This window comes from Arachis hypogaea, chromosome 17 (genome assembly GCF_003086295.3).
Source record: "Arachis hypogaea cultivar Tifrunner chromosome 17, arahy.Tifrunner.gnm2.J5K5, whole genome shotgun sequence".
Lineage (NCBI taxonomy): Eukaryota > Viridiplantae > Streptophyta > Magnoliopsida > Fabales > Fabaceae > Arachis > Arachis hypogaea.
In genome coordinates this window covers 132,665,959-132,738,047 of record NC_092052.1, presented here as the reverse complement: position 1 = coordinate 132,738,047, position 72,089 = coordinate 132,665,959, and the positions used below count along the sequence as shown (strand labels likewise).

General features: G+C 32.9%; 6 protein-coding genes across 8 annotated transcripts; 4 read left to right on the top strand and 2 right to left on the bottom strand.

Moving 5' to 3' along the window:
• Positions 1-7,065: 7,065 nt before the first annotated feature.
• On the bottom strand, positions 7,066-9,827 carry LOC112767105 (protein indeterminate-domain 7). Its single transcript, XM_025812985.3, has 3 exons — positions 9,439-9,827; positions 8,961-9,360; positions 7,066-8,209 (listed from the first exon to the last, which is right to left on the bottom strand). Exons 1-3 carry the CDS (start codon positions 9,515-9,517, stop codon positions 7,189-7,191), a joined length of 1,500 nt encoding a protein of 499 aa, XP_025668770.1. The 5' UTR covers positions 9,518-9,827; the 3' UTR covers positions 7,066-7,188.
• Positions 9,828-14,859: 5,032 nt separating this feature from the next.
• Positions 14,860-18,288, top strand: LOC112765739 (beta-fructofuranosidase, insoluble isoenzyme CWINV3). 2 transcript variants are annotated; one of them, XM_025811600.3, is made up of 7 exons: positions 14,860-15,129; positions 15,270-15,278; positions 16,169-17,031; positions 17,160-17,321; positions 17,403-17,635; positions 17,725-17,815; positions 17,894-18,288. In XM_025811600.3, the coding sequence occupies exons 1-7, from the start codon at positions 14,946-14,948 to the stop codon at positions 18,101-18,103; spliced, it is 1,752 nt and encodes a 583-aa protein (XP_025667385.1). In that variant the 5' UTR covers positions 14,860-14,945; the 3' UTR covers positions 18,104-18,288. The 2 variants fall into 2 exon arrangements, with proteins under 2 accessions (XP_025667385.1, XP_025667386.1); XM_025811601.3 differs by having other exon boundaries at positions 14,998-15,129; positions 15,227-15,278.
• A 2,184-nt stretch (positions 18,289-20,472) lies between these two features.
• LOC112766227 (probable ADP,ATP carrier protein At5g56450) lies at positions 20,473-25,251 on the top strand. Its single transcript, XM_025812123.3, has 2 exons — positions 20,473-21,723; positions 24,255-25,251. Exons 1-2 carry the CDS (start codon positions 21,373-21,375, stop codon positions 24,888-24,890), a joined length of 987 nt encoding a protein of 328 aa, XP_025667908.1. The 5' UTR covers positions 20,473-21,372; the 3' UTR covers positions 24,891-25,251.
• A 1,671-nt stretch (positions 25,252-26,922) lies between these two features.
• On the top strand, positions 26,923-28,926 carry LOC140180786 (uncharacterized). The gene is made up of 3 exons (XM_072222082.1): positions 26,923-27,092; positions 27,193-27,682; positions 28,345-28,926. Exons 1-3 carry the CDS (start codon positions 26,923-26,925, stop codon positions 28,924-28,926), a joined length of 1,242 nt encoding a protein of 413 aa, XP_072078183.1.
• Positions 28,583-29,904, top strand: LOC140180785 (uncharacterized). The gene is made up of 4 exons (XM_072222081.1): positions 28,583-29,241; positions 29,314-29,511; positions 29,595-29,702; positions 29,800-29,904. The coding sequence occupies exons 1-4, from the start codon at positions 29,050-29,052 to the stop codon at positions 29,902-29,904; spliced, it is 603 nt and encodes a 200-aa protein (XP_072078182.1). The 5' UTR covers positions 28,583-29,049.
• Positions 29,905-39,278: 9,374 nt separating this feature from the next.
• LOC112766410 (glutaredoxin-C6) lies at positions 39,279-41,834 on the bottom strand. 2 transcript variants are annotated; one of them, XR_011875714.1, is made up of 3 exons: positions 41,306-41,834; positions 40,800-40,872; positions 39,279-40,638 (listed from the first exon to the last, which is right to left on the bottom strand). XR_011875714.1 is itself a non-coding variant. In XM_025812301.3 (2 exons), exons 1-2 carry the CDS (start codon positions 41,673-41,675, stop codon positions 40,862-40,864), a joined length of 381 nt encoding a protein of 126 aa, XP_025668086.1. In that variant the 5' UTR covers positions 41,676-41,834; the 3' UTR covers positions 40,663-40,861. The 2 variants fall into 2 exon arrangements, 1 of the variants encoding a protein (XP_025668086.1); XM_025812301.3 differs by lacking the exon at positions 39,279-40,638 and having other exon boundaries at positions 40,663-40,872.
• Between the last annotated feature and the right edge of the window lie 30,255 nt (positions 41,835-72,089).

Genomic DNA, 72,089 nt, shown 5'->3' with positions numbered 1-72,089 from the left:
TTTATTTTGTCATACCTGTTGTTAATTTGGTCAAGTTAGAATTAAATTTTAACTAATTGCAATATTGAATTTTGTTCATTCCTTGCAAATTAGTTTTTGATGTAGTTTCACCTTGTGAATTTAATAAGTTCTCATTTTTATTAGGATGGTGCTATTTTCTCTAAGATCAATTGGAGTTCGCTTCTTTCGTAGTCTATGCAGTCATATTCTCAGTTGGTCTCTGAATATACTGAATCGTTTAAGTTTTATGTCAGACTTACTTTTTCTAGGATAGAGTTTTATAGCAGAAGTAGGAGAAGATTGCGTAGTGACGCCTTCTCGAAATCCTTGTTTGCTGAAAAATTATAAAGTTATAAGGCGTTGCACACTAGAACGGCTAGGATTTGATATTTTATTAAATGTGTGTTTGTTATAATTTATGCCTGTAGCTAATTGTGAGAAAATGATAATTGGATTTGGTGAATGATTCTAATTATAAAGGAAACTTTGCCAAATTTTCTAAAAATTTTAATAAGTTGCGTTATTGGTTGAATTCTAGGGTTTTTGTTGTAAAATGATTCCCATCCCTCATCTTTGGATGTAGGGATAATGGTGGACGAGGGCTTATAACCTGAGTTCTTTGAGGGGGTTGACGAGTTTGTTGCATATATCTTTAACATGGAACTGTTTAAGCCTCAAGGGGTATCTAGGTGTCTGTGCTATAAGTGTCGACTGATTAAGTGGTTAGGACCTTTGGATATAACACTTCATCTATATCGTAATGGGTTTAAGGATGAGTATTGGATGTGGACAGAACACGAAGAGGTGGGAGAGCAAGAAATTAACTAGTTTGCCTCAAAACGACAAAAGAGATGACGGTTTTATGACGCACCTGTCAACGGGGATGCTTGGAAGCACTTTGATCGAGTCCAACCTATATTTGCGAGCGATCCTAGAAACGTTAGATTAGCTTTGTAATCTGACGAGTTTGCAACAAACTCTAATTTCAGTAACGCGTAGTCTTGTTGGTCTATTGTGGTGACTTCTTATAACCTACCTCCTGAAATGTGCATGAAGGACCCATACATATTCCTAACTTGACAAACTTCCAACTGCATGCTACGTTAATATGGACAATTAACAACTTTCCTGTATATGAGATGTTATCAGGTTGGTCCACTCAGGGTAGAATGTCGTGTCCAATTTATATGGAGGATACGAAGATATTTTGGCTGACGAATGAGAGTAAGAATTCGTAGTTTGATTGTCATCGAAGGTTCCTCGATATAGATAATCCTTTTTGGCGCAACAAAGACTCATTTTGGAAAAATAAAACTGAACAAAAAGAGGCACCCGTGAAGTTGAGTGGATTACAATTTTGGCATCGTGTCAGTAGAATCACAAGAATCGTCGATAACGGAATAAGGTTGACACCTTCGAGATATGACATGGAGCATAATTTGACAAAACATAGTAAATTTTAGGAGTTGCCTTATTAGAAAGACAACTTGGTTAATCATTATCTTAACGTGATACACATTTAAAAAAACGTGTTCAATAATATCATGCACACTGTAATGGACGATGAGCGAACAAAAGATAACAATAAGGCAAGGTTAGACTTGGTGAACATTTGCAAGCGGCCAAATCTAAACTTAAAGAGATTTGAGAATGGTCGATGGACTAAACCAAAGATGGTGTTCACTCTAACAAAGGACCAGAGACAAAACTTAGCATTAATGATCTCAAAACATCTTACAGGGTAGGCTTGTTGAGTTGAAGAGTCATGATTGTCATGTCTTTATGGAGTCATTGTTCTGTCGCGTTCAGAGAATTTCTTACCAACATCTGAAAACCCCTCACAGAAATAAGTGAGAGTTATGGCTGCAAAATTTAGCATTAATGATCTCATAGTTATGATGAAGAACATTCTCATCATACTTTGTAAGTTAGGGAGGATATTCCCTCCAGGATTTTTTTATGTTATGGAACACTTAGCCATCCACCTGCCATACGAAGTAAGAGTATGTGAGCCAGTTCAATTTAGGTGGATGTATCCTCTCTTGGATCCTTCAAGCACCATGAAAAACAGAGCTCAGATCGAGGAAAGCATCTGTAAAGCATTCCTAGCTACAGAAACATCTGCATTTTGCTCCTTCTATTTTAAGTCTCATGTTGAGTCACGTAGAACAAGAGTTGGAAGGAACGATGAGAAGGAAAAATCTTCGTTAACTGGAACAACCTATCCAATATTTGTTCCAGAAGGAGTTGCAATTGGCGTGGGTAGTGAATATTGGTTACACATCTACATGTGTTGCTTAACTGTGACCAAGTTTTACCCTACCTGAGATGAGTTTTTTAACTCTTTGTAAATATTACAATTAGTAAGATAATAACTTCTTCATCTAATGAAAAATTTTATTACACTAAAATTTTATTATTTTTCATATTATATCATAGGTTATTCCAAAAAACAAATCCTGATACATCAAACAACAATTTTGCATATTGGTTCCGAGAATATGTTAGTGTCTCTTTAACTGACACCATAGATTGGGAATTAGTTGCACATAGTTGGGGTCCAATGAATAAGGATACAAGCTACCCGATATACATTGTTAATGGATATCAGTTCCATTCTTTACAATGGTCGGTAGAAAAGAAAACAGATAACACCGGAGTCTGGATTCATGGGAATGCAGGTAGTGGTCATTCTGATTGGTCTGGTGTGTTGCATAATATAATCCAGTTAGAGTATTTTTGTCACACTACAGATAAAGTGTGCGTGTTTAAATATGAATAGTATGATCCAAGTTCACGACAGAAAACACAAAAAAACAAGGACTACAATATTTTTGAAGTAAATGTAACAAGAAAATATAGGCACTACGATTCTTTTATTCTATCTCAAAATGTACGACGGATATACTATTTGTCTTATTCGGGATCATGCAAGTCTAGTTGGGTTATTGTGGTTAAGATTAAGCTAAGAGATTGCATCGAGTCTGATGGGACAGAGGGTCAGCAACCTTACCAAATTGATGACCCAATTTCTTCAAAAATGGTGGTTGACACCAATGATCCGATCACCCTTAGGTCGGTTGTTACGGAAGCTGACATCATTGACCTTAGGGTAGATGACGACACACTACCACTAGAGGATGACGATCTTCAAGAAGAATAGGGGGGTCGATGGAGATGAAGAAGAAGAAGATGATGAGTTTGATGATCGAAAAATTAACTCAGAAGATGAGGATGATGAACCAGAGAAAGAAGTTGATGAATCTGAATAAGGTTTACCTAAATATAGTTTAACTAGCTTGTTGTATGTTTAAATCTTATTTTAGTCAGATCATATAATTACAACGCATGCTAGCCTTAGTTCTATCTTATGTATTTCTTTTGTGTTTTTATTCTGTATGTTTGATCTTTCACATCATATATAAAATCACTTTTTTCAGGTAAGTTACTAATTTATACTTTATTTATTGGAAGTTATGTTTTACTTATTGGGAGTTGACTATCGATTATTAACTTTCGGGGTCCATTATATATTAAAGAAGAAAATAAAAAAAATTACTTTTTCGTTAGATTTACGTTGGAATTTTTCCAACGGTAACAATTTTCCATATTTAAAAAAAAAAAATCGGCGCTACCTTGGAAAATTCCGACAATAATCAGGCGTGAAGTTTCAACGTTTGGCGCCAAATTTACTGTCGAAAAATTTCGACGGTAAGTGGTATCAAATTGCCATTACTTAAACCTCGTATTCCGTTAGTAATTCCGCTGCAAATTATCGTTGGACGAAAATTCTACCGATAAGTATTTATCGGCGAGGTTTATATCATCGGATACAATCCGACGCAAAATTCAATGGTAATCAATTTACCGGTGGATTATTTTCATTATATTCCGTTGGTATTCAGTATTTTTCATGTAGTAAGTCCGCATGGAGGTATGTGTGTGTCTTGCGCTTTGTGGGTTATTGTGGCTATGGTGGCTGTAAGGGGTTTAGGGGTTCTTTCTGTGGTGGATCTAGCTGTGGGTGCGTGAAAATAAGAAAGAGAACTAAGTTCACATCTATCAGTTGGTATTTGGAAGACAAAAAAATGACTCGAATACTCAAGTAGCATTACCAGAAATGTGCTAATTATTGTTAGATTTACAGCTAGATTATTCTGACAGCCATTACAATCAAATTTAGCATGGGAATATCCAATGGTAACTAATAAAATTTGTTTTTGGCAAATTATTATCGTTAGGTTGCATTTTCTGACATTAAAGACGACACAAAATTATGGCACAAAACATACCATCATACATGGTAACATGTTTACGTCGATGATTTCTTTAAATATAATCCAACAGTAAATCTGATGGTAAAAATAATTTGCCTAGACATTTCATAAAACATCGAACAATAATTCTGATAGTAATTAGCATTTCTTGTAATGTGATGTATAGGCATCCTAGTCTAATTGCATGGTATGTTACACAGAAAAAGTACTATTAATTATGATGAAAATGAAAAAATTTTAGCAAATCGAATGAATTAATAATACTCAATTTGATTTTTGAAATTTAAAATTTGCTTCAAATTGACCTTTAAATTTCAATTAACCTAAATTGGACCTCTAAATTTACAATCATAACTCAAATTAGTCTCTAAGTTTATCTATGTTAATAACATGTTGATTTGACATGTTAATTTATCACGTTAGATAAAACAAAATATCTCATTTTATATTGACGCCCAATCTTTAACTAAATAATGTTATTTTATAAGAATAAAAGTTAAAACATATTTTATTTTAACGGTTAATTTTAGTCTGATCTCAAATTTTAAAAGTTAGATTAAGTATTAACTTCAAATTAAATTGATCAGCATTGCACATATTCAATAAAGAAGTATTACAAATTATTTTATAAAAATTTTGGGGGCATGAAAATCTCGATTGCAGTTGTGCCAACTGGCTCTCCATTCCTGGATAGATTGTAGATAATATGCGATGTATGTCCTAATAGATGATTGTGAACTCATCTCTATCTTGTTATGTGAAAACTGAAAAATGTGTATTTTAGGGCCTCTCTAACATGGTGGAAATCTACCTCAGCTCCTTCGAATAAGGCAATAATGCATCAAGTAGTGACTGCTTAAAGAAATTCCTATTTTTCCTTGAAAAAATATATAAGACCCTTTGATTTCGTTGAAAATTAAATAAACAATATATTATATAAATTTCAAAATAAAAACTAAAATCACATTCACATAAAAATCATCCGTGCTAACGTAAATTATTTAAACTAAATAAATTAAAACTAACTAAAATTAACATGCATATAAATTTTATCGCCAAAAAGCAATAGCTCAAATGGCATAGTCTCCCTATATTCAATTAAGAGGTTGCGAGTTCGAGTCTCCATATCTTTGGTAAAAAAAAAATGCATATAAATTTTATCAAATTCATCAAATAAATTTCTATTATATTCTCAATAAAAGTACTATTTATATATTAAAATTAGTTATTAAAATCTGCTATTATTTATTTATATATAAATATATTTAATATATATTATATTTTAATATATATTTTATATTAATAGTTAATTTTAGTGATTGATTTTATTATATATACAGTGTAAACTTCCCTCAAATACCTATTAAACATAATAACTACCCTATAATTTATGTGATCTTAAATATCAAAAACAGTCCCATTTATTATATTTTGGAATCCAAGTAAAACTATTTTAATTCGAAAATGAAATTTATCATAAAAAATTAGTCTATCATAAATATAATATATTCTTAATTGTTAATCTATGCAATGAATCAAGTTTTTGTTTGTCTTAATACTATGCAACAATATTTTCAATCTACCCTAACGAAATAAAAAGAACTTGCAAAAAGTTTAACATATTTTAAAATTTATTTTCCATCTACCAAAGTGTATCCACATTCATAAATCCTCATTATGTCACTAATATAAATATTTTATATCTACAATGCATAATAATAAACACAGATTTTCTAATAACAAATAATAATAGCTAAAGTAAAATTAATTAAAATACAAATTATTTAATTGCACTAAATAAAAAATCATAATATATATAGTATTAGCTTATCATTATATCTTAATATATGCCATCCATATACTCTAAATAGAGTGATATAACATCTAAGAGTTTAAATTTGCACTGTAATAAAAATAATTTAATTGCAAATATTTAGTGAAAATAAGGTAACGACGACTACGACTTATTTAACTTATAATTTTGTGATAATTATATATTTGCTGTTGTTATTATATATTATAATAATTATTATATATATTTTTTAATTATTAAAATTTTTTTATCAATAATTATATAATTACCGTTAAACATTTTGGTAATAAAACATAAGATGATTAATGTCTAATTTTCGATAAATATATTATCAGCTATTTTTATTGCCGCTAAAAGTAAAATAAATAGTCGCTAAAAGTGATAAATTGATAGTGTAAAACTAATATTTTACTATAGTCGTTCAATCACATCTCTTCTTTTAGATGATTATTTATCTAATCAATGTAAAAAATAATTATTTTTATTGATATAACGTTATATAATAAATATACGCTTAAAGCTACTTTACACTTAAAATGCATCAATATTAAATTCAATATCTAATTTGTACATTAAAAAAAAAAGCAAAGAAGGCTAAAGAGAACTAGTCTGATCTAACTTATTAGTAAAAGTTTACGGCAGCAACTTTTGTATTTTTTGGCCAGCACTTAACCATTAAATAAAAGTGAGTGATCTCCCACCATTAGATGTAATCTCACACCATTAAAAATACTATTGATAGTCAATTAATGGTATTATAAAACACCAAAATTGCTGGCTCCCTAGCATTCTTCAATTTATTATTTTCGGTCAATAATTAATCAGCAATATTTAAAATTGTAGACTAAAAATATGTTCTCTTATTAAACTAAATTTTCTTGAATTTTTTTTCAAAATAAAAAAGTGGGTTTCTTCCAATTAACACCTAGTAAAATCTAAAGACAACAATTAGGGTATGAACATGAGAGCAACGTATAATGAAACTTATTTCATATTGTCTTATATTTCATTCAGTATGAGAAGAATTTGTATTCAAGACAATATACTAAACAGAATAATGAATATACAAATTAAAGTATATTTTCCATACAATATATATTACCCTTGCCAGGGTGGTTGCTTTTGATTTTGGTTGCCATACGAAGAAGAATCCAAATGATGATGATGAAGACCAGATATATTGAAAATATCTCTCTGAGAAAACACCCCAATCCCCAAAAAATCTCTAGTCTCATCGTTGACACCACCGCCACCGCCACCGCCACCGCCACCGCCACCGCCGCGGGATCCCGCGGATCTTGAAACAAGTTCATCAAAGTTATTACTATTATTATCAGCATCTTCTCTCGTAGGATGATTCATGATTCCTCTCATTAGAGCCTCCTCAAAGGTACTAGTACCATCCATCATATCATTATGAACAAGAAGAGAAGCTTCTTTTGTGTGCTCATCAGCTTTGTAACTCTCATAAGATGCCAAGAAGCCATGATGATGATGACGAGCAAACATCATCCCTGTCCCTATCTCTTCACGTGAATCCATGTCCAATAATCCAGAAACAGATGATGAAGATGTGGCCATTGACGACAAGGTGCCATACCCCGTGGTGGTGCTTTCAGGCACGTGACCCCGATGGTGATGATGAGCTTGTAGATAGGGTTTACCCAGCGACACCGTTGCACCTATTTCTGATGCCTTTTGTAACAATGCAGTAGCAGACATGAGATTATGAGAAGAAGAATAAGATGAAGCCATGCCTTCAAATAATAAAGCATTATTATTAGGTGGCAACATAGTAATATTAGGGTTAGGGTTTTCATGGTGGATCATTGTAGAAAGCAGCGACGTCGACGGCGGCGGCGGCGAGGAGAATAATAATGTTGAATTATTATTATTATTATTATTATTATTATTGTTATGAACTACTCTTCCATGGCTTCCTTCTCCTCCAACCGAGGTTGAGTAAGACAACCATAATGGACGATTTTCTGATCTTAAATTAACTTCTTGCAATTCCTTCTTCACTGATGATGATGGGTTGAACAAGGTTGTGATTGCTTTCGTACTCTCTTGTGCTAGAGCATCACAGAATGCCCTGTGAGCGATGAAACTATCCCTCCTACAACCACACAAAAAAAGTGAAAGAAGAAAAAACAAAAAAATACACAGAAAAGCACGTATAAATAAGATGGAAACTCAGCTGCAGTGGACTTCACGTGAAGTTGATATCTGAGAGCTGTTAAATGATTTGACTGATTTGACTACATTTTCATCTTACGGCTCTCAGGTATCAACTTCATGTGAAGTCGACTTCACCTGAGTTTTTATCTATAAATAATGGGGGAAACTCAGGTGCAGTCCACTTCACGTGAAATTAATATCTGAGAGCCGTTAGATGATTTGACTAAATTTTTATCTAACGACTTTCAGATATCAACTTCACGTGAAGCCAATTTTACCTGAGTTTTACCATAAATAATAATAATAACCTTCAACGTATAATTATTCACAACATTGCATAAATAATGATTAACCATATTTAAGTGCTCTTTTGACGCATACACTCTTTTTGTCATCTTTTTAGCACATTTCTTTGTTTTACTCGGAGACATATAGGATAAGATAAGTAACAATGGAAGGTTTATATTACAAGCACTTTTCAATTTACCATTAGAACATGTGAGCACTATTAGCTATTACATACATTAAATTAGCTTATTAATTCGTTTAAGTAAGTGTAGATTTAAATCTCTACACTTATTTATATAGCATCTCATTTACCGATGACAAACTGTTAAATAAAGTTCGTGCTGAATCAGAAGATACCGTGAAAAACCAAAATATAATAATAAGTATAGTTTTGATGGTACCTAGAAAAAATGGTTCCGCAGTCACATTTGTACTCTCGGGTGCCACAGATTTTGGAGTGAGCTTTCCAATCTGAATGAACGGCGTAGCGCTTGGAGCACCTGTCACACTTCCACTTCTTCTCGCCGTGCTTTCTGCAGAAGTGCTTCTTGATTCCGGTGAGGTCGCCGAGTGCCCTTGAGGGGTCATGGTGAACGCAAGTTGGCTCTGGACAAACGTACACCTTCTTCCTTATTATCTCTTTGTTACTTCTTTGCTTTAGCTTCCATGGCAGATTGTGGCCCCTTCTATGAAGCTGCAGATTCTGGTCTCTTTGAAACCCTTTGTTGCAAACATCACAAACGAACCGGTTTGTTGCCAACAGGCTCTTTGGTGATAAGGCTATCACTTCCGCATCAGGGTCTAACAACAACAATTCATAGCAACATATATAGTCAAATCAGTCAAACTATTTAACGATTTTTAACTATTAACTATTACCTGGATGGCCTGGGAGATTTCTCTTCTTCTTTATTGGTAGCGAAGTAGAGGCACTTATCTCACTTGATGCAGATGTCATGTTAGAAAGATATTATATTATGAGAAGATCCCACTTCAGTTTGTAACGCTTTCTTTTCTATGCTTTAAGTTCCATTAACGTAAGCTTAATTGCTTTCAGATAGAGAGAGAGAGAGATGTAATTGCGTGTGTGAAGGTGATGAAGAAGGAATAGAGAGAAAGAGATGATAAGAGAAGGGTGAGATAGAAAGGGACGTGGTTGAAGCTCGCACCCATACAAAACCAAAAACCAAAGCCATCAAAGCCAAAAGACGTGCAATTTCTGTCTTTTCCTTTGTTTCTAGTGTTAGTGTTGAAGTTAGTCTCACATCAAAGAAAATAAGAAATAGTGAGGAGTTTATAAGATGAGAGACTCATTAATTTACTATCTTAAAGTTTTGAGTTGGATGTGATTTCTTCTAATATTATGTTATCTCACTTGATTTTTTTTTCTTTCGAAGTCTTGCCACAGCTGGCCCAACACCTAGCTCTTTAATTAATTATTAATAAATGCTGGCCCTTGTCTAAAATTCTTCTCCTTAATAATTGCGTTACATTATGACACTATGATTTTAATTTTCCCCTTCGAACTATACATATGTGTATATTTGAGTGATAGTGATTGATTTGCCGCCGGGCCAACATTCTCTGCTCCTAAAAAGTAGAGATAAAGCTAATTAAGTAGTAAAACACGAGATGATGATGAGATGTTGATTATAAACTTTTAACAGCATATGTTGTAGGGTAAAACTTAAAAGCAAACCTGCTTTTCCTCTCTTATGCACTCACACTTCCAAGAATATATATAGTTTAGTTTCTCATGATGATGATTATTACCACATATGGGTAAAGAAATTATACTTATATGTATCGTCTCAGTTTTTATTTGATTTTCCGTTATACAACTTGAAAGAGTATGACTTTTATTTTAACGCTATTTATTTAGCGTAATATGAATTAAAAAATAAACATTTAAATAAAATACTATTAATTTCTTAAACATAATATATTTATATTATTCAAAATAATCATTCGAGTATCAAAAATAATAAACATCTGATATCCTACTTAATTAAACATTCCTATATTTTCATTGTACACATTATATAGATATTTCATTGACTCTCTATACTTCTTTTTATTTTATTTTTCTTTATATACATTTCAGTCATATATATAATAATGTAAAGGGGATTGGACAATTACTATATCAAGATTCCACAAGTATAAGAATTCAATGAGTTAATACTACTTAGATGGTTGTTTGAAATTATATTTGTGTTTAATTTTGGTACTTAAAGTTTTAATTTATTTAATTTAATATTTATGATTTATGTTAATTTTTAATCTTATTTTTATCATAAAAAATATTTTAAGAGATTAATGACGGTTACACTAGACTCTCAAATAATTCTTTAACGTGACATTTGAAATTTTTTTTATTTTAATTTTCTTTCTAAAAATTTTTAAAATCTTTAAATAAAATTAGAATTATGATTTTTAAAATTTTATAAGAAAATTAAAGTAAAAAAAATTTATTTATTACATTAAATAGTCATTAAAAAATTTAGTATGATAGTCATCAATCCATTTCCACGTACCATTTACAGTTTTGTAACCAAAAAAAAGGGTCAAAAGATCAACATAAATCACAAATATAAATTACAGAATTAAATTAAATAAATCAAAATTTAAAAATTAAATTGAGACATGAATATAACTTTAAGTAGAGGTGGCAAAGCGGGTCGCCCCGCCCCAACCCGCCCCGCCCCGCATAGGCCCGCTCCATAAACGGAGCAGGCCGACTCGCCCCGCCAATTAAGATGAGTTTAAAATGCTAGCCCACCCCCTTTTTACGGCGGATTGGCAGGTCGGCGGGCTAACCTGCTTGACTTTTTTTTTAAAAATAAAATTCATTAAAACTAACCCAAAATAATAATTAAAAAATCAAATACAAATAAAAAATAGTCAAATTATAATATAATTTTTTTCACTATCTTTTTTTAATTTTTAACTTTAATAAAATTGTTTAAAATAATATTTGTCAATAGAACCATCTTTATTTTAAAAAATAAGTCACATAATTTGAGCAAATATATGAAATTATAAAATAAAATAAATAAAGTTAATAACTAAAATAAAAAAGAATAAAAACAAAAACAAAAAAGTGTTTGAAAATTCTATAATTATTAATTTTATAATAGTAATCACTCTTTTATTTAATAAAAAAAGAAAAATAAAAATCTTCGGCCCAGCCCGGCCCGGCCCGCCAAAACTCGCTAATTTGACGGTGTGGGTTTGGCGAATTTTTTTAATTTGGCGAGCTCCAAATCCTAGTTAGCGGGTTTAGCAGGTCGGCCCGACGGGTTCAACCCATTTTGTCACCCCTAACTTTAAGTACTAATATAAATATTGTCACTAAATTATAGCTCAATTCCATACTCATCTAAAAGATTACGAATTCGAGTCTTCCTCCTATCTTTAGTTAAAAAAAAGTACTAATATAAATATTAACTCGAATTCAAACTAAATTTAATTTGGACATAGGAAAGCAGTATTTTGGCTTGCATGCATAAGCTAAATAAAGGGTGAGACATACATACAATTAAGTAGTTCTTAATAATCAAACATGTAAATCATTGAGAAATTTTGTGACGCATAGGCCTTTAAAGAAATAATAGTGTCAAATAAGTATTAATGTTTTTTACTATAAATGGATCATATATCCGATATTACAAATTATCAGACATTTATAAGTCAAGTATTTCATTTCACCGTGAATTTATTTAATATTTTTTTCAAGAATCTATAAATTTATTATAATTTTTTAAATTATTTGTTAACTTTAAGTACTTATTACCTGTCTCAAAGTGAGATGTCAGAAATGTGTACATGCCACAGAATAACCCCATAGAAATTTGACAGTAGATAGAAATAACTAAAAATCCTTAAGTGAGTTAAATCTCAATTTGGTCCTGAAATTTGGTCTGATGTTTAGAATGATTTCCACAACGTTGGCTTCAATTAGAACCTCCAAATTTATAATTGTGACTCCAACTTGTCTCTGCGATCATCTCTGTCACCAGAATGTTGATCTAGCACAATCTATTGACATGGTGGACACTACTTAAACGATGGCGCATTGGTTTCGCACGCAAATCTTTTGGAAATCACGTAGTGTAAGGATTTTCTTAATGTTTGAAAACTTATGATCGTTGTAGTGGAAAGAAAGAGAATTTTAACCCACAAAAAACTAAAACGACGTGGTTTCCAAAGGATTTGGACGCGAAACTAATGCGTCGTGGTTTAAGTAGTGTCCACCGTGTTATACAATTGCATCAAATAAGTATTCTGATGACAGAAATGATTGCAGGAACAAGTTGGCTGAAACCACAATTATAAATTTAGGAATTCTAATTGGAACCAACAAAATTATAGAGATTATTCTAAGTACCGAACTAAATTTCAGAAACGATCCGCGCACTTTGAGCGCTATGGACCCAGTTCCGGCTTGCTTCGCATAGGCTACACAAGCCAGGCAAAAGGGAATTTCTTTCTTTTAGTGGCTTTCCCGGTTACAAGGATTGCACCTCGTCAAGGCTTTCTTCTCAACATAATGTTTCACCGTCCTCGAGTCGATCTAGCAGGACAAGTAGTTCGAGTCTGCTTTTCTGAGTCCTGTCATGATCGCGCACTCGACGAAAGAGCTTTACAAGCGGCATTGCCCTTCTTCACTCACGCGATATTGCTGGATCGAAACCAAATTAAGATTTAACTCATCGTTAGGTACTACTTTTACTTGCATGGCAATAAGCAATCAAAGATAGATGATCGTAGCTCAAAAATAATTATATAAGGAAACATATATAGTGGGATATGATTAATTGAGAGAGACAATAAAATATAAAGACTAACTGTCTATCTACATCAATCTCAATAATTATATTATATAAGTGAAGCCAATACAATAATTTATCCACTTTATTATAAGGGGTAATGGGGTCCTCAGGCACCGAAAGCCTTAGAAGGAAAGGCCATATGAAGTTGTGAACTCTCTTTAATTTGAACGTTGTATTACATGCTGCTCTATGCTTGGTTTGCCGGTGTGGTGTCCCCTTACTCATCATGATAAATCCGACCGGATCAAAATATCATCACAATTTGACAATATTTTGCATTCATCTAAAACAAGATTTTAATTTCAATACTATATTTGGGTTGGACCCAATTGAATTTCAAGCCCATCGACTAAAACAATTTTCATGGTATGGTTTTACGAAATACCCATTTATGGGCCTATGCCCTGTAAGGGATAGAGGCACTATAGATGCTGATTTGCTAATTGACTTTTCTACATCTACCTCAAAATGAATAAGGTGACTAGAGCTGTCAATGGGTAGGGTAGGGTATTCTACCTTAATTCTATCTGTCAATTGAAAATTTTATTAAAATTATATCCTGCTCTATTTGCGAGTTAAGAATCTCTTAATTATAATCTTATCCGCATCTTAAAGTTCTAAACTCTACCCTACTTTACCCTACCCGTAAAAATATAAAATTTTTTTAAAGTAAATATAAAATTCAATCATTTCAAATTTTATACATATTAATAACATAAAAAATAAAAAACTAATGCTCTAAATTATTAAATTAACTAATTAATTTAGTGGTTGTTCACTTATGTGTAATATATGAGGTGCGGGTAGGGCAGGGTAGGGTAAGGTACACCCTAAACACGTACCCTACCCTACCCGAATGAGTTGGATCGGATTGGATACCCGCGGGTAGGGTATGAATTACCAGCCCTAAGGTGAGTGTTTTTATCAAAATATATTTATACGAAGATAATATTATAAATTATTAAATAATTATAAAGATATTTTTATAAAGTAACTATCAATAAATAAATATAGTTGAGTTGCCAAGGAGTTATAACTCAAATAGTATAATTTTTCGATATTCATTTAGAGGTCGCGAATTCGAGTCTTATTCCTAACTTTGGCAAAAAAAAAAAAAACAAATAAATATAGTTTAGTTTAAAATTCAACTAAGTTTGAGAAATTTGAGAGTTACCTAAAAAAAAATTCTTCTTTTTTTATGTTTATGTGATGAGCATGTGTGACTAAAAACAACTGTTAATAATTTAATCAATTAATTTAATCCACTATTGAAGAGATTAAGTATATTATACTATCTCCCTCTATTATTAGACAGAACTGAATTATTAAACAAATAAACAAATGAAGGGTTTGCTATCAATATCATCACTTCAATAATCGGATTGGTTTAGCGTAGGCCTCACTTCTAATTTTTAATCATTATCCTTAATCAATTATACATTAGATTATTATATAGTCAAGATTCAAGAACACAACTTGAGTCATACAATTCTAAATTAAATATCTGTTATAGGCACCAATACAAGAAGGAGAAAATCTAATATTATCATCATGGAGATATCTGCAACACTAGTATTAGTGTTACTTGCCTTATTTACTTTTCTGCAAAACGTTGCTAATGGATTTGATTCATGGCCACACACTAACACTATCAATCCTTTCAAGTACAGGGTACCTGAAAACCCGCCTTATCGAACTTCTTATCACTTTCAGCCTCCACAAAATTGGATGAACGGTATTACACACCCCCATTAAGCTTAGAAACATGTATCTCTGTTAATTATTTATTTTCAGTTTCATTGACTAATCCTTTTCCTATATGGTTTTTCAAGTTTCACTGAAGAAAATTTGATCATGGATGTCTTCATGATGCAGATCCTAATGGTAAGCCTCTGAATATATAAAAGGCTATGTTTTAGTTAGTATGTTTAGTATAGAAAATATAGAAATATGAGACAAAGATAAGATAATAAAATTGTGTTTGTCCTTGTTCTGTTATCTCTAAATTATGGATGGAGAAAAAATTTGACAAATTTTGTTTTAGGGTAAGGATATTTTGCCCTTTTGTCAAGACTGTCCCGTTTTGCTCTTTTCAATTTGAGATTTTGCTAATGACCCATAATATGAAATAGAGTAAAGTATCGTTTTTGTCCCAACTTTTGGGATAAGTCCTATTTGTGTCCCTAACGTTTAAATCGTCCTATTTGTATCCTTAATGTTTATAAAAGTGATTCAATGTTATCCTACTATCAATTATACTAACAAATCAGATTATATTTTTCAATTATTCTCACTTGGATGTATTCATTCTCAATTAGGTCTCACTTAAATGTGTTCGATTTTAATATTATACCCACTATTTGTGTTTAGATTCAATTATGTTCTTAGAAAAGTGAATTATGTAAATGTTGCAGGAATTAGTTTCAACATTTGATGAGCTATCTTTCGGAGTAGATCATCAATTCTATTCCAGACATTTGTATTCTAACTTCAAGAAGAGATTTTTAAAACTCAAATTAAAGCGCTCATGATGTGTAATTGACGGTAGGATAACATTGAATCACTTTTACAAACGTTAGAGATACAAATAAGACGATTTAAACGTTAGGGACACAAATAGGATTTACCCTGCGACAAAAACGATACTTTACTCTATGAAATAAAGCTATACAAGTATTGTTTCAGTGGAATGTGAAGTACAGGTTTAGAACTACTTGTTTCAATGAGATCCAAAAAGTATGATCAGGTGACTTATTTTGATGTATCTGTGACAGGACCAATGTATTACAAAGGAGTTTACCACCTTTTCTACCAACATAACCCTAGTGCAGCAACTTTTGGTGATGGAATAGTATGGGGCCATTCAGTGTCCTATGATCTCATCAATTGGATTCACCTAAACAATGCTATTGAACCAAGTGAGGCATATGATATCATTAGTTGTTGGTCTGGTTCAGCCACAATCCTCTTAGATGGAAAACCTGTTATCATGTATACTGGTATTGATCATAACAGGCACCAAGTTCAGAATTTGGCTATGCCAAAGAACTTATCAGACCCTTTTTTAAGGGAGTGGGTGAAACACACTCAGAACCCTGTGATAATTCCTAGTGAGGTTGCTGAAGTGGACAATTTTAGAGATCCATCAACTGCTTGGCATGGAAAGGATGGTAAATGGAGAATAATCATTGGTGCTCAAAAGGGTGATCAAGGGAGGGCAATTTTGTACCAAAGTGAGGATTTTGTTAATTGGAAATTAGAAGATGCTAATCCTTTTTATGCAACAGATAATACTGGAGTATGTGAATGCCCGGATTTTTATCCAGTGTCCATCAATGGGACTAATGGGGTTGATTCATCTGTCGAAAGTTCGAGTGTTAGGCATGTCGCGAAGGTAGGCTACCTAAGAATGGCACATGACTACTATTTTGTGGGAAAATATCTCTCTGATGAAGAGAGGTTTATTGCTGATGCTAAATTTACAGGAACTAGTTTGGACTTGAGGTATGACTATGGTAAATTCTATGCTTCCAAATCATTCTTTGACTATGCTAAAAACAGGAGAATATTGTGGGGTTGGGTAAATGAATCCGACAGCGAAAAAGATGATATTGACAAAGGCTGGGCTGGTGTACAGGTATCCTTTTCCATGATATGCATTTTGCTCTTGCTCCTAATGAAACAGCATCATTGAACATTGTTCATATCCTAAAGTAGAAATCATTAAGATATGGAGGATCATAGTTTGATGTATCATGTATGCAGTCAATTCCAAGACAAGTTTGGCTTGATAACAAAAGTGGGAACCGATTAGTACAGTGGCCAATCGAAGAAGTCGAAAAACTGCGAAGCAAGAACATCAGTATTAATGGAGAGAAACTCGGAGGTGGATCAATACTTGAAGTATCAGGTATCACTGCATCACAAGTAAGTGAAAAATGTAAAATCAAAGTGTCTTTTCTTCTCAGATTTTCCTCCAAGTGACTACTAAAGTTGTGTGTTAACCAGGCTGATATAGAGGTATTGTTTGAGATTCCTGAACTAGAAAATGCTGAATCCTTTGATCTCAGTGGTGTTGATCCTCAACTACTCTGTAGTAATGCACCAAGGAGTGGCATAATAGGGCCATTTGGTTTATTAGCTTTAGCTTCAAAAGACTTAAGAGAGCATACTGCAATTTCTTTTAGAGTATACAAAACATCCAATAAATATGTAGGCCTAATGTGCAGTGATCAAAGCAGGTTAGGTTGCTTCTTTGAGTATCCCCCTAATTCAATATTTTTGGTTCATATAATATATTTTAGGATTGAATTTGTTTACAACTTCACAGGTCCTCACTGCAGAATGGCCTTGATAAAACAACATATGGAACTTTCTTTGATGTAGATTCTAATCCCAGAACAATTTCACTTAGAAGCTTGGTATATTGGTTCCTTGTGATTAACTTTCTCCTTGTTTCATCTTGTTAATCTGATATAGTACTTGTTGTTATTGTGCAGATTGACCACTCTATTATTGAGAGTTTTGGGGAAGGTGGAAGAGTTTGTATGAGTAGTAGAGTTTATCCAAAGCTAGCTACTGGCAATGAGGCACATCTCTATGTGTTTAACAATGGAACAATGAGTATACTGATCTCAAAATTGAATGCCTGGTGCATGAAGGAAGCTGAGATTGGACACGTGAAAAATATGAGCTATAAAACTTGTTAGTGTTGTGACACGGATAGATAAGGATGATGAATGTCCATTTATGAGTAGCACTTTTTCCTTACGTTGAAGGAAATAAATTCTTAGAATGAAGAAGTTTGAAAAGTAAATTTTATGTGCCTATAAATACATGTACTAATGCAAAGGGAATACACAACAAAAGTAATAAGACATCTTTTTCTCTCTAATTATATTTTTTTATTTTATTTGTTATCTCTTCCTTATATATTTATTTAGTTATTTTATAACACGTTATCAGCACGAAGCTCTAACGAAATTTTAGGAAGACTCCAGGTAACAAATTTTTATTATGTCGAAACTCTCTCATCTTGAATATAATGCTTTTGATATATTTGGAAACAATTATTTACCATGGATACTAGATGCTAAAATCCATCTTGATTCAATGGATCTTGAAGATACCATTAAAGCTGAAAATAATACATCCCAGAAAGATATAGCCAAAGCCATAATTTTCTTTCGTCGTCATCTTGACGTATGATTGAAAAATGAATATCTCACATTAAAAGATCCTGCAGATCTGTGGAAAGACCTTGAAGAAAGAACAATCATCAAAAGACGGTGATATCTCCTCAAACCCGATATGTTAGAGAAAATTTTATTGACCTTCCATGCCTCGAATGTGCTCCTGCAGTAGCAATCGAGAAAAAGGATTTAAAAATTTTTTTTTTGAGCTAATTTCTTGCTTTCTTGTTGTTGAACGCAACACTGAGTTGCCTCTTAAGAAATCATGAAGCGTGCCCAGTTGGCGCTGCCCCATTTCCTAAAGCAAATGCGGCAAATTATAACCCCAGAAGAGGTAAATGACAAGATTTTGATAACAAGAAAAATTATGGAAGGAAAAGAAATTATGTTCACAAGAAAATATCTCACCAAAAGTGGGATAAAGAAAGAAACAATGGGCAAAGTATATCAATTGAGGATAAATGCTTCCGTTGTGGTGGAAAGGGGCCATTGGTCACGTACCTGTCGTACCCCAAGGTATCTAGTTGATCCTTATCAAGTATTTTTGAAAAAGGATGACAAAGGAAATGAAACAAATTTTGTTTCAAATGATGAAAATTTCACCACTCATTATGATGTATCTAATTTCTTTAAAGATTCTGAAGGAAATATTGGCTATTTGATCAATGATGTATTATTTCCTTTAGGATCCTCAAAGAAATTAGATACATCATAATGAGTGGTGGAATTTTCATCATTTGAAACAAAATTTATTTCCTTTCCTTTGTCATCATTTTTCAATGATGCTTGATAAAGATCAACTAGGTGCCTTTGGGTACGACAAGTACGTGACCAATGGTCCTTTCCATCACAACGGAAGCATTTATCCTCAATTGATTTACATTTTCCATTGTTTTTTCTTTATCCCACTTCTGGTGAGATCCTTTCTTGTGAATATAATTCTTCTTCCTTCCATAATTTTTTTTATTACCAAAATTTTGCCATTTACCTCTTCCGGGGTTATGATTTGCCACATTTGCTTCAGGAAATGGGGTGGCACCAGCTGGGCGTGCTTCATGATTTTTTAAGAGTAACTCATTGTTGCGCTCAGCAATAAAAAGGCAAGAAATTAGCTCAAAATATTTTTTAAATCCTTTTTCTCGATACTGCTGCTGTAGGAGCACATTCGAGGCATGGAAGGTTGAAAAAATTTTCTCTAACATATCAGGCTTGAGGAAGTATTATCGTCTTTTAATGATTGTATCTTTTTTCAAGGTCTTTCCACATATTTGTAGGATCTTTTAATGTGAGATATTCATTTTTCAATCATACGTCAAGATGAGGACGAAAGAAAATCATGGTTTTTGGTTATATTCTTTTGAGATGTATTATTTTCAGCCTTAATAGTATCTTCAAGATCCATTGAATCAAGATGGATTTCAAAATCTAATATCCATGATAAATAATTGTTTCCAGATATATCAAGATCATTGAATTCAAGATGAGAGAGTTTCGACATAATAAAAATTTGTTACCTGGAGTCTTCCTAAAATTTGATCAGAGTCTCGTACTGATAACGTATTGTAAAACAATTAAATAAATATGGATAAGGTAATATAAAATAAATAAAGAAGTATAATTAGCTAATTCTAGTAGTAGTATTTACCACAATTATTATCTCAATATAATAGAGATCATTAATATATTTACTAATATTATATATTGTAAATTTGTAATGTATATATATATAAAGAAAGAAAAAGAAGTATTGCAACGTAAAAAAGAGAGAGAATTGTTTATTGCTCTATGTTTACCTAAGGTTTAGCCTCCTATTTATAGGTATACAAAAAGTAACATTTTCAACCTTCATTAAATTCATTATCTCTTAAAAATGGACATCCACCTATTCAATCTTATCACAACAAAAATCACTATTAATATTTATACTTTGTGAATATTATGGTACCTAAAAGATAATGACTATTTATTAAAAAAGATTAAAAATAATATTTAATTTAAAAAATATAACAATAAATAATTTTTAAAAAATTAAAATTTACTATAAAAAAATAAATTAGATAAAATTTAAACAATAATTAATAGACACCATAAAATTAGCCTAATTCATTCAAGGATAAAGAAAAGAAAGAGAAAAATCACTATTCAATATTGATATCCATACTTGGATAAACCCAACTAAACTAAATATTATTGATGGAGATAAGATCGGAAAATGAAACACGTAGCAGTAGTTGTTATGCCTTGTGATGGTTGACAATCTTTTTCTTTGGATTCAATTCTCTTTTCTTTCTTGGTTTCATTCCCTTCCATTTGAAAACTTCCCAACATAGCAGTAGATCACTACACGTGGAATAATCCACGCAGTCAGAGAGAGAGAGAGAATCAGTAACAAATGAAAATGAAACAAAACTATCTTTATCGGTTTATCCATGGCTGCCGTGACCGGAAAGTCAAAATGGAACAAACAAGATAAAGAAAAGAAACCCATTCCACTCTTTAACCATTTACTCTATCACCATTAGAAAATAGAAGCCCATCACGTTTTTACGATTCCCTCCTTTTGCTGATTCTTGATATTGATAAAGGTATTAAAAAAATTATAAAAAAGAAAAAAAAAACCAAACTTTGCTTCGAAGAACTACGAATTTACATAGGCGGTGTGCTCCGGGCACCCTTATTTCTTTATTAAAGGAAAAATCAATAATGGGTATTTGCAATTTTGTGCAAAGTTTTTAACTTGGAGAAGAGGAAAGTGAAGAAACGCAAAAGGGGGGAAATTTTGAAGGATGAGCGGTGAGGATGATGACCCAGAAAGAGCAAGATTGAGATTAAGAAGAGAACAAGAAAGATCGTCGTTGAATTCGAAGCTGGTGAACTTTCACCGTGATCTCATGGCTGGGGCGGTGATGGGTGGGGTGGTTCACACCATTGTGGCCCCTATTGAGAGGGCCAAGCTTCTTCTGCAGACGCAAGAGAGCAATTTGGCTATTGTTTCGAGCGGGCGTCGAAGATTCAAGGGCATGTTTGATTGCATACTCCGCACTGTTAGAGAAGAAGGCGTTCTCTCTTTGTGGCGTGGTAATGGCAGCAGTGTTCTTCGCTATTATCCTTCCGTTGCACTCAATTTCTCTCTCAAGGTTTGTATTCTTTCCTTAAATTCATTCTTTTTCTTTTTTCCCCAAAGAATTTATTGGCAATCTTCCATATTTAGGCAGTAGATTCCCCATCAATTGAGCCAAGAAACTTAACACACTATGCATATAACATGGAGAGTTTGAGTGATGTTATTAGAACATAGAGTTTGATTGATATTATGTACCATTGCAGTGAGTCTCTGATTACTTCAATGTTAAATGGTCCTTGAAGAGTTGAAGTATTTGCAGTCATATATCATTTGAGATTCTCTAGAAAATAGCTTCTTTTTTTCTTTTGTTTTTTGAACAAAAAGGAGCTCAACACACTAATGTGGAGCAAGTAGGTAATCAAGACAAGCGAAATTAAGAACATAAACACAGGTACAAAGAAACTAATCCGTTGTCATCTCCGGCATTGCCATCAACAACCAAACGGATCAACCCCGCACCATTCCCTGTAACTCAAAAACGACCTATTCTTAATAGCACCAACTCCTGTCACAGGGTTCTGAAAAACTCTGCTATTTCGTTCCAGCCAAATGTTCCAGACAACTGCAAAGAATCCTACCAACCACTTCTTTTGTTTAGAGTTACCACCAGGCACTTCTTTTGTTCTTAATAGCTTCTTTTTTTCTTTTTACCCCCTCTAGCAACTTTACCTTGTTTCATTTAAAAAAAAACTTTACCTTATTTGCATTTTTGTTGACATACTATTTTGGTTGCTTGAGAGACTACTTTAAACGTTTATGTGATGTTTGAAAACAAAATGAAGAATGGTGGATGATGTCATCTTGTAGATGCCCTGTGAATGAATCTGTTGTATGACTATTTGGAACTTGTATTCCATGATGGTGTTTGTTCCAAGTTCCCAACATTTTTGCACCTCCCGTCTTTGTGGTGCTATCAAGGTTAACTAGTTCCAATTAAATGCCTCTTTATTTCCCTAACTTTATTAGGTGTTTCCATTTTCCAGTCCTTTAGGTTAGATTTTTCTTGAAATGCATGATATCAGATAGATGCTTCTGCATTCCTTGCTGCCTTCATGTTATTGAGACTAGTACTGAGACAGCTGCAAGTACTCAATGGCCAGAAAATTTGTTTGTTTCTGCTGGGACTAAGAGTAATACCAGTTTACAAATTCATCTATGGGCATGGGTGTGAGTGCAAGTGCAAGTTTGTAAAAGCATCAAATTATGAAAACCACAAAGAACATGTATTGGCAAAATAAGATAACTACAGTTAATATTTTTCAATAGAACAATATATTGATCAACACGTTTTGCAATAGGAGTTAGGTCTTGATGCCAAGTATAGGAGTTAGGGACTTACATAACTTAGATACACACGGATTGATTCATTATTCATTTCGTTTAATGTTTGATTCGAATGGTTGGGATTTCTCGGCTCCCTAAGAGAATTTCCTTTTGGAGAAGGATAATTTGTGTGCTTTCAATTATCTAATTATCTGCAACTTTTTTTTTCCCTTCCAGTTATTATTTAGCTGCAGCATAGTCAATATAGTGTTTCAGCATAATTCGAGATTAGTTAAGTAGATTGTTTCAGGATCACCAGTTACTTTTTTAAGATGAAAGTAATTTGATTCGTCACTCTGCTTTTTCTCTCTCCCCATCAACCACCACCACAAAAAATCTAACAGATGCAAAGAGGAGCATCATTTTTAGATTCCAAAACATCTATAGATTTATAGATCACGATTAAAGGGAGTGAATGGAACTGATGAATTCTGAGCTGGGCATCTGATTTCATTGTTCAGAAGGAAAATATTCTATCTCTGGAGGATTTTATGTGAAGTTTCATTGAAGTTGCTGACTGAAGAATATGGGAATTCTTTCTGGCCAAATGCACTTTGCTGATAGTGGTCTATAGTATAATAACAGCAGTATCTTTACCACAAAAAGAATAGAAAGGATTTAAGCATTTATTCTCATTTAAGCTGATGCTTTAGTAAAGATGCGACATACGTACAACAAAGTTCCTCGCATAAGATGTGACTCATGCAGCCATTATTATTGTGTATTTAGTGTCCTAACCTAAGACATGACATGATTATTTGGAAGATAATTAAGTCTAAAGTTGCTAATCCAGCTATTCCACACTTGAACAGTGACCCCAAGGTTAGTTAATAAATTGCCAAAAAGCAATCATAAGAACCCTTGAAATCTACTTTTGGTTGTGTTGCTTTGCTATTCCCTGTTTCCTTTTCCTCCTTGTTCTTTTTTAACCATGAGTGATTAAGACAAAGGTGATCACAGCTTGGTGCCAGACCATATTTTCCGTGTAAATTGTAAAATAATGAGGATTTCTTGTCGTGAGATGATAGATGGTATTTTTGGAAAATAAAATTCACACCAACTTACCTTTCTTTGCCCTTATTGAAGTATAATATGCAATATTAAAGAAGATAGTGTATAGCATAGTGTATAGAAACATGCAACATTCGAGTGGAAAGTTATGTTTCTGTAACAGAATGTTATAGTTAATGTAAGAATCTTGATAAATTGTTTCTTCAACAGGATCTATACAGGTGCATGTTAAGAGGTGGAAACTCTCATGACAGTACTATCTTCTCCGGTGCATCTGCCAATTTTGTCGCTGGTGCTGCGGCCGGTTGTACAGCACTTATCTTAGTCTACCCCCTTGACATTGCACATACCCGCCTTGCTGCTGACATCGGAAGGAAAGAGGCACGTCAGTTTCGTGGCATCTACCATTTCCTGGCTACCATATTCGAAAAGGACGGGATCCGGGGGATTTACAGGGGCCTTCCTGCATCCCTACAAGGGATGGTGGTCCACAGGGGCCTTTACTTTGGAGGCTTTGATACAATAAAAGAGATTCTATCCGAAGAAGAATCCAAGCCGGAGATTGCTCTGTGGAAGCGCTGGTTGGTAGCTCAGGCAGTCACAACCTCGGCAGGGTTGATATCTTACCCATTAGACACGGTCCGCAGGAGGATGATGATGCAGTCGGGGATGGAACGGCCGGTGTACCACAGCACCCTGGATTGCTGGAGGAAGATCTATAGGACAGAGGGGTTGGCTTCATTCTACCGCGGCACGGTTTCAAATGTGTTTAGAAGCACAGGTGCTGCAGCTATCTTAGTCTTGTATGATGAGGTTAAGAAATTCATGAATTGGGGGCGATTGTAACACCACCAACTTACCAACGTTCATTGATTTCATTGACACCTAGGACTAATTGCATTATTGCATCAAATTTGGTAGACACTTAAATGAGGATTAGGATTAATTTTTGTAAAGTTCAAGTGAGCTCAATTACAGTTCATTTGTTATGATGTGTCTCCATTCTTCACTGGCATTCCAACAACAATGCCATGTTGCTCATATGGCTCTGATATACCAATTTTTCCTTTGTATAATTTTTCAATTACACAAAGTAATAATAATATAAATATAAGAGATATGAGGAGGAGTTGTGATTGGCAAGAAAGAAAAGAAAAGCGCTTGCCCTTTTTCTGTTTAAACTTTAAATATATGTACTTGTTATTTTTCTGGTTGTTTTCAATGTTTCAAGTTTCTACAAGTGAGGACCCTACTGCCACAGCGTTGTCTCGTGCTGCTACAGAGCACAAGTGCGAACCCAAAGCGACAAGAAGCCCCTAAAGGCTATGAAAAACTAGCATAACATATCCTAAAAAAATCAGTAATTATTATGTGGAATAAATGACCATTTGTATCCATGAGAGATGAAAACGCTGACATTTGTACCCATGATAGCTCGAAACTAAACTTATACCCATGATAGATGCTGTCCGTGTGACAAAAGTGCCCTGGCTTGGATCTGAGCTTGGTTCGTGGGTTTCCGAACCTACGTGGCACTCCCACCCCCCAAAGTCATATCTGACGTGGATGTGAACGTTGATTATCAAAAGGAAGTGGAAAAAGAAATGTCAGTTCCCGCGAGAATCAGTGGTGCCTTAGGAGAGGTTCGTCGTCGCCGTTGGTCCATTCGAAGCCGGAGAAGACGACTAGAGTACGCCGAATCGAGTAGCGAGGAGAGCCTTTTACCATTCCTTTCGTATTCGACATCGAGGTGGTCACTCCCTTTGAAGAATTACACAGGTATGTCGTTTCCCACCAATGAATAATTTCATATGTCGTTGCAAGTAGTTAGACAAACGTTGCTACCTAATGAAACCGTATGAGTTACTGTATTTCCTTCAGAATTAATAGAGAGTAGTTTGTTTAGGGTTTGTGTTAGCATCAGTTACAGAGAATGTGTGTTTATTGGTTTGTTAAATTTTACTTCCAGGGATGGCCACCATCCACATAACTCTGTCCATTCATCATAGAGGAAGGTTTGAGAGAGAGCCAGTTGGTAAGGTTAGCTACATTGGTGGAGAAGTGACGGAGATAGAGAGGATAAACGTTGATACCCTCAATGGTTTTTTCATCTCTGACTTGCTGAAGGACATTGGATATACGTCAATTTCTGAGTTTTACTGGCTAGAACCTGGGAAGGAGCTTGATGATGGGTTGAGGTTGCTAAGGGTTGATATGGATGTAGTTAGAATGTATGAGGCAGTCATGAATAATGAAAACAAAATTAATGTGTATACAGAGCATCCCGTGGATCAGCTAGTGGTAGTTGAGGATAAGGAATTGACTCCATCAAAGGGGAGAAGAAAGGTCTGTGCTAAAAGGGTACCAACTCCAAAGAAGACTCCAAAAAGAAGATTAACAGTAGTGAAAGATGATGACGATGCTGAGATAGTTGGTAATGTCCAAGTTGACAAGCAGGCCCAAAAAAGTGCTGAGCCCCAGCCCATGGTAGAGGCCCATCAAGAGAACAACCCAGCTCCTGTAGCAACACATGAACCAAATAACATTTCCCAACCACCTCCAACACCTGTCCAGCCCGATGAACCACCATCAACTCAGTCCCAACCTTCCCAGCCACCTCTTGAGGTAGAGAAGCAACCATCCCAAACTCATGGGACAAACCCAATCCCTCCCCCTAATGCCAATGTATCTGAAGCTTCACAACAACCTTGGCACTCTGATGAGACAGACCAATTCATTCCCTCTCAGGCCAATGTCTCTGATCCTATTGCACCTGAGCAGCTCACCTAATACATCCCACATCCTTACAGAAATTCACTTTTACAAGAAATCCCTGAGTCAGCCCCACCTTCTGACTCCAACAGGACTCCCCAGAATAATGAAACCAATCCTTCAGATGAGGCTGAGGGTTGGCCAAAAAAGAACAGGAGAAGATCAACAAAGAGGCCCCCCTACAGGACAGTCATTCATCCCTAATCCTGATTCGAACAAGCCTCCAACCTTCTATGCCCCGGTTGATGAGGATGATTTTTCTGATGACAACGTTGGGTATATTGCTATGAATCAGAGGACTTGCATAGCATACCTAGTGATGAAGATTCTGACGAGACCCCAGTCTTTCCTTAAGTAATGCCGATGCCCCTGTTAGCCAGGTGAGGTTGGAAGTGGGAATGAAATTTGAGACTCTAAATCAGTTTAGGAAAGCAGTCCGGAAGTTTAATATAAACATCGGAAGAAGCATTTTCTTTGCACGCTGTGACTCTACAAGATCAAAGGCTATATGCTACGATGAAGAATATCATTGGCAGATATACTGTGCCAAGAGCATATTTCCAGCAAGTTATCAGGTTAAGACCTTTGTCAACGAACGCACCTGCAGTAGGGACAATCACTGCAAGTCAGCAGATGGTAAATGGGTGATTGATGAGCTAGAAGAAAGAATAAGACTTCAATCAAACTTCAGTGTGAGAGAGGCTGACCAGTTCTTCAGAGCTGAGTATGATGTACTCATCAACGAGAGAAAGATTTATAGATCTATGAAAAAGGCAAAGGAGAGGATTGAGGGATCTGAGATTGCACAGTATGCAATTCTTCGTGACTATGCTAATGAGATTCTGAAGACTAATCCTGGCTCTACAGTTAGGATACACACAAATCCATGCCTGATTCAAATTTCCTTTTTCTGAGGATCTATGTATGTTTTGAGGCATGCAAGAAGGGATTTGTAGGTGGCTGTAGACCATTCATAGGGTTGGATGGCACATTTCTTAGAGGGTATTGTGGGGGTCAGCTATTAACAGCTATAGGGCAGGATGCAAATAACCACATTTACCCCATTGCATATGCAATTGTTGAATTAGAAAACAAGGAAAGTTGGAAGTGGTTTTTAGATATCCTTCAGGATGATGTGGGAGATTTTTAGGCGAACGGGTTTAACTTCATGTCGGACATGCAGAAGGTATTTGTGTTTTAATTTTGTTATGTGTTTTAATTCTGCAATGTATAGGTTTTTATGCTTGACTAATGAACTAGGTTTAGATGCATACTGTAAAAGAATGATTAGTGTTGTTTAGGGTCTGGAAGTATGATTATTGAATTATGATAACTGTTGTTTATGGCCATTGAAGTTTGAAAATTGAATTATTGTAGAAGAATTATTATTGAATTATTGTTTTCATGCTTGCTATTGTTGAATTATGATACCTGTTGTTTATTATCATTGAAGTTTGTTTATTGATAACTGTTGACAGTTGTTGAAGAGTGATTATTGAATGCTGTTTATATTAATGGTTATCTATAGGGGTTAATTCCTGCAGTCCAAGAAATGTACCCAAACGCCAACCACAGGTTCTGTGCCATGCATATATGGCAAAACTTTTGCAAGAAATGGAGTGACTTGCAGCTGAAGAAGTGTATGTGGTCATGTGCTAAGGCCACTACGACACAGGACTTCAATGCTGCAATGGATAAGCTAAAAAAGATCAATGTAGGGGCTTGGAAATACTTGGACAAGATTAGTCCGAAACAGTGGAGCAGAGCACATTTTAGTGAGTACCCTAAGATGGACAACTACACCAATAATAACTGCAAGGTGTTTAATGCCAAGGTCAAGAAGATGAAGGGAAAACCGATTATAACCATGTTGGAAGAAGTGAGGTGCTACGTAATGCGGATCATGGCAAGGAACAAAAAGGCTTTGGTTGGGTACAGTGGAAGGTTAGCCCCAACTCAACAGAGCAGATTAGAAAGAGAGAAGAGAGAGAGCAACAAATGGAGACCCCTTCCAACCGGAGATGACGCGGAAAATGTTTATGAAGTCCAATGTCTTTCCATGAAGGTCAGTGTGGACTTGGGCAAAGGTACATGTAGTTGTAGACTCTGACAATTGACTGGGCTACCTTGTAGACATGCATGTGCTGCTTTAGCTTACCAAAATAGAAGACCCGAAAAGTATGCACATAACTGGCTCACGATGGGTGCTTATAATGCTTCATATTAGACTTCAATGCGTCCAGTTCCAAGCCAAGAGTTCTGGGAGCACCTTGACACCCTACCAATTCTGCCACCCCGGTACAAAAAGCCAATCGGAAGACCTTCAACGAAGAGAGACAAAAGAAATGATGCCCCTAAGGATAAGAGTGATCCTCATAGAACTAAGAGGAGGATTGGCACCATCGTATGCAAATACTGCCTCCAGGTGTGTTTAGTATATTATAATTTGATGTTTAACTTTATGTGTACCAATTTAACTAGTACCTGTTTTACGTAGGCTGGTCACAACAAGCGAAGCTGTAAGAAGAGAAAGGAAGTAATGGGTGAAGGGAGTGCTGCACCCCAAGTCCCTGCAAGTGATGAGGATGAAGATATGCTGGCTGAAATGTACTATGAGGAGACATTAGAAGCTGCCGAGGTTGAAGCAACAGCAACTGAAGTGGGAAACGGTTCCACAGCAGCCCAGACTGCACAGGTTAGTTCATTCCTTTATTCATTTCCTTAATTACATTTGTTTAACGACTCATACTATTACACTGGTTGTTCTTTGGAATCCAGCCTCCACCCCCGATGCCACCACCAGCAACCACACAACCCCAGACTATAACAACCACTGGACCAGCCAAGAAACATCCTAAAAGGGGAAGTGTCAAGCGACCCTCCCCTGTCTGCACATACCCCACAAGCATCTGCACCATCTCCCAAGAATCCAACCACAACCCCTTCCACACATAACTCTCAAACAACCCCAAATCCACTGCAGGGTGCTAGTGTAGGGACAACCACAAGGTTCGTGCAGTTCATGCCGACAACTGGTGTGGAAGGTATTTCTAGAACAAGAGGCACAACTGTTAGAGGCAGGGGGTGAAGGAAGAGGTCGAGGCAGGAGAGGTGCATCAAGCGGAGCCAAAAATGGAATCTCGAGCGGGAGCAGTAACTCAACACCAATGTCATAGACTGTGTTTTGAATTTTTTTTGCTATTTTGATGTAATTGCCATTGCTGATACACTAATTTTAGTTGGGAACTGGTTGGTTTATTTCACTATGTTGGACTAAGAAACATTGCTATTTTGGTTGTTCTGACTATGAAATGCTACTTTTGCTGTAATCAACTATGTTTTTTGGTTTATTTCATGGTCAGTCCACTTGTTGACTTAGCTTTCCTGGTTTTCAGCTTATGCTTTAAGTTGCAAAATCTATGTATAACTGTTACTCACTCTATTATGGAACAAGATTATCATTAATCGAACAGCACCTACTATGCCTGGTTTTATATTTCATTACCACAACCATCAGGTCTCTATGTCACAGATTGAGCTTAATTATGATTCTTTAAGTAGAAAATATAGCTGCATACCAACTGACTAGCAATAAAATTTATCATATGGAACTTACAAAGCAGCAACAGCATCAAAGTGTCTATGTCAAAATCAGAAAATACATTCACTCTCTCATGATTTACAAAGACCCCAACTCCATACAAATTTTATATTTTCATAAAGAAATACATCTCACAGATCAAACAAAATGCAACACCCAACGCTATCCATAAAAGCAACACTCTAATTCCCATAATTTCACCCCTAATTTCAGCCCTAAATTTTTCTATCCCTCTCGCCAGGATTGACGATGCTTGCTGATTTTCCCCAGGTTCAGTGACAGTGAACCCATCATCATGCCTTGGATAAGAACTCCCTGACTGTCTTTTGGCCAAACATCTTGCTATGCCCTCCCATCCTTCTTCGATTTCATCAACTCATACAAAGTATTTGCAGTCTCTTGTCTGGCAAAACAAAACAAATTCACCGATTGGTCAACTTAAATGCAAAGAAAACTTTCTCACTTGAACTCCAACAGCGTCTGTCCATTACTGCCCATAGAGGAAATCTGATAAACCATCGATTAGGGTTCGTAACGGTGCCAGACTCCATCAACGCAAACTCTCTTCCACAGAAGCATCTGTCGTCCAGCTTCTTCGCCTTCATCTTCTTCGAACTTGAAGAAGAACTGCGACTGCCATCACTTGGAGCAGGGGTAAATCTGCGGAAAGACATTGCGGGAGGTACGACCTAATTCTTTATCACCGTGGGTGCACGTCACACTCAATAAGATTCAACAAGCATCGATTCTCTGGATCCTGGTTTGTATTGGGGAGGGGAGAAGCTACCTAGGGTTTTGATTTCATGCGTTCAACCTATCCCCCTTTTGATAATCAACGTTCACATCCACGTCAGATATGACTTTGGAGGGTGGGAGTGCCACGTAGGTTCAGAAACCCACGAACCAAACTCAGATCCAAGCCAGGGCACTTTTGTCACACGGACAGCATCTATCATGGGTATAAGTTTAGTTTCGAGCTATCATGGGTACAAATGTCAGTGTTTTCATCTTTCATGGGTACAAATGGTCATTTATTCTTATTATGTGTTTATATACATTTATATATATTTACATATTTTTAACTAAATAATTAACTACTAGAATAATAAAATTTATGATAGTAAAATAACAGAAATTTATATAAAGTTTTTATGTTAAATTAATAATTACGAATAGTTAAATAATTTGAGATATTTGATTTTGACAGAGCTTTTATTTGAACACATGACTTTTGCATTTTGGCACACATTGCTTTGTACCATATTGACATAGTTTGATAAGAAACTTCTTAATCATCGAAAATTTTTGTGATGAACTTTTGCTTAACCAACCAAGTCTTACGGTAACTTACAGTATAGTTGAATTTAAATTAAATTTCTACAATAATAGATTTCACTTTTAGCGATGGATTTACTTCAACCAACGACCTAATAGCATCTTCAATCATGTCTAAGTCCAACATGGCTTGATCTTGTGAAATCGTGCCAATGGTACACGTGTGTTTGCCACTGTATCTCCTGATCTCCCAACATCATTTCTTTCAAACCAATCACATCCTCTATCATGCCCTTTGCATTTTGTATAGAATATCTGCGGCTTCGACTCATATGCCATGTAATCAACTCCTCTAGTCTCTAGAGATAGTGTAACTTTTGATTATAGAGATCATCTACTCTCTAGAACCAAATTTTATTTCGATACTAAACTCACCGTCTTTTGCCATTGCATTGCCTTCACCTACCAAATGCAAACTATCGTTCGTCATTCAAGCTTAAATAAAAAAAATGGTAATGGTAACTAATTTTGAATAAACATAACATACCCATATTCGCATACTCAGAAAATTTCGAAGCATGCATGGCTGCGAGATTCAGAGCTCATATAAAAGACGGAACACCGAAGAGATGCTGGTTGATAGCTATATCTACTTCATTTTGCACTGCCAGATTGACTGCCTAGTTTTTGTCATCATTTTCGTCATCGATTTTATAGTTGGCTTCGAATTCCTCTTCACTGTCATTGTTATTTTTTTCCCAAGATATGTCCTTGATTTCATCCATATTCAACTCCTTGTCAACTGCATCCAAGGCACATATGTTGTTCAAACTCAACATACAACTCTATCATCGGCACGTGAAATTAGATTTGTTGATAAATATAAAATATCTGTTGCATACATCGTCGTCAGTGATGGGCCTTATTTAAAATTGTATTAGCCCACCAAATACGACAACAAGATTTCTGTATAAAATATTATTCACCTTCTTTGAATGTAACTTTGTTATCACAAACACCATTTTGTTATTTCGTAAAACTCATGGTGCATAGAATAGCAAAAGAAAATGGAGATTCACACATAAAAACCACTCCTTCATGTGTGTGTGATATGATCTCACAATTATAATGCACTCATAAATTTGTAATATTTTTTATAGCCTTAACATCACCTTATCCAATTTTTTTGATACTATTAGTTGTCAAAAAAAATCACAAGCATGGAAGAGATAAACAACAATGGTATTTATAGGCTTATACAAAATGCAACTTACGTTTTATAATTAAAAACAAAACAAAACACAACCTACGTTATATAAACGGCATAAAAGTCATAAAAAGCCGGTAAAACATAATCTGCATTTGAAGGTTTTGAAATTTGAAAAGAAAAGTTAAAACATAACCTGTGTTTTGCATGTTCTAAACTAAAAAAAAAAATTAAATCACAACCTGTGTTTTGCAGGTTTTAAATTAAAATGTAACAAGTTAAATCTTAACATGCATTTCGCAGGTAAAAATTATAAAATTCTACTTTACACAAATCGTTACTTGAGTTTTGTTCTGACATCATATCATTGTAATTACTTCATGCATATCCATTTTAATGTAACTCTGATTTTTTTATTGAAAAAATTTAGCCATACTGAATTACGAAGATTTTATTTTATATAGAAAAAAGTAGTGGTATTTTTGTATAATATTAATATTTTGGATATTTTGAAGTATTGTGGATGTGCAGAATTTTTTGATGGGACGTGTTGTCTCTGTTGTCAGAGATTTTTCGTAATTTTTCAGAGATTCGTCACAGTTTTGGATACGCGACACCACCGGAACAACACGCAAGAGGTATGTTGATTGCTTTTGCAAAAATTCTTCATAAGTGCTTTGCAACTTTTCGCAAAAATTTCTAGCATCTATGTCCACATGGCGCAACTATAGCAACACGTGAATAGCGTGTTGACTACTTTTTCAACATGCTCCATGCAAGAGACATGCTTGTTCTTTGGAATCAGTACCTAGTCATAAGTGCTTCGAATCTTTAAAATGGGAGAATGGGGTTCTTGTGAGTAAATGCGAAAGAGATTGAGAGTAAGAGATATTGAATAAAATTCCTAAGCGAGATTGAGAGTAAAAGAGTAATTTGCTGAGAGTAAGAGTATTACATGTAAAAAAATTATAAACGTGTATTTAGCAAAAATGGTACGTGATTATACATTACGGAAGAATATATTATCAATTATTTGGGACATGCTAATTATGTAACTTTATTATTTTCGCTTAGTTTGTTACCATTTATTTTGTAATTATTTTTCTGTTATAACATTATTTGAATATCATTAATTTGTAATCACTAAAATTGATAAATAATATAAATATTAATAAATAAATTGTTTAGAATTTTTTGTCATAATATGATTATTTTTCTATTAAAATATTAGTTTATTTTAATTTATAATTATTGAAACTAAATAAATAATATAAATATTAATAAATAATTTTTTTAGATTTTCTATTATAATGTTATTATTTTTTATTCATATTATTTTATTTGAATTTGTAATTATAGAAATTAATAAATAATATAAATATTAGTAAATAAAATATTTTAGAAGTTTCTGTAATAAGAGTATTATTTTTCAGTTATAATAATATTTTATTTTAATTTATAATTATTAAAATTAATAAATAATTTTTTTGATTTTCTGTTATAATAGTATTATTTTTTGGAAATAATATTATTTTATTTTAATTTATAATTAATAAATAATATAAATATCAATAAAAAAATTTGGTTATTAAAATAATATGTTATTTTAATTTATAATTATTAAAATTTATAAATAATATAAATATTAATAAATATTTTTTCCTAATTTTCTATTATAAGATTATTATTTTCTAAAAAAATAATATTTTATTTTAATAAATAATTATTAAAATTAATGAAAATAAATATTATAATAATTAATAAATATATTTAATTCTAATATTTTTTAAAATAAATTTATTTCTAATATTTGTGTAATTAATAAATATATTTTTATGTACTAGCCTAACATGATGTCGAATTTGATGGTAGATGACGCCTTACGGATAACAGAGTTCTATGACGTCTCAAGAATTTGAGAGATCAGATGACCTGCCTCGTTACTAGTTGCTTTTGTCGAAAAGTGGAGGTCGGAGACTCACACCTTCATATTACCCGTTATACTTGAAGATGTGGCACATATATATGGCCTTCAGATTGATGGAGAGGTTGTGACCGGGTTGATAGACAGCAGTCATGACTTCTTGATCAACTAGAGCATGGCAATTTTTGCCAGCAAATCCAATGTGAATAGTTCCTCCAAATGTTACATAAATCTAGCATGGGTTTGATAAGAGATTATCCCCGTACCGTCTCTCCTAATAATACTTTTTCATAAATTACTGAGAAAAAAGTATCATGTATCAGCAATTTTTCCTTCTACGAAGGCAAAAGCAATCGACACAGTATTTTAGTTTCACATTGTGCAATTACAACCAAAAAGACACATTTGTATTTTTTATAAAAGTGTATGCCGTCAACTTGAATCAAAGGCTTGCAATGCCAGAACGCTCTAAGACATGGATTGATGAAACTCCAAAACATCGAGTGAAGTATCATGACATCATCTACCTCTTTACTCTCGTTATACAAGAGTAGTGTTTTTATTTGTATAACTATACTATGCATGCATTTTCTAAATTATTACGGTGCATCACAATAGCAAGACTTGGTAATTAAGATTCTTCCCAACCACCGAAAACTTTTTGATTGACTTCTGCTATGTTAACTAAACTTTTCGGTAACTGATGGTGTAGTTGAACCTAAATTGGGCTTCTGTAATTATAGATTTCACCTTCAAGAATGAATCGATTTTAATCAATGGCCTTATAGGTTATAGCCTCAACAATTGTATCTGAGTCCAACTTGAAATAATTCTATAAAATCATTTTTATGGTGTACGTGTGTCTTTCGTATATCTCGGTTTCTTCCAACAACTTTTTTTCTATATCCAGCTGACTTGAACAAGTAAATTGCACCCATGACCATATGTCTTATATTTTGCATAAAATATTTGTACCTAAGTTTCATTAAAAGTATAATCAACTCTTCTAACCAAAACATTTAACTATCTACAATTATATCAAATGACTCCATTTCTACCCAAAACACCAACAAATTTTTCAAATAGATAAAAATGAGCCACTAAATTACATGCCTCTCTAAAATAGCAAGACAAAGTCACACGGCATTAACAAAACTCAAAAAGTTAAATAGTGACGTAAAAATGCATCACAGCAACAAAAAGAGTATATAAAGCCAAATTCACAGCATACTACGAAGATGAAGTGCAAAAATGAATGTAGCATGATCATGATTGATGAGAAAAAAAAAAAACGGACAAACAGCCAAAAAATCTTTTGGAAGCAAACACACATGTATATATGAACTATGAAGAACCCTCTTTTCTTCTTAGAATTGGAAAAAAAAATTTCTTTTCCATAAGACATATGAGGTTAAAGGAGCAAAAAGATACCACGCACTATACGGAAAGCACCCTTTGTAGTTCTAGCGTACGAAAATTAAAGGGTAAGTGGTCAGCTCACTCGTCTGCTTAAGCAAGTGTTGGGAATTTGAATCTCGCCTTGTGCATGCAGCAACTCATTGGCCAGCGGCAGACCCTTCAATGGAGCTCAAATCTGTGACGGATTAGTCCTTAACCTGTCGGGTTGGGGATACCGTTTGGGTAAACAAAAAAAAAAGATATAGCATGAAAAAAGAAATAAAACTAAAAAACTTTTGATGAACCCATGTTGAATAATGTCCAACACCAAACTAATTATCATTCATTCTCTCTATGGATATAGCACGTAATTCGATCATTGTAATTATTTAAAGTCTTAGTTGAGAAGAAAAAGTAAAAAGAAGAGAAGTGGGAACTCCATATAAACCAGTAAAGAGAAAATGGAAAGATTCCCTCCTTTTAATAAAAAAATAAAAAGATATTCATCCATGTATAAAATAACCAAAGAAGCCTTTTGATGTTGAACTTTATATATGTATTGTGACGAGAGTGCAATACCTAAGACCCCAGCATTAAGGAACCTTTGATATTGATTGAGGGTGCTATGCACCTATGCCAGTATGCCACTTTTGCTCTTCTACCTGCCTAATTTTGTTTATTTAATTAATTATGCATTATTATATATACACATTGCAATTATATTTTTTAAAGAAATAAATGTGTGTTGAAGGTGGCTTAGATTGTCCTTGCATTGCTCCAGTGTGGAAATGGAATCATCAGGTGATTCTTCTTACGTGAGTCTGTAAAGATTCTATTTTGATCCGCCACTGTTTTTTATTTTTATTTTTAAATTAATCAAAAGCCATTAAGCCGTGGCATGGTTGCCACGTCAGATTTTGTATTAAATTAAAGAAAACCACAAGAATTTGGAAAGTTAAACATGTACTCTCTTAGTCTTGGCTTCCTTGGATTGTAGCTGTTGCCATAATTTTCATAATATTCTTCAAATTTTTTGATATTATGATTTTTAATGAATTAATTAATTTAAAAAAAATTATGTGTTTAATTTACTCTACTAATTTTATATAATATTTTTTTATTTTCTCTATATCATCATCAGTTGTAGTTGCAGTGGTTGATGGCATTGATGTCATCACCTCCTTCTGTCTTTTCCCCTACTGAAAGGAGAAATTATTGGTTCACATGGTGGCATAGTGGGGTTAGGATTGTTTTCTTAGGACTCTTACCCTCGGCTTCAATTATATAAATAGAAAAAGTACATGTAAACAATGAGAATACTAAATAATGTGAACAATGAATATATTAGATGTTTAATTTAATATGTATGCAAATGATTATGTTCATTATTTGTAATTGAATGATTATTTTTTTTATTCGATTTACTCATACACAATATATAATAACTGAATGTTCAATTCACTAGGTGCGTAGATGATTATCCTAATATTAAAATTTAGAAGGTAATTTAAAGTGAAATATTTTTTTACTTTATTGTATTAATTCTAAAATCTATTGTTCACATTATTTACAAAAATCATTATCTACCTAACAAAACCGAAATAAATATCATGCGCCCCTCGTTTCCTTAATGGGGAAAAGTTCCTCTCATCCCCTTCCTAATTTTAATTTGCATCCCTAACTTCATACTCTCTAGTAATAATTTGAGGCCTATATACAAAACCTATATCATGCTATAATGCTATACTTAATTTCATACTTATTTTTTAAGAGAAAGTATTAGGAGTCAATGAAATATTTGTATAATGTGTACAATGAAGGTTTATGGAGTATTAGAAATATAATCATTAGTGTTATCTTTTTTCATTAGCTAAAGTTTTTGGGATGAGTGGTATTATGACATGGTATTAAAGCTCTAGATTTGAAAGGTCAAGAGTTTTCCTTAGTGAATTAAAAAATCAGTTTAAGCTTTTGAGAAGATGTTTATTATCCCTAGTATTCGGATGGTTATTCTAGATAGTATGAGAGATGTTCATTTTGTAACTCAATAGCCCATACATTGTACAAATAATCCATTGTCTAATTAAAAAATATAAAATTAATGATTATTAATTGTAATTATTTAAAATTGACTAATTAGGAATTTGATAATTACTTTTTAGAATTCATTCTGTATATAAATTGAGAATTCTTTATCTTATATAAATTCAATTAATTTAAGGATATAAATATATGTTTTTCATATTAAATATTGATCAATTAATTATTATTCTTCAAATAATCACTATATTTTAACTGCAATTTCTGAATAAGCTTCACTTTTTCAATACCTTTTTTAACCAACGAGACAAGGAAAGATGCTCGATCTTTCTGGCTGGGTGTCATTCAATAATGAATTACCACCAAATTACCTTTTTTGTTTGCACCCTCCTAAGTGCTATTCCATTTGAGTTGCAGTTTGTGGGTAGCTTGGCATATGGGGCAATAAGAAAGTGGATATTTATATTTATATTCTTGGTTATTAATAATGATGGGAAATATATGAGAGTCGATACCAGAATTGAGGTTTATTATGGAGGGAGCATGTTGTATATATGCTATGCTATGCCGTGACGCACTCCCTCACCAAAGTTGTCTCTTGCCATGACGTCATCAACATTATACATTTTTCTTCATGCGATTATTCTGAGGTTGTCCTTGCCCCTTGTTTTTTGCTTTGAATCTTTCTGGGCTCTTTTACTTTTGCGAATTGAATGATAGAATGATCATTGATAATATAGTAAAAATTAAAGTATCTGATATATATATATCTATATCTAAATCTTTGCGTGACTTTTCTCCCATGCGAATATATACTTGCTTTCTACATAGATTGATTGACAAAACAAAGAAAACACTATTTATAGATCTTTTATAATATAAATATATATGGTGATGAAAATTGATACCCTTTAAATGCTCAAAAGGAGATGAAATTTATAGTGATGCAGTCAAATTAAAGAAGACAATGTAAAAGAGAATAGTGTATATAATAAGAAGCAAGAGGTTTCAAAATTCCAAATTCTTCCATCTCGATGATTAATTTGCTACGGCATAATTGTGGATAAAGAAGTAATATAATATGAACAATTACTCAAATCAATTCCAAGAATTTTAGATATTTTAATTTTCATAAAAATTAATATAAAAATATTTTTAAAATTTTATTGCGACAGACAAATCAGTCTCCGTTACAAGGGCATGAGTGGTGGCGAAGGTCCCAAAGGTCGAGGGAAAAGATTTCAGCAAAAAGAAATATTATCTGCATTATTTTTATCTCTTTTGAGTTTAATTAAGAAGTTAATTTTTTTAAGTCAACATCAACTAATTATTTTGAACCATAAATTTTAAATTCTAATCTTAACTCTAAATTCTCCGTAAAATTAGCATTAAAATAATATTTTACAATAGGAATGTTTGTTAATAATATTAGCTACTTAAAAATGGATTCTTATGCTTTTTCATTTCTTTTATATATTTTTTAGTATTAAAAACAATTAAATAAAGAAATAAAGAAATAAAAAAATGTATTTTCAAAGTGCATAAAAAATATAAAAAATGACGCATGCCAATTGCTTAGGGTGCTTTAATTATTTGGCTAATTATTTCTATATTCCCTTAAACTATCTTCCAGTAATGGAGATTAATTTTGCTTTTAAATGTTAACAATAACGAGGTATATAAATGATGAAACTATCCTTTATATATACAGTTTAGATTATATTTTAGAAAATAAAATGTAATATCTAAAATTGTTGATTGAAAAAATAATAATTTTGGATTGTTAATTAATCATGCACATAGTTATATTTGAAAGAGAAATATTAGAAAAACCATCAGAATTTATTTTTTTTGGTTATTAATTAGTCATTAATTAATACTTAAAAATATAAAATAAAATATATTATTAAATTAATAAACTAAAAAAATTAAACTAATAATTAATTAATACCAAAATAAATAAATTTTAATGGTTTTTAGTATTTTTTTTGTTTGAAATTATTAATCCTTTCACCAATAACTTAAATGTTTAAATTATGAGTTATGTTACGTGTATATTAAAATTAGCTATCAGTATAAAATGCATGTTGAAATACAAATATTTATTAAAAATAAATTAAATCACATGTGTATTTATACATAAATACATTAATAACTGATTTTAATGGCTGATTTTGATGTACAAATAATATTTTTGTTAAATTATTTACTTTTTAAAGTATAAGAATACATTTTAAAGGAAGCGAATCCTTAAATAATTATTTTAACAAAAAATAAAATTTACTGAGAGAGAAAAGAAAAATCATCACCTCTTGTCATATGGACGGCGAGGGCTGCAATAATAATGGTCCCACCCAAGCAAGTTGAGATTGCCATTCTTAAAATGAAGCAAAAGCAAGAGTAAAAATGGAAGAAGACGATCAAACTATTCATAAGTAGAAGTAAACACAAATACATCCATTATTAGTAGTAAAATTTAGAGAATAAGAGAAGAAAGAGATAAGCTTAGCGATTCCCAAAGCAAAGCGAGAAAGTTACTGTGGTATCCTACGGCCTTGATTGCTTCATAATTGGCAATGGGACCCAACCTACGGACCTGATCAATCCCACCCTAAAAACCAAATCATAGGCGATCAACACGACGAAGACCAATACCACACTCACGCTGCCAGATCCATTCGTTATGAGTAGAGTTTGAGTTTGAGAACTAATTAAGTTCATGTGTTACAAAAAATCAAGTTGAATTTGGAGTAACTTGGCAAATTAAAATTAAACTCGAGTCATCATTTTTATCTCTGCTTCTCAACTTTTTTTTTTTTAATTAAAGATAGGAGTTTCGAACCCAAAACCTCTTAATTGAATATGAAAAGACTATATCATTTGAGTTATAACTCATTGGCATCTCTGCTTCTCACTTATGACAAGCCAAAACATACAAGAAAATAAGATCTGATATAAATAGTAGTACAATTCAAAAGATGGAGAGGATCCTAAATTGTACAATTACTAGAAGGAAAATAGAGATGCATGGGATCATACTATACCCAGAGATAGAGCACCGACTTGGACGAGCTTGGGGACGAGGAGGCCGCTGACGTGGAGTGCAACCAGGGACTCCAGGCCGCCTATGAAGGTGCCGCCGATGAAGGCGGCGGGGGCGGAGGGGGAAGGGAGGGCGTCGATCTCATCGTCATCGAGATTGATGACGGTGGGGTTCACGCCGATGGTGGCGAGGAGATTCTTCATGACGTGGCACATGCAACAGGAGGAGCGGGTGAAGATGATGACTGGGTGCTCTGTGATTAGGCGCTGGATTCGGGATTCGGTGGATTCGTCCAGCTCCATGGACAAGGAAGGACAAGACATGGTGCTAACTGCTAAGATGGAGACGACGACGTCGTTTTGAACTTGCATCGGAGGAGGAGGTAGCAAGAGGACTTTTATTTATACTATCAAACTTGACTCGACCCAAGGAGAACAGTGCTTGCTTACGTCACTTCCTACTCTCTTTCATTTCCTCTCACTCTCTCTCTCGACCTAACCCACGCGCGCTTTCTCTTCCATTTAACTATTTTCTTTCCCTTCATTTTCCCTTCCATCACTTATTTACTCCTCTCTCTTCTCAAAAGTTTGCTACGTTTTCAATTTATTTAAAAACCTATATATTTATGCATTTTGAGGGGGAAGGGATATATTAAACTAATATTTTTATCTATAATAATATTACAGCAATATAAATATTTTAAAATTATATCAATTTTGACATTATAGATTATGATACAAAAAATATATAACATTAAATTAATTTTACAAAAAAATTGTAAGAGACAAAAGTCTTTGTCGACTAAAAAGATCAGGATTTTTGTAGATAAAAAATTTAAACAATAATTTTTTTAGTTATTATTTTTATATAAAAGAGTTTAATTTTTTTATTAATAATTAATTTTAATATTCGTTATCTAAAATTTAAAAAAATTTAACGTGTATATTTTTATATTTTATTAAATGTTAAGTCTGTTGCACAAATAAAAATAATTAATTTTTATACTTAATTAATTTTTATGCTTGCTATTTAAAAATAATATATTTTTCTCTATATATACAAAATTATAATTAGATATTAACATAAAAAAAATTTATATTGATAGTTATAAAATTAACTCAAATTTACATTTTTTTTAACAATTGAATCTCTTGATTCTAACTTTTAATCACGATATTAGTATTTTCTCTAAATTATATGTAATAAATATTTGAAAAAAAGAAGTAAAAATATAAATTAAAAAATATGCATATAATAATATTTTTTATTTAAATTATATTATGATGTTAATTTTATTTTTTGTAGAATAGAAAGGAAAAGAAAAATAGAAAATAAGAGAAAAGAGAGAGATATAAAGAAGAAGAATGAAAGAGGGAGTTTGTTAATTTAGAAGTTAAGAAAAAATTTTATTTTAATTATAATAAAAAAATATTTGGTGACATATTTTGATTTATCAAATTATTAATATAAAATATAAATTATAAATTATATATATAGTGAGAAAAAATAGAAAAAAAGAGAGAGGTAGATAAGAGAATATAAAAAGGAGGTTTACTAATTATTTTGGAGAAAAATATTTTCTCTAAATTTTAATAAAAAAGTCTCATGTGACACATTTTAGTTATTAAATTAGTTAGTAATATATAAATATAATATAATATATAATATAGCTATATTTTAATTTTAATATTTCAATTTTAATTTTAATTTAATTTGAATGCAATTAGAGAATGTCATGTTGTATATTTTGATTGTCAAATTTATAATTAGTCATTGATAATGATAGATAAGAGAGATAGAGAGAGTGAAGAAATAAAAAAGATAGAGAAAAGGAGAGAGAAGAGGGAATAACTCTTTAATTTTGGAAAGAAAAGTTTGATTTTAATTGCAATAAAAAATTATATTTAACAAATTTTAGTTGTAAAATAAGTAATATATAATAGATAATAAATATGGAGACTATATACATAGACACATTATTATTAGGATTTTTATTAGTTTTTCTTAATTCATATTTTTTATTTTGAAATAAAGCGAAACCTCAGGTACAAATGTTTTTGTGTGAAGTTAATAGTTAAAATTTGTTAAATGATTTAACATATATCACTAAATTATCATCTAATAATTTTTAATTAGTAATTTCTTATAAAAATAACTGCATATAAGTTTTCATCTTAAAATAATTATTGTGAAATAATAAAAGTAGTATCGATTTTGTCATTTTTATTAGGAGATATTGGATCTGTGCTAGAAATATGAAATTCGTTGTAACTAAAAATGCTATATATATTTGTATATAAATATATGTGTTGTTTAATTTTTTTTAATGTGTATTGTATATTTTAACATGCATTTTATACTAGCGACTTATTTTGGTATATACATAGCATAGGTATATTATAACTACTTCTCTTATTCTGATACTTGTTAGGTTACTCCTTCTTGATTTTAGGGGGAATTGATCCTTTCAATTTTTTTTAACAATTGAAGAGGTAAAGTGTGATCTTTTACCATTAATTTTAAAAGTGGAACAAAAAAACATGAGAGAGAGAGCAATAAAGGATTAAAGATCACACTTTATTCCCTCAATCTTTTTTAATCATTGAGAGGATCCATTTCCATTTGAACAGATCTAGAAATGTTATTATGGGGCCAATAACACATATAATATTAAAAGTTATGTAAAAATTATATAATATAAGATGTATTAGAAAAATATACCGATAGAGAATATATTTTAAAGTACAAAAAATATGTATATACTTTTTACTAACGAAGTGATCGATTCTTCGTATCATAAAATTCATCGATAATAGAATTTGTGTCAAATTTTTCAATAATTTTCTTTTTAATATAATTAAAAGACAATTAACAAGAAATTTATTTTTCATTTTATTTTTGAGTTATTTTCACAATATTCATAGTTAAAAAAGATCTCTTAGTTGTAGTAGTTGAAACAGAGAGAACTAATACTAAATGAATAAAAAAAGACGGTCACAATAAGAAAAAAATTATTTTATGAGATTTAAAAAATTTTATTTAATTAAAAATTTTTTAATATTGTTACTTATTTTTTAAATATTAGAAATTATTATATTTAAATTGGATTGGACTTTTATTTATACTAGATTAAATACTAAATAATTTTTTTTTAAATTAAATTATACATAATAACTTATTACTATTTTTTAAAAAAAGTTGGGGGCGAGGGCCGAGGCCTCCACTCGCCCCCTTATGTTCGTCCATGATTTTAGGGTGAGTAAGTTAAGTATAATGTCAAGTTAACTTTTAGAATAAAATATTATTTTTATTTTTAATATTTGGGATAAGTTTTAAAGTTGTTCATAATATTTAAATCGTCTTATTTAAGTCCCTAATATTTTGTCATGAAATCACTCCTCCTAAAAGTTTAAGTTGATAGGTGAAGACAACATGAATGGTTATATTGAATTTGCGAATTTGCTAGACTTTCTTTTCTCTTTTTATTTGTCTTATGTTATTTTTTAATTTTTGGGACTCACCAAGGATCGAACTCTTAACCTTTCGAATATAGAGCTCTGATACCATGTCATAAAACAACTTCTTCCAAAAGTTTAAGCTAATAAGAGGATGCAACATTAATGGTTATATCTCTAATACGTTTCAAAATTGTCTTCATATTGTCTTGTCGTTAGGGATCTGTTAATTGAGTTTACGACAGGTCAAAATTGAGATGATTTTGAAATGTTAGGAATATAAATAGGATGAAAACTTTGGAGACAAAAATGATACATTATTTTTAGAAGGATTATCAAATCAAGAAAAAAGAAAATAAATTTTAATGGAATGAATGCATTACGAATTCAAGATTTTTACTCATCATAAAATACTTATAAAATGACTAGTAGTACACTTTTGGAAAAAAAATTGAGTATGATACATATATAATAAAGTATAAATTATACATTTTTGTCTCTATTGTATCGAACTTTTTTAATATTTAATTTAAATAAATTTTATTTTTAACCTAAAAATAAATTTTAATTTTATCCTTCAATAATATTAATTTTTTACAGTACGTAGTTATTCAATTATTTTTTAATCACATCTAAATAAATTACACTTAATCACATTACTTTCATTCTAAATAAACTTATTTTTTTAAATTGTACTTTTAAAATTTTTTACTCATCATGAAATATTTGTAGAATGACTAGTACATAAACATGTGAAAAAGAAAAAAAATATGACATATATACAATAAAGTATAAATTATTATTTTTGTCTCTAATGTACCGAAATTATTTAATGTTTAATTTAGTTAAATATTTTTTAATTTTAAATAAATTTTAATTTTATCCTTTAATAATATCAATTTTTTAATTGTATCTAAGTAAATTATTTTTATTCTAAATAAATTTATTTTTTAATTTTACTCTTAATCACATTACTTTCATTTTAAGTAAATTTATTTTTTATTAAGAACAAATTAAAAAATAAATTAAATAATTATTTGTCATAAAAAAATTGAAATTATTGAAAAATTAAAAATAAAGTTTAATTAAATTAAACATTAAAGAAGTTTAGTATATTAGAGACAAAAAGATATAATTTATATTTTATTGTATATGTATATGCTCTTTTTTTTCGAAAATTTATATACTAGTCATTCTACAAGTATGAGTAAAAATCTTGAATTCGTAATGCAATTTATTTTGTTAAAATTTACTATCATTTTACTTGATTTGGTAATTGTTCTAAAAATAATGTATCGTTTTTGACCCAACATTTTCGTCCTATTTAAGTTCCTAATGTTTCAAAATCGTCTCGATTTTAATTTGTCCCACCGTCAATTATGTTAACAGACCACTAACGATAGGACAATATTGAGACCATTTTGAAACATCAGGAACTTAAATAAGACGATTTAAACGTTAGGGACAAATTTGAGACTTGTCTCAATTGTTGGGAACCAAAACAATACTTTACTCCTAAATTTTAAAATGTTACTTTTAAGGGTATTTTTTTAGTATTCTAAACTGTTTGAGAATACTTTGGATAGTTTTTAAATTTTTTAGAATGCTTCAGAAGGTCTTGAAAAATCCTAAAATATTCTAGAAAACTCTGGAAGGTTGTATAAGTACATTCTAAAAGAAGAGTATGGATATATATAGAGGTATGAAGAGTGGTATAAAATAATCTAGAAGAGTTTAAAAGATTGTAATAGGTAAGATATTTGTAATGAAGGTTTTGGATATTAAAATCTAAACTGTTGATTAGATTAAATCCTAACTGTCTTAAGGAGGTGGATGGCTATAAATAAGGAGTGAGTGTTGAGTATTGTGTATGTAAACCATTTGTAACAATCACTTATTTAGTGAAGTATTTTTTCTACAAAAACTTTTTTTCTCTTGTATTTTTTTGTGTTCTTACTTTTCTTACTAAATATTAAGTATTAGACTGACCTGATTTTAACTCAAGAAGTTGAGTAAGTCCAAGTGTTAGCATAGTAGTATTGAAGTGTGTCTAAAACTGTGACAATAATTATCAAAACTGAATCGGTAATTAATTCGATCAAAGTACCGAGTCACTGGATATTGAGTCAATTGTTGAGTCACTAGTTAAACTTGGTTGACCCGGTATATTTTTTGTTTTATTTTTATATTAAAATAACTATTATTTTTAGATTTTAATAATTTATTAATTAGTTTATAGCTATTATAAATGTTACTATATATTGTAAGATTTATTGAAAAATAATATTAATAGATATCATATAATTATGAAAAAAGTTGTGATCAATAAAAGATTTTATGTTTATCTTTTTAATTTGTAAATATTTAATAAAATTTATAATTTTAACTAATGTTATTTTAGAAAGAGTGAGTTTACCATTAAAATTAAAATAAATTAAATAAATATAAACTATGTGATAGAAGTATATATATTAATTAGCTTAAATATAGTAATAATAAGGAGAAATGTAGTCTAATGGAAATAATTTATGCATGATGCAAGTCTTAAAAGGCAAGGATTCGAACTTGAAACAAATTAGAATAAATTATGAAAGTCTAATTTATTTTTATTTTTTTTATTTAAAAAATATTACCAAACATGATTTTGTGTCTTTGTCTATGTCTCAATCGCAGAGAGCTAGAGCAACGTAGCTTCACACGGTCCACACAAGCGCTGGAGCACAATAGACACACAGAGAGACTTAGAGCACCTAGCTTCGCTTACATCTGTGATCCGTGCGGTTCAGTTGGACTGATTTTTGTTAGATTTGACTAATTTTCATCGGTTCTTAAGCAGAAACGATCATGGTCTTGGACCGGACCGATTTAGGATCTCGTTCATTCCAATTGAATAAGCTAGTTCGGTTTGGATTTTATAACTTTGAGGTTAAATGTAGCGGTGAAAATGGATCGAGTTGAGTCGAATTTTTCACTTAGACAAATCAGACTCGTTATAAATATATGGTCCAAACTTAGACATGTCTCTCTTATAGGCATTTTTTCAGGTTCAATAACAGCCTGTTTAAAAGCTCGACAAGCCCACAAGCCTATTTAAGAAGCATGTTTCGTGAATTATAATTCAAAATAATAAAGTTAAAAAATTTAAATTGACATTACATGCATTCTAGAATTTATAATTCATAATTTGTAAATTACAATTCATTTACATATCAATTGTTAGTCATATCATAACCATAATTACAATCTATAAACATAAGCTTTTTTCTTTAAACAAAAAGAGCTGCAATCTTGACTATTAATTTTTTTAGTTGTTTTGAGTTTATTATGAATGAATAGTTGAAAGTCCAAATTAAGAATAATTTATTTTTATAAAAAAAAAAATTAATGAGCCGACTCAACAAATTTCGTAGAATTTTTTTTAATATTTATGACCTGACTTTTTCAACTAATAGGCTTCATAAAAAGTCCAATTTAGCCTGTTTAATGAAACAAGACAAGTCGAGCTCTGAGCTCCGTCAAATAGCCTGGCCCACTTCCATCCCTAACTAAGTGTATACATACTAGTCATCTTTTGCATTTGGAAGATTCATGATTTTCAATGTCGATTTTTACAATATTCACTATTCTTCTCTAATTCATCCATGAGGATCGATCCATCTCTTTTTTTTTTACTCCCTCTTTTTTTTTTCCTACCACCTTCAGTTTTATTGATCAAATTAAAATTAACTTACACTATAAGAAAAATATTGAGTATCGTCGGATTTACCGTTGGAATTGGCGTTGACATGTACCGGTAGATTTAGAATCAAATTTTTCGATAGAAAGGAGAAGGAATTCGTCGCTAGAAAAGTTTACCATCGGAACAGATTTTCCGTCGCTAAATCCGACGGTAATTGTTGGCGCAAAGATGGAAGTTACACGTGCCAATTCTATCGCCGGATTTAGCGATGGAAGAATTCGAGGGTATCTTCATTTAATAAAACGCGTCATTTTAGTGAGTTATCGTGGGATTAATCCGACGGTAAAATTGGGGCTAAATTCAAACGCGAAGCCTTCCCCCTCACTTGTATGATGCCGTACTCTCTCTACTCTCTCTCTCCTCGTCTTCTCTCAACGCCGCCGTGCAACGCTCACCATGGCCACCGCCGGAGCTTGTCGATGACGTTGCCACTACGCCTGGAGCACCCACTGTCGCCGTTGCACGTGCTCGTCGAATTTACTACTGCTGCTGTCCTCGTCACATCTTTCGCCGCGATTACTATTCACGTCGCTGTCACCGCCACCTCTGTCACCACAAAATATATATGAGACTACAACCACTATCATCAGATTGTTGTTAATTCAGTGGTTAAATTTGTTTAATGAAGTATGTTATTAGGAGTTGTTGTGTTAATTTAATATAAGTAAAAAATAAATTTGTCATGCCTCTTGTTAGTTTGGTTGAATTAAGAATTATGTTTTAATTAATTGGAATAGTGAGTTTTACCTATTCTTTTAAATTAGTTTTTGAATTAGTTTCAACTTGCGAATTTAGTAAGTAATCCTTTTTATTAGGATGGTGTTATTTTCTCTGAGCTCAATTGGAGTTTTCTTCATTTGTTGTCTGTGCAGTAATATTCCAGGTTGGTTTTCTATCTCTGAATATTATGAATTGTTTAAATTTTATATTGGACTTACTTTCCTAGGAAAGAGTTTTAGGATGGAAGTGGGAGAAGGTCGCGTAGTGGTGCCTTCTCGAAACCCTTGTTTGCTGAAAAATTTTTGGAGTTATAAGGGGTTGCGCATTAGAACGGTTAGGATTTGATGTTTTATTGAATGCATGTGTGTTTTTGATTTATGCTTGCAACTGTTTCCTATATGAGAATTATTGTATTTATTCGATGGATGTCGCTGCATTAAGGAGAAGTTCTGCAGAATTATCGTTTAAATTGTTTAAAACGTGTTTAGTTTGTCAGAAAATGATAATTGTATTCGGCAGAAGATTCAAATTACAGGGACACTCAGCCAAATTTTTGAAAAATTTAATAATTTTTATTGTTCGTTGAATTCTAGGGTGTGTATGATTCCAAGTCATTGTCTATGGATGTATGAGAGGGATAACGATAGTTAGGGGTTTAAAACCCAAATTCTTTGAGAGGGTTGACGTGTTTGTCACGCATATCTTCAGCATGAAACCGTTTATGTCTGAAGGGGTATCTAGGTGTCTGTGTCAAAAATGTCGGCTGACTAAGTGGTTAGGACCTGTAGACATAATGCTTCACCTCTATTGTAACGAGTTTGAGGATGGGTATTGGATGTGGACGAGACAGGAGATGTGGACGAGCAGGGAATTAACTGGTCTGCCTCTAATTTAAATAGGTCCAGTTGTCAATCAACGAGGGTTCAGGTGGTGAGAGACCTAAACATGGATGAAATGACTTGGGAGGCTAACCAAGAGAGATACAACGAGATGGTGTGTGATGCAACATGTGTTACGAAATTGAAAGAGGCTGAAGAAGAGCCTAACCCAGAAGCGAAGAGTTTTTATCATTTGTTAGAATCTTTTGTGAAACCTTTGTACGAGGGGTGCGTTCATTCGGAGTTGTCTGCGTGTGTTAGAATAATGAGTATTAAGTCAGAGTCAAATCATACTCAAGAGTTTTTTGATAAGTGGACCACCATTTGCAACGAACTGGTACCTGTAGGGTCAACTGGAATCCCCTGAAAACACTACGAAGCAAAGAAGCTAGTTTTGAAATTGGGTCTAAATGCGGTGAAAATTGATAAATATTTGAATGGTTGTATGTTGTACTACAAAACGTATGCATACCTTAATGAATGCAGATTTTGTAGATCACCGAGGATCTAAGTCAAGAGAGAATAGATTGGTAAATACTGGTTAAAGAGAATTCTAATGAAATGGATGCACTACTTGCCCTTAATCCCTAGGTTGAAACGATTGTATGCATCGATGAGTTCGGTCCCTCACATGACCTGGCATAGTAGCAACAAGAGAAATGATGGAATCATAACGCACCCATCACATGGAGAAGTTTGAAAGCATTTTGATCGGGCCCATCCTATATTTGCGAGTGAGCCCATAAATATTAGACTAGCTTTATATTCTGACGGATTTGCACCGAATTTCAATTTTGATAACGCGTACTCTTGTTGGCCCGTAGTCGTGACACCTTATAACCCGAGTCTCGAAATATGCATGAAGAACCCATACATGTTCCTAACTTGTTTCATACCTAGTCCCAACAATTCAAAGGTCAAAATAGATGTCTTCTTGCAGTCCTTGGTGGACGAGTTACATGAGTTGTAGATCCATGGTGTACAAACGTATGATATTTCAACGAAGACAAATTTCCAACTGCGGGTGGCATTGATGTGGACCATTAACAACTTTCCTGCATACGGCATATTGTTAGGTTGGTGCACTCAGGGCAGAATGACAAGTCCAAATTGTATGGAGGATACAAAGACATTTTGGTTGATGAATGGCGGTAAGAATTTGTGGTTTGTTTGCCATCGAAGATTTCTCGGCATGGATCATCCTTTCAGCGTAACAAGGACTCGTTCAAAAAGAATAAAACTGAACAAGAAGAGGCACCTGTGAAGTTGGGTGATAGAAAAGTTTGGTAGCGTATCAGAAGAATCCCATGGATCGTCGATTGGACTAAATAGAGTATATTTTGGGAGTGTCTTATTGGAAGGACAACTTGGTTCGACATTGTCTTGATATGATACACATTGAAAAAATTGTGTTTGATAACATCATGCACACAGTAATGGACGATAAGCGAACAAAGGATAATGACAAGGCTAGGTTAGACTTAATGGACATTTGCAGGCGACCAGATCTGAACTTAAAGGGACTTAATAACAGGCGGTGGGCTAAACCAAAAGTGGTATTCGCTCTACGAAGGAGCAGAGACTAAATATTTGTATGTGAATTACAGGATTAAGGTTTCCTAATGGTTACTCCTCTAACTTGGACAGGTATGCAAACGTGTCACAGGGTAGGCTTGCTGGGTTAAAAAGTCATGATTGTCACGTCTTCATGGAGTTCTTGCTTCATGTCGTGTTCAGAGAACCTCCAACCAACATCTGAAAACCCCTCACAGAAATAAGTGAGTTCTTTAGGGATTTATGTGCTATGATATCACTAAAATTAATGTAACCAAGAAATATAGGCACTACAATCCTTTTATACTACCTCAAAATGCATGATAGTATACTATTTACCTTATTCAGGTTCATGCAAGTCTAGTTATGTGGTTGTGGTTAATACTAAACCAAAAGTCCGCATTGAATCTGATGATAGGATAGAGGGTCAGGAACCTTACTAGATTGAAGACCCAACTCCTTCGAAAATGGTGGTTGATATCGGTAAGCCAATCACCCTTAGGTCTGCTGTTATGGATGATGACATCATTGACCTTTGACTAGATGCCGACGCACTTTTATCATAGGACGATGATCTTCAAGAAGAAGAAGGCGATGAAGAAGAGGAAGACAAGTTTGCTGATAATCAGGAAATTACGTCGGAAGAGGAGAATGGTGAACCAGAGAAAAAAGATGACGAATCTAAGTAGAGTTAATGTAAACTTATTTCTGTGATATGTATTTCTTTAAGAAACTTTGCATATTTGTAATATATATTTCAGTGAATGTAAACATATAGTTCTGTGAATGTAATATAATTAGTATTGTTTTAGATATTTCAGTTACCATCATTCCGTATTTATAATTTATATTTTGTGTACTTCACATCAGGTTTAAACTACTATTTCAATTATTAATTATCAGGGTACATTAGAGATGGATGAAAAAAGATAATTAAAAAAAAAACAAAAATGCTATCATCGGTATTACCGATAGAATATTTTGATGGTAACAGCCAAGTCAAATTTAAAAAAAAAATAAAACATTTCCGTCACCATTACTGTCAGTTTAATCTGCTGGTAATGTGGTAAGGGAGAATAATAATGTGGCGCCAATATTATTGTCGAAAATTTCCGACGATAACGCCTAACATATTTCATTTTCACGCTAACTATATTCTGTCACTAAATCCGACAATAATTACTATTAGACGAAAAAATTTCAACGATAAATATTTACCGACGAGATTTATACCATCTGATTTTATCTGACGATAAATCTGACCTACTCAGTATTTTTCTTCTAATCCTAACCGGCTCATTGAAAGTTCTTGTTTACCATAGAGGTAAATTGCCCTCTCCATCATCCTTTCCCAAAAATTTAGTGATCATTCGAATTCAGTTAAGACACCACCTTAGTATGTCTATGCTGCAGATAAAATTGCTGCCAAAAAAATTCCCAATCTTACGAAGACCGGGTTTAATAAGATTATGACAATTAAACCTGACTTTTCTCCATTATAGATATTTCATTCTAGAATAGCATTAGTTGGATGCAATCATGCATATTAATTTTGGAAGAGACTCGATACCTACTTAATTTGTTGCTCACTACAGAGTCCAGAATATCTCTTTCAAATCAAGAAATTATTAATCTTCTTTCGGCTGTTAGTTCTCCCCTAACAATGATGAATATGTTAATGTCATTCTTGATGATTTAAACTCTTATTACAAAGTCTTTAGGACCTTTGTTCTTAATAAAAAAGAACCATGGACCATTGTTGAGTTAGAAGCATTCCTTATAGCCCAAGATCGGATGCATGATCAATTTGCTAAGGAAAAAGCACCTTTGGACTAGCCTAATATCATACAAACTCAACCCTTTTCTCAGGTCACCCCATACTAAACTTCCTCAACCCTTTTCAATGCTTCAAGATTTTCTAGACATGGCCTTAGTGGTAGAAGAGGCAGAGGTGGGCATGGTTTTTATGGTGGACGAAGTTCTCTAGTTCATATTACAACAGTAATGAACATGTTTCAACTAGGAAAGGCAGAAATATCTCTATTCGTCATGTTAGTAACTCCACTATTTTCTCTTATTCATCTCATATTTAGTTTGTATTATTGAATCTTGGGTTTAGCTAACATGTATCCTAATGACACATGATGTCCTAATGGCATATGATAAGTTTATTATTAGTGAAAAATTTTAAATGTTTTCATTTAATGAAGACAACATAAATGCATTGAAAACTTGATTTTTTTTTTATATTTTTAATGAAAACTTTTCACTAATGACAAGTTTATCATATGTCATTAAGGCACATATTAACTAAAACCTTGAATCTTTTATATGTTCTTGACATTGTAAGAATTCTTATTAGTGTGCAAAATTTTGCTGAAGACATTATGGTGTTTATTATCCTCTTAAAGTATGCCCATAAAACACAAAAGAGCTAAATCCAAAAATAAAAAAGCGAAAGCATTTAAGTCATTCTCCATGATAAAAAGGTATGGAGAGGATCATAGGTGGTTATTTGTCAAATGGGATAGTTTGATTAATTTAATCCCATCCCGTTTAGCTTCATAAATTATACGATTAGTCTGGTTGAACCCGTTTTATTTATGTATTACAATTTTTAAGATTAACACAATGAGTTAAACGGATTGACTCTTTTATAAAAAAATTTTTATTATAAAAAACCTTAAACAAACAATTCAACTAGGTATTCTTTAAAAATTGTACAATATTCAGCCTTTTATTACATTAATTTAAAAAAATTAAAACAAACACATCTAAAAATTATAAATAGATTTAGTGTCTTTTTAAAATTAAATACACATTCAAAATACAAACTAAATAAAACTGAAATTTAAAATTTAAATTTAAATTTTAAATTTTTGTTTCAGATTTAATATATTTAATTATTAATATATTACAATTTAAATATACATAAAAAAATCAAATTAGTTAGAATTCAAAATTTCGAATTTAAAATTCTAAAATAAATCTTAAACCATCTTAAATCACTAGTAAAATTTTCGCTCCGTAAAGATCCAGAGCTGCAGCGCCTCCCCCTCCTCATCTGTGGCCGCTTTCGTCTTCTCACGCGTTGCGCATTCGTCTGCGACGATCTCCTCCTTCGGCGACGCGCTCCTCCCCGCGACGCGCACTTCCCCTGCGCACACCCCCGCGCCTCCACCATCGATGTGCTCCTCCCCGTCCCTGGTCTCCTCCCTCACGTCACGCATAACCGCCCCCTTCTCCCGCGCCTCCCCCTGTCTCCTCCCCCACGTCGCACTCCTTCTGTCTCTAATAGTTCTGCTTGCAAAATTCTAAAAAAATTTGGTTGAGTTCTATTTTTTAAAATTTATGTATAATATTTGAAGTGTCTGTGTTTTTTTTTCTTTTTTTTAAATGTATTTGTGATTATATTTTTTTTTGCACTCATATGTTTGATTTGGGAGTTGTAATGTTAACCTAATTTGGATGTGTCAATACTTAATTTTGGATGTGTTTATGTTGTTCATTATGTTCTTATATACATATATAAGTTTTTTTACATGAGTTTTGGATGTATGTGTTGATAAAATATTTAGAATGCATTCTTATAATTTTGGATGTGTATTTAAGTTTAATTTTTTCTGTGTTCAATATGTAATTTAGAACTACAATGACAATAATTTAGATGTGTTAATACATAATTTTAAATATGTTTATGTTGTTTATTTAATTTTAAATGTGTTTTTGACATGAGTTTTGAATGTTTTGAATAAAAAAAAATTGAAGTGAGTTTAATTGATTTTGAAAACTTCACTGATTTTTTAAAAAATTAGTACACGAAAAATTGTTACGAATTTTATGGTTTGGTTTGCTAAAAATTAATGTATTACAAGTGGTTACAAATTTCACGGTGATAAGTATTCAAAAACAAAATTTGGTAAAATTTACTTGATAATACCTCCCCAGCTATGGCTATAACAAGTCTTTAGATCACGTGATACTGAGATAAAAACATAGAAATACAAAATTGTGTTTGATATTTTGTATCTATTCTAATAGAAAAGATACCAGAAATATTAACAAAAGACATAATTTATTTTTTATTTTTTTTTCTGTTATTCTTGTTCATTTTTCATAATTATATTTTTTATTATAATATTTTTTCTCAAATTTTTTAAATAAAAAACAAAAATAAATTAGACTTTCATAATTTGTTCTAATTTATCACCAAATAAAATATAAAAATACTAATTTTTATATCTTTATCTTTTATGTCTTATTCTCGATATCTTGTTTTGTTCTATTCTAAGAACCAAATGTAGCTTTATGCATTACGTCAATTGGGTTAGGAAATAATATTCTCTTCTGTTATTACTTATTCTATTTTAAATGTAATAAATTGAAGAGTAAAATGATAAATATATTTTTAAAAATTTATACCTTGGATATTAGATTAATTTCTGAAAAAAAATATTAATAAAATCTTCTACAATAATAAATATAGATAAATTAATTTAAATTAAAAATTTCTATCTTAATCATAAAATTGATTTAAAAATATTGTATTTATATTTATTATTTTAAAAAATTTTATTAATATTTTTTAAAAAAATTAATCTATCCAAAATATAAATTTCTAAACATTTATTTGTCATTCACTCTCAATTGAGAAATACACAAGCTAATACTTAGCGTGGACATATAACTGTTTAGTTACTTCTTTCCTTTTAGATTCTTATAAAGTAAATATTGTTTGTTTAAGTACGTCAATTCTAATTAAATTATTCCTTGAATAAATTAAACTGTGTTTTTCTTTTGAGAACTTAAGTTGTTTCCTTTTTTATTTAATGTTAAAATGCCCACTAAGCACTAATTGTATATTTTATCAATTTCAAACCTTTTACAGTTTAAAAGCATAGCAGAAGCATATTATTGGTGGACATATATATCTTTGGTCTTTAAGACTATATTATATATTGCAAGACATGAATTTCGGTTGATATATGTACTTGGATACGAAATCTTTCAAAGATTCCAATCGCAGTCGCGAAGGTGGCTACATTATTATTCATTTATTTGTTAACGACCATGAACAAAGAATATTATACCAAGAGTGAAAATTCTAATCGACCCGCAGAGCGCGTGGAGCATGCATGCCACTGCGCCACAGTAATATAATGAGATATTTTAACCTTAACATATGATAACCATATTATTTTTATTTTCCAATGATAATTTGATAACCATATGATAGTATTACGGCCTGCCCAAGTAATTTACGGGCCGGCCTGCCCGAACGGTCGAAAAAGAGACGTTCAGATGCCGACCCGGACACGCGTCCCGGACACGCGTTCCTGACACGCGTCCCTGACAGCTTCACCACAACTGTGCGAGGAAGGCCTCGAAGAAGGTGGGTCTGTCCCTGCAGGGCCCACCTCTGACACAGTATATATGGGGAACGACCTGCCTTTCTCCCAAGGTACGTCACATATCACTCATTCCCTACTCGCCTGCACACTTCATTGACTTGAGCGTCGGAGTGTCTTTGCAGGTGACACTCCCCCTCACACAAAGTTTTCGGGATATCGTCCACTCGTCCTCGGCAGCCCAGAATCAGGCGAACCCCATCCAATCAATCGAAGTATCAACCCGAACCGTCCGATACCCGACCCACCGAACAGATAGTTTTTTTTTTACCAAATCATAGCTCAACTTTTCATTTATTAGACAAATTAATTTATACATTAAATTATTCATCTATATAAAAGAATTAATATAAAAATTTTAAAATTCTTATAAATAATTATATCTTTTATTAAATAGATTAACTTATCTATGTTTTTTACCAAATTTTGACAAAAAAATTGATGAGTTAATACTCAATTTAGTCTCTAAAATTTAAAATCGGATTCAAATTTATCCCTAATAAATGATCTAAATTGAACATCAAATTTACAATCATAACTTGTATTAGTTTCTGAATTTATATCCATTATTAGGATTTGTCACGTTAACTTGTCACGTTAAATAAAACAAAATGATGCTATTTTATATTTGCGCCAAATCTTCAACAAAAAAAAAAAAAACACTATTTCACACAAATGAAATAAATTACATTTGTTTTATGATCATCATTAATGAAAAAGAGATGTATTTTATGTGAACGATATTATTTTGTTTCATCTCGCGCATAGCAAATTAATGTGTCAAATCAATATGCCGTTAACAAAGATGAATTCAGGGAGTAATGTGTTATCATTGTAAATCTAGAGGTCTAATTTGAATTGATTAAAATCTTAGTAATAAATTTAAGTCTAACCATAAATTTTAAAGGTTAAATTTAGTATTAACTTAAAAATTGATATATTTAATAAAATAAAATGTTAAAAATTAATTTAGTGAATAAAATGTATGTGTCCGTGCATTGAGTCGATGTCACCACTCGTTTCAATAAGATACAAATATATTATATTCAATAATTTAATTAAATATATTATATAATCTAATATAATTTTAACTACAATGTAATTTTAACATAAGAACTTTTCTAATAACTCTTATTATGCAAGTAACCATCTTATGAAATAACACTAACGGCGGCAATTATAGTGAATTAATAATTGTCCAAGAGAATGTTATTTAATTTCCTGCATGGAATTAGCGGAAGTAACACTAGAATATGATTAATGAGTGTTTGTATCATGTGGCTTTACATGCTTAATTGATCGAAAGGGAATCACCTACTGCGTATTATGTTATATATAAAATAGCAGTGTCTTTGTGAGAAGCCATAAGACGTGATCCCCGCACGGTACGCGGAGAATGGTAGAGGATGGATCGGAGTAGTGGACAAGTGCCTCCCCATAAAATAACAGAGGCTTAAAGTATTATTTTATAATCTCTAACATTTTACTTAAGCCTTAATTTTACTTTTAATATTTAAAATATTTTATTTAATTTTATTTTTTGTTTTAATTAAAATTAATTTTTTCGTAAAAAGGAAATTTCTCTCTATCACTTATCTTTTCTTTTCTTATTTTTCAGTTATTTTTACTTTCAAGTTATTATTACTATCATTCTGACTATTAAAAATTATAATCTTTTGTATCTATTTAAAGAAAAATATAATGGAATAAATGGTATTTTTAAAAAAATATTGTTAATTAGATAACTAAAATATATTTACAAAAAATATTTAAAATAAAAATAAATATTTCAAACATTAAAAATAAAATTAAAATTTAATTCAAATTTTAAGAAGTAAATCAGTACTTTGTCTAATAACAAAATATGTTATTGATACATATACAAAATAGGAGGAATAGGAGGCTTTCAAATGGGAACTAATGATGAAAATTCAGAAAGGTGCAAGAAGAAATAGAAAATCAAACAGCTAGCAAGAAGGACGGAAGTGAGAGATTCTATTGAACCAATCGTTGGAGCAAAAAGGAGCTCTGAGCAAAGAGAAAAGGAGACAGACCATGAAAGAACTGGTTATGCAATTGAGGTTTCTGAAGGGCTACAGGGTGCCATCCTAAAAGTGGCACCCCAAGGGCCATGAAGATGCTCATGTGGAATTGTCGGAGTTTGGGAAAACCCTGACAATTCACAACATCAAAGGGATTAAGAATTCCCATTTTCCAGAGGTGTTGTTTTTGTGTGAAACTAAACAACAACCCTCTTATGTTGAAAGGCAGTTGAGAAATTGTGGTTATCAGAAAATCTTCACTGTGAATCCTAATGGAGCGGCTGGTGGACTAGCGCTTGCATGGAAAGAGGGTGTAAAGGTGGAAGTGGTAAAAGCTGAGGAGTTTTTATCCTTTTTTCCATAGAGGATCAAGAAAGACAGCTGATTTGGAAAGTCTTTGCAGTACATTTACACAGCTCTGAGCACATTCACAATAACCAATATGAGGTGCTGCTAAATCTTATGGAGAATAGGGGAGAATGACACTTAATAATTGGTGATTTCAATACAATTTTGTCTAATCAAGAAAAACAGGAAAAAAGGGAGAAATCAGCTCAATTAATCCAATCTTTTCAAGACTTTATCAACAGAGGACAATTGATAGATATGGGTTTTAATAGTGATAAGTTTACTTGGTGGAACCGAAGTTGCCAAGATAGTGATATTCGAGAAAGACTAGACCGAGGACTCCTATCTCCTAAACTAAGAGAGGAGTATCCTTGGGCCAATGTTACTCACTTAGAAGACACAGGATCAGACCACAGACCGTTCCTGATGTGCACTAACCAGACAACACATAAGGGCAAGAGGCACTTCAGATTTCAAGAGAGATGGTGTGGAATGGCAGAGGTTGATAAAATTGTATCTGAGGCATGGCTGACTTCTTTTCCAGGTTCATCAATGTACCAACTGTTTCAGAAATTAAAGAAGTGCAGACATGAACTGGTTAAACGGCAATCAGCTGGAACAAGTAACTCTAAAAAGAAGATAGACGAGCTGAAAGCACTATTATCAGTGGCCAAGGCAGACCCAACAACAGCAGACAAAGAACGGATTCTATTATTAGAAGATGAACTAGCTGCCGCCCACATTAGTGAGGAACGCTACTGGAAAGAAAAATCAAGAGTGAGCTGGCTAAAATGGGGAGATCAAAATACCAAGTTTTTTTTATGCAAAAAATCAGTCCAGAAATAGAAGAAACAAGATATGGAAATTAGAGGATGAAGAGGGGAATTGGTGCACCACACCCGAGGCAATCGGCGACAGGGCACAGAGGTTTTTTGTTGATCTATTTGAAAGCAATAATCCAGAAGATCCCTCTCAATTTTTCAACGAACTTAGAGTCAAAGTTTCTTCTGAAATGAATAGGAGTCTAACTAAACCAGTCTCAAATGATGAAATTAAAAGGACTACATTTTCCATTACTGCAGAAGCCGCCCCAGGAGACGACAGATTCACTGCAAAATTTTATCAGTTCTATTGGGGTAGGATTAAAGGGGATGAATGCAAGGCTGTGAGAAGTTTTTTTAGTGGCAGCAGCATTCTAAAGGGATTTAACCACACCCAAATCTGTTTGATACCTAAAGTGACTCAAGCTACTTCTATGAATCAAATTCGACCAATCAGTCTCAGCACAGTCTTCTACAAAATTATCTCGAAAGTTCTAGTTCATCGACTTCAACCTTTTATGAGTATGTTAATAAGCGACAATCAGAGTGCTTTTATTCGGGGAAGACTCATTAGTGACAACATTCTTGTGGCTCATGAATGCATGCATTTTCTAAAGAATAAAATCCATGGGGGAAACGACATGGCGATAAAGGTTGATATGAGTAAGACATATGATAGGGTGGAATGGAGTTTTGTGTGGTTTATTATGAAGAAGTTGGGTTTTTGCTCAAAGTGGATTGAATGGATGAAGGCTTGTGTCTCTACTATATCCTATTCTGTTATTGTGGATGGTACACCAACTGGTTTTTTCAAACCAAGTAGCAGTCTCAGACAAGGAGACCCCCTCTCACCATATCTATTTCTTTTCTACGCAGAGGGTCTATCCTATCTGCTCCACAAAGGAGAACAGAATAACCTCTTTCAAGGACTGCGATTGAACAGTAGATGTCCGACTATTCATCATCTCCTATTTGCCAATGATTCACTCTTATTTTGTAAAGCTACCCAATACAACTGCTCTAATCTATCCCAAATTCTCCAACTATATGGCAGACTAAGTGGACAACAAATTAATTTCTCCAAGTCTGCTGTGTTTTTCAGCAAAAACACCCCTTTACCCATCAGAACTGAACTAGCGGCATCTTTGGATAAATATTTGGGGCTACCCTCCATAGTACACAGATCCAAAAGAGAAACATTTGCTTTTATAAAAGAGAAGGTGGCGAAGAAGCTCTCGCATTGGAAGAAATCATTTCTATCTGCTAGTGGAAGGGAGGTGTTGATCAAAGCAGTGGGTTCAGCTATACCAATTTATACTCTGGGCTATTTCAAACTCCCAGATACCCTCTTGGATGAAATGCACCGAATGATGATACAATTTTGGTGGGGACAGAAACAGAATAAAAAGAAGATGCAATGGATCAGTTGGGACACTATGACCAGAGAAAAGAATTTTGGGGGTATGGAGTTTAAGGACCTAAAGGCATTCAACCTAGCCATGTTAGCTAAACAAGGATGGAGGCTAATGACTAAACCACATTCTCTTTTCTACAAAATCTTCAAGAATAAGTACTTCAGATACAGTTCCTATCTAGAAGCCAAACCAGGAAATCGACCATCCTGGGCTTGGCAGAGTCTTTTGGAAGGAAGGAAAATATTGGAGAAAGGAATTAAGTGCAAAGTTTCAATTCAGGGATCTGTCAGAATCAGAGAAGACCCATGGTTTGGGGACCAACCACCATTTCGCATTGCAGTTAATGAATGTAGAGATGAATCGCTTACCTGGGTTAGACAGCTAATCACAGCCGAGGGAGAATGGAATCACCAACTCCTTATGGAAGCCTTCCCACTAGACACAGCTCAACAAATTCAACAAATTCCTATCACAGAAGAGGAAGACTCGATTATATGGTGCAATAACAACTCAGGGGAGTACTCGGTAAAATCTGGGTATAGTATAGCATACCAATTCTTTCACCCTCCAGTGAATTCACTCCATCCCCGATATGCAGACTCAGAAATGTGGAAAACCTTATGGAAAATGAGAGTAACACCAAAGGTCAAATTATTTGCTTGGAGATTAGCCCATGAAGGCATTGCCGTTAAAGCAAAATTGAACGAGAAATTACCACAAGTTTTTGTCCCCGCTGTCTCGGCGCCGGAGACACCGATGCATGCCATTGTCTTCTGCCCAGAAGTTCTTCAAATTTGGAACAGCTCTCCAGTAGCTAGCACTATTTCCCGCGACCCTAACCTAAAAGCTTGGGATTGGTGGAGTCAATTCATGGAAGCTGAGAAATCCAAACCCAATTTCAGAATCAGAAGTGCTCAGGTGGCTTACCTTCTATGGCAGATTTGGTTGGCGCGGAACGCTTTAGTCTTTGAGGACCAACACCAGAAACCTGGGAAAATTCTGTCTCAGGCGATATTGTTGGAGGAGGAATACCAGCGACATTATTTTCTCAAACCACCTTCTCTATGAACAGCAGTAACTAGTTCTTTGGAACTTCTTCCTCTCTTAATTGTTTTCTTTCTCTCCTTTACCCATTAGATAAATTTTATTTAACATCTCGATTGAAAAATTCCTTTGTCTTAACATAATGTACTCCAGGAGAACATAATGTACTCCAGGTATAAAGTTTTTTTATGCAATAAAAATATATATATCTTTGAAAGAAAAAAAAAAGAGCAGGTAATGTTGCGGATTACAGCTACAATAGAAAACCCGATTAAAGTGGACTTGGCTGTTAAGTTGGCACAGAGAGAAAGATATGTTCGCGCCTATGTTCAAAATGATCTGGTTCAGAAGCCAGTTTTCAAGGCAAAAAACAAAAAAGCAAGGACCACAAGCCAACTTAAGTGCCATGTTCTTTTATATCCAAAGCCATTAGAGCAACATTTAGCCGAAAAGGAAATAAGCCAGGTGTGATCTCTTCTCCTCAACATACTCCAGCGACCCGTGTAAGCTTGAACCCTTCCTTTCAAAAACGACCGAGACCCTCCTCTTTACAGAACTCACTAGTTGACAAGAATGGAGGCACGACGGCGGAGACAGCGGCGGGGGTCCAAATGAGACGGGTACGGAAGCGCAAAGGGGAGGAGCTCCGCAGGGGGAAACTTCAATTGAGGTGCCTCAATTTAGGATTTTTCCCAAATAATAAGTATAGGGAGACAATGAGAATACTAAACAATGTCAATGGATATATCGGATGTTCAATTTAATAGGTATGTAAATGATTATGTTGATTCTTAGCTGGATGGTGGTTATTCCTTTTGATTCGGTTTACTCATGCACAGTTAACAATAACTGGATGTTCAATTCACTAGGTGTGTGAATGGGTATCCTAATGTTAGGGTCTAGGAGATAATTTGGAGGTAGAGTACTTTTTTATTTTATTGGATCAATTCTAGAACCAAAGTTCACATTATTCACAAAAGTCATTGTCTACCTAACAAAATCCCTTCCCAAATCTATTTTATTCTATTCTTGTGTTTATGGATATCTTAAATTCGATAGTTTGAAATATTAGGGGTGATTCAAATAAGTTGGATCGGGTGATTTATAAAGAATTTTTTAAAAAATTTAATTTTTTTATTGTGGTTGAAATTCATTTTCCCTTTCAATATTTGTAATTGTTTTGGGAACAATTTGTGTATCACTCTTTTAGGATTGTGAAAGTAGAGGGACACAAAAAAGGTATTTGATTTTTATCTTCTTTGCAAGGTGCTTGCTGTAAAGTGCTTCAAAATATGGACCAATGTGTTATAATTGATGAGGTTCAAATGAATAATGTGATTTGGCAGTGCAGTGGGATTTATGGTAGTCTCCAATTTAATAAAAAAGTGCTCTTCTAGGATTATCTCATATCATAATCTATGATTTTTCAGAGTTCTTGGATTATTCTTAGTGATTTTAACGAAGTCATCTTCTCTCATGAAGTTAAGGGTTGTCATTTCTCTAGTCTAAGAACAAATCAGTTTGTTACTGCTTTAGGGGATTGTGGACTCTTTGACCTAAAATTGATTGGAAGGAAGTTCTCTTGATATCAGAGGGTAAAAAATTATCTTGAAGTGACCAAAAAGCTTGATCGAGTTTGCATAAATGGTGGTTGATTATCTCTTTTTTCGAAGGCTTATGCAATTAGACTTCAATCAGATCAATGCCCTATTTTAATGCACTATATAGGTCGTCTTCAGCCTAAAGGGAATAGACCATTTTTCTTGCGGCTTGGGCCACTCATCCTAGATACTGAGATATTGTGAGTAATTTTTGGGGGTCTGGCAATAGGGGAATCCATAGCAAATTATCGGAAGTACAGAAGAATTTCTTATATTTTAATTCAAAGGTGTTCAAAAATATTTTTATTAGAAAATGCGAGCTAGAGCGGTAGATTAAATATTATCAGCTGTGCTTGGAAAAGGTTGACAGTTTATATCTGAGGCAAAAGGAGTAGGAGTTGAATGAAGAGTATAATAACATCCTTGTGCAAGAGGAGCTTCTAGTGGGGAGACTACTATTCCTACTATGATCGAACATTAGAAAATATTTTCTAAGGGCTTATCAAACTACCAACAAACTCTCTCGACGTCTCAACTTCCAAAGCTCCTAAAAGGAAGTCTGAAATCTCACAACACCAGAAAAAAAAGTCACACAAGTCTTCACCATCGATCAAGCAAAGTAACACTTATAACTCTCCTTCTATCTTCCTTTCTTCATATAATTTATTGTTTTATTGGTGTATTATATTTATTATTTATTTTGTTATATTTTTTTTTAAAAATCATTTCCTTATACAGGGGACCTCTTCAAACAAATCAGACAATTTGACTACTTCCTCAAGTACGCCGAACTCAAACGACACTGGTACAAGTTCTATGCATTCTTCGAGCTCATCAACTCAAAAAGTTGAGGTATATTGGCAATTTCATTTTATTTCGACAAAACTATTATTTTATAAATTTATTCTCGACACTTATTTTTCACTGATATAGGTTGAAAAATCCATCAAAGAAGCAACCTCAAATCCTAAGGTGACGCCAACCAAGAGCAAGTCTCCAATCATAAACAATAAAGAGAAATCACCTTCTTTGTTGCCAAGTGGACATGTTTTGTCATACTATTTACAAAACGAAATTGAGGTTGATCAACCTAACAAATGTAAAGACATTGGAGTTCAACCAAAGTAAGAAATTTCTCCAAAAACCAAATTTGTCGATGATTAAGCTTCTCCTGAGAAGATCGACGTCGACCTTACCAACTTTCCTTTTACTTCTGCCGAGACAAATCCACCAAAGATGTCAAAAAAGAACATTGAGCCCATATCTCAATCCAACTTACACACTGGTGGATCCTCGACTCATGTCGATGAAAACAACCCTATTGACGGAGTTAAACTCGATCTTGACACTTATCAAGATGGCAATCAACGTGTATTGGACCAAGCTCCAAGCCCACAAGAAATTGATTTAAAAGAGCTTCTTTCATCTGTTTCTAATCTATCTCATAAGATTGATGTGACGTCTCAAACATCACCCATCAAGAAATCACCACCATCTCAACTTCCAAAAGAGCTATCTCCTCGTGCTCTTGAAGGTCTAAAAATACTCCTTGAATTTTTAAAGCACACTATTGACCAATGGCTAAATGAGGATGACCCGAACAATCAACTTTCTGATATCTTGAGTTCAACTCTCGAGTATCATGGGCTCGTCAACTTTTTCAGGCAAGTACAAAAATTCGAAAAAATCATCAATAATTTACTTATCTCTCATAGCAAACTTACTAGCTTCAAAAATGGAATGCCAGAGATCGAAGCAGAATCTAAACAACTCAATGTTTCATATGCCTCTTCACAAAAAACTTACAAAAAATATAAAACTAATGTTGCTCATGCAACTAAAACTCTTGATCAATTAATCAATCAGGAAGAAGAACTTGAAAAAGAACTCGCTCAAGTCCGTGCAGACATAGCTCTATTATGAGACCCTTTTTCCAAAGGTTGACAGAGGAAGAAAGACCTTAATCAAGAGCTGTGCGAGATGGAAAATGCTCAAGTTGAACTTAAAAGAAAATATGAGAAGTTACAAGTCGATGAACATGAAGAGATTTAAGTTTTCAACTTGATTGACGAAGAAAGAGTACGTTTCAAGTTTGATTTGGAAGAACTTTTGGAACCTTATTTCTGAAGGCTTGGTATGCTAAGTTCCTTTGTACTTTATTCTGCTTACTTCATATAACTTCGATATTCTAAAACCTTAGTTCTATTCTAGACATTTTTAACATGTCAAATGCTATTCTCTAAGCATCAATATCATTTCAAATACTTCTAATTAATCGATTTGATCTCACTACTAGTATATATATATGTTTAACTTTATATGCATTTCCAGAATACAAATTGATCACTTGAAAGAGTCCCTCCCAATTAGAAGACCATTTTTCATAAGCTCTCAATTTCTTATAAAATAGCCTTTAATACTAACTCGTTAATACCAAAAACTTTCTTTCACTCGTTGATTGTAAATACGAGCTATATTCTCTTTCTGACGAATTAGATTATCTAGTGCCAAGATATGCTCATTATCTAAATCATTTAATTCATCAAACATTGCATTCCAATAATCTTTGATTGGCAATTCGTCTTGTCTCATCACTCTCATGGTATTAAGATTGATTTCTAAAGGTAACATCACATCGTGACTATAAACCAATTTATAAGGAGATGTATTTGTCGAATCTCTTAGTGAATTTCGACAAGCCCATAAAACTTGACTTAATGTTTCATGCCAAGTACGAGGTTTCTGACCAATCTGCTTCTTAATAAAATTAATTAGAATTTTATTTGCAACCTCAACTTGGCTATTTGTTTGCACATAATATGGGGTCGAAGTCACCATAATTATATTTCTTGATGTTGCAAAATTTTTAATACGTTGGCCAGTAAACATAGTACCTTCATCAGTACTCAAAGTTTGAGGGATTCCAAAACGATGGATTATATATTCCTTGATGAAATCGATAATTTTATTTTGTCCAACTTCTATTAAAGGAACAGTTTCGACCCATTTTATAAAAATAATCAATTGCTACCAAAATGAACTTATGATTTTTTTATGATTGAGGATGAAGAATTCCAATTAAATTTAAAGTCCAACATCTAAATGGCCAAGGTTTTATAATCAAATGTAATTCAGAAGCAAGAATTTATTGTATTACACCATGTTTTTGACATTCTTGGCATGCTTTGGCATAGTCAACGCCCAAGAAGAACCAACCTCCTAAGTTGAACACCCAAAACTGGCATTCCACGCCAGCTAGGGAGCAGAAACCAGCGAGCTCACCCCCCTTCTCCAAGTTGAATGCCCAAAACCTGAGTTGAACGCCAGGAATCAGCCCAAACACTTACCAAGTGGGCCCTAAAGTGGATTTTAGCACTCTTTAGGCTTTTCTTATTTTCTTTTTGTAATTTTTAAATTAAAAACAATATCTTTTAGGTTTAGTCTTAGAAGTTTTACTATAAATAAGGGACTTCCTTCCTCCTGAGAATCACGCCTCCCGGGAGGGGAGGATCAGACACTAACAGACGGATCTTCTCTGTTTTTTCTGTAAATTATGAGCAACTAAACCTCCTAGGTTAAGGTTAGGAGCTCTGCTTGTCCTATGGATTAATATTATTAATTATCTATTTTAATAAATATTTGATTCCATTCTATGATGTATTGTCATTCTTCATCTAAACAAATCTGAGGTGGAACGAGAGTATGACCCCTTATTCTACATGAGTTCTTGCGAGTCCTGACCCGGATAGTATTGAGCTATAGCTTGAGAATACATTTCCTAAACCAACAAGTTATCTAGGCTAATTTGGATATGTGACATATAATCTCGTTAGTTATGGGTAATTGAGATTTCTGTGGCGCTAAGGCTAGAATATTGAGCTTTATTTTCCGATCCGAAAGATCTGACATTGTATGTGGCACTTTAAGTAGGATCAAGGGATAGTGAATTACGTAAGCTTCATCCTCATTCATATTAAATGACCATTGACAATGGCGTTTGATGTGGATTAGAGGAGATTAATTGACCACGACCAATGGCGTTAATCACTTATAGTTTTGCCATAGAATGAATCATTCATTGTTAAAGTAGTCAGTAAGAAGTATTAATCCGGAAAGATAAAGCATCTCCAAAGCCTTAACTGATTTCTCATTATTGTTTCTACATCAATTCTTTATTACTTTCTTTACTATTTTGTTTTATGCGCCTACAACAACAACCACTATCTTTCTATTTGTCTGACTAAGATCTGCAGGATAACCATTTCTTGCTCAATCCAACAATCCTCGTGGAATCGACCCTCACTCACATGAGGTATTACTTGGACGACCCAGTACACTTGCTGGTGAAGTTGTGCGAGTCCAATTTAGCGCACAAAGTTTTTGGCGTCGTTGCCGGGGATTGTTCGTGATTGACAACTACCAGTTGTCTTGCTACTTAGATCAGGTACTTTTTACTGGTCTTTTCTTTTAACTGTGTTTCTTGTTAAGTTTTCAAACCTTCTTTGTTTTCTTTTCTTAAAAATTTTTCAAAAATTTTTCATCTTTAGTCATCTTTTTCTCTTTTTCAAGTTTTTGTATCAAATTTTAAGTTTGGTGTTTCTTAGAAGTTTGGTCAATTATTTTTCTTTCTCTTGATTTTCGAAAATTATTCTTGTCTGCTTTCTTGAACTTTTGATTTTTACCTTGTTTTACCTTTTCTTTCTTTCTTTATATTCGAACTTTTTTTGGTATTTTCCCTTATTTGATTCAAAACTTCTAAGCTTAGTGTCATTTAGTATTTCTCTCTCTATTTTTTCGAATTTTGTGTTATTTGATTTCAAAATTTTTAAGTTTGGTGTCCGCCTAGTGTTTTTCTTTTCTTTTTAATTTCTGAAAAAAAAAACTTTTCTTTTAAATTTTTGAAAGTTTTGAATCTTTTTCTTTCTTGAATTAAAAATTTTAAGTTTGGTGTCCCGTTAGTTTTTCTTTTAATTAATTTTCTTTTTAATTCTTAAATCATATCTTATTATCTTTCTTGATTTTTGAACTTTATCTTATTTATTTTTTCCTTGATTCTCAACTTTTTCTTGATTTCCGATTTTATCTTGATTTTCTTTTTAATTTTTGGTTACTAGTTTATTTATTTTCCTTAAATTTTCGAACTTATCTCATTTATCTTTCTCTTTATTTTAAGAATTTTGTTTTAAGTTATCTTATCTTTATTTAATTTCAAATTTTAAGTTTGGTGTCTTTTAATATTTCTTTTTTCTTTTTTTTTTAAATTTCAAAAATTTTAAATCTTTTCTTTTTCTTTTTAATTAATTTTCTTTCAAAAAAATTTTCAAATCTTATCTTGTTTATCTTTCTTGATTGTTGATCTTTATCTTATTTATCTTTTCCTTGATTTTTGAATTTTCTCTTAGTGATCTTGTTCTCATCTTTTTTTTTTTTTAATTTTTGTTTAATTTTTGAATCATATCTTATCTTGATCTTTGATTTTTATCTTATCTTTTTTTCTTGATTTCCAAATTTTGATATCCTATCTTTATTTTAAATTCAAATTTTAATAGTTTAGTATTTTGTTAGTTTTTCTTTCTTTAATTTTGAAATTGAAACTCTTTAATTTTCAAAAAAAAAAATTTAAACCAAATCTTCTATCTTTATCTTCAAATCTTTTTAATTAATTATTTGCTTTATCTTGTTTTAATTTTAAAGTTTAGAGTTTCTTTAGTTTTTTTTTTTCTTTCTCTCTTTTTGAATTGTGAAAATTTTTAAACCCCTTTCTTTCTATTTTTTTAAATTTTTTTCAAAATTTCTAATTATTTCTTTTCTATTTTTTATTTATTTTTGATTTTTTTCTAAAAAAAAATTAATTTTCAAAATTTTTAGGATTAATTCTTGCATTCTTGTTTCGAACTTTCTTGTAAAGTGCTTGCTTTATCTTACTTTATTTTTTTTAGGATATCTCACTGGGGAGCTCTCTAAACTTTGACATAGAAACTCCCTACCTTTCTTTGTTTCTTAACTGTTTAGGAACACTAGGATCACTATGTATCTAGATGGAGGTGCACAAGCCATAAGAACCTTGGGGTCATATACAGCTCCTTCCCCCCGACTTCTATGGAAGGAGCATTAGTGTGCCTCTTATAGGAGTGGACAATTTTGAGCTCAACCCGAAACTAATCACGTTAGTGAAAAAAAACTGTTAGTTTTATGGGCAATCCCAGAAAGACCCCACCAAATTCATCTCCGATTTCTTGCAAATCTGTGACACTGTACGGACCAATAGAGTGGACCCTGGCGTCTACAGGATGCTGCTCTTTCCGTTTACTGTTAGGGATCAGGCCAAGGATTGGTTGGATGATCAACCTAAGGAGAGTTTGAACACTTGGGATAAGGTTGTTGACAATTTCCTGAACAGGTTCTTTCCCCCGCGGAGATTGACTAAGCTAAGTACAGACATTCAGACCTTCAGGCAGGAAGAGAGCGAGTCCCTTAATGATGTTTGGGAGAGGTACAAGCGGATGCTCAGAAGATGCCCCCGATATGTTCTCAAATTGGGTCAAGATAGACATCTTTTATGACAGTCTCTCTGAGATGGCCAAGACGTCATTGGATCACTTTGCAGGTGGTTCTCTGCACATGTAAAAGACACCCGAAGAGGCAGATGAGCTCATTGAGATGGTTACCAATAACCAGTACTTATACTCATCCAAGGGTACTCCAATTAGGAAGGAAGCTCAAGAAGTGATGAATGTAGATACGATCCTCGCTCAGAACGCACTTATAGTACTCCTCCAGACACTCCTTGTGATATAAGTGGTAACTTCTCTCAAGGTGAAATTCATAACTATGGCCAGTGGATACCTGAGCAGGTTAATTACATAAAAAATTCCTCCAAAAATCCCTACGATGCCCCTTATTCTCAGACTTTTAATCAAGGGGGGAGGAATCACTCAAGCAAAGAGGAAGTTGAATGCCCAGGAGGGGGCAGGGCTGAAGTTGAACGCCCAGGAGGGAGTAAGGTGGATGTTGAATGCCCAGAGAAGGGGGCAATAAACATCAATTCAAAAGACATTCCCCCTAAGTACCCCAACAATCCCTTTTTAGTCACTCTGGACACTCTTCCTGCATTACCCAAGGCTCCAGAGTACAGAGCCAAATTGCTATACCGTCAAAAACTTCAGAGACCTCCTAACACTCCCCCTAAGTTACACAAAGGTGAATCTAAGAGAAGAGTGTAAGACCCTCATCATGACCAAGGAGGCTAAGCCTAAGGTGGTACACACTGTTGAGGAACTAAAAGAAGAAAAAGCTCAAGAAAAGGCTGAAAGCACACTATTACACGCCCCTCTTGTGGGAAAAGAGCCTGAAGTGTCACATCCTCAAAAAGAGCGAAAGGAGACCTAGGATGAGCAGCACTCACAGTTCTTGGAAGTCTCTAAGAAGCTGCAAATCAATATTCTTTTTGTTGAGGTTTCGGAGCGATGACCTTTCTCTACTGCACTTATGAAGGGCTTACTCTCTGAAAAAGAATAAGAGTTAGAAGTGCAAGAGCAAGAAACAGAGGCCTATGTAACAAGTGAAAGTCCTGAATTCAGAGTGGTGAAAATCATCAAGGAAACCACTGAAAAGAGGATTGTGACCAAGGCACAAAAGAGGATATCCATGAAAAGAAAAAGGTCAGCAAGAAGGAATCTAACCCCTACCCTAACAAGCAAGGAGAATCAAGCTAAAAACAAAAAAAGAAAACTTGTTAAGAGGAATTCAAATTTGAGGGC

What these genes read in the sequence shown, in the direction of transcription:
- LOC112767105 (XM_025812985.3), bottom strand. Translation starts at nt 9,517, where the DNA reads ATGACATCTGCATCAAGTGAGATAAGTGCCTCTACTTCGCTACCAATA. An exon ending in AAATCTCCCAGGCCATCCAG is followed by an intron (nt 9,361 to 9,438) that starts GTAATAGTTAAT and finishes TGTTGTTGTTAG; the next exon opens with ACCCTGATGCGGAAGTGATA. An exon ending in TGCGGAACCATTTTTTCTAG is followed by an intron (nt 8,210 to 8,960) that starts GTACCATCAAAA and finishes GTGTGGTTGTAG; the next exon opens with GAGGGATAGTTTCATCGCTC.
- LOC112765739 (XM_025811600.3), top strand. Translation starts at nt 14,946, where the DNA reads ATGGAGATATCTGCAACACTAGTATTAGTGTTACTTGCCTTATTTACT. An exon ending in AAGGCTGGGCTGGTGTACAG is followed by an intron (nt 17,032 to 17,159) that starts GTATCCTTTTCC and finishes TCATGTATGCAG; the next exon opens with TCAATTCCAAGACAAGTTTG. An exon ending in CAATTTCACTTAGAAGCTTG is followed by an intron (nt 17,816 to 17,893) that starts GTATATTGGTTC and finishes GTTATTGTGCAG; the next exon opens with ATTGACCACTCTATTATTGA.
- LOC112766227 (XM_025812123.3), top strand. Translation starts at nt 21,373, where the DNA reads ATGAGCGGTGAGGATGATGACCCAGAAAGAGCAAGATTGAGATTAAGA. An exon ending in CACTCAATTTCTCTCTCAAG is followed by an intron (nt 21,724 to 24,254) that starts GTTTGTATTCTT and finishes TTTCTTCAACAG; the next exon opens with GATCTATACAGGTGCATGTT.
- LOC140180786 (XM_072222082.1), top strand. Translation starts at nt 26,923, where the DNA reads ATGAAACCAATCCTTCAGATGAGGCTGAGGGTTGGCCAAAAAAGAACA. An exon ending in TTTTCTGATGACAACGTTGG is followed by an intron (nt 27,093 to 27,192) that starts GTATATTGCTAT and finishes TGCCCCTGTTAG; the next exon opens with CCAGGTGAGGTTGGAAGTGG. An exon ending in AGACTAATCCTGGCTCTACA is followed by an intron (nt 27,683 to 28,344) that starts GTTAGGATACAC and finishes GGTTATCTATAG; the next exon opens with GGGTTAATTCCTGCAGTCCA.
- LOC140180785 (XM_072222081.1), top strand. Translation starts at nt 29,050, where the DNA reads ATGCGTCCAGTTCCAAGCCAAGAGTTCTGGGAGCACCTTGACACCCTA. An exon ending in TATGCAAATACTGCCTCCAG is followed by an intron (nt 29,242 to 29,313) that starts GTGTGTTTAGTA and finishes TGTTTTACGTAG; the next exon opens with GCTGGTCACAACAAGCGAAG. An exon ending in GTGTCAAGCGACCCTCCCCT is followed by an intron (nt 29,703 to 29,799) that starts GTCTGCACATAC and finishes AATCCACTGCAG; the next exon opens with GGTGCTAGTGTAGGGACAAC.
- LOC112766410 (XM_025812301.3), bottom strand. Translation starts at nt 41,675, where the DNA reads ATGCAAGTTCAAAACGACGTCGTCGTCTCCATCTTAGCAGTTAGCACC.